Below are 72,089 nucleotides of genomic sequence, written 5' to 3'. Positions count from 1 at the left end.
TTGTTAAATTCTGCTACTATTATTGTATTCCTGGTAATTATTTCTTTAGGTTTGTTATTAACTGTTTTAGGTATTTGGGTGCTCCCATCTTGGGTACATAAATACTTACAATTGTTATATTTTCTTGTTGGATTTTCCCCTTAATGATTATATAGTGTCCCTCTTTGTCTCTCGTTACAGTCTGTTTTTAAAGTATTTCGACCAATCCAAGTATTGCCACCCTGGCCTTCTTTTCATACCCATTTGCATGATAAATGTTTCTTCAGCCCCTCACTTTCAACCTGAGTGTGTCTTTAGATGTGAAATGAGTCCCCTGTAGGCAGCATATGTGTCAGTCTTGTTTTCTATACATTCTATCACCCTATGTCTTTTGATTAGAGGAGTTAGTCCACTTTCATTCAAAGTAATTATTGATAGATATGTTTTTATTGTCATCTTGTTACTTGTTTTATGGTTGTTTTCTCACAGTTAGTTGACTTTCTTTAGTAATATACCTGGAATCATTTCTCTTGATTTTTTTGTGTATCTGCTACTGGTTTTTGATTTGTGGTTACTGTTTGGTTTGTGTGGAACATCTTCTTATAGCAGTCTATATTAAGTTGATGGTCACTTACGTTTGAATCCATTCTTTACTCCTTTCCTCATGCTGTTTTAGGAATATGGTGTCATATTTTACATCCTTTCATTTTGTGAGTGCCCTGACAGCTTCAGTCCAACTACCAGGTCACTAAAGAGCTAGGAAATGAAAAGGTGTGTCATTTGTTGGCCATTTTCTTCTCAATACAATGCCTTGCTTACCTTATAGACAGCTTATTAGAAAGAGAAATACCTTCACATTTTTTTTTATTTCTGTCTTTAGAAAGAATAATAAATTATGCTTTTATTTAACTTCTAAAATGTTCATGACTAATCGGCATACTTTTCAATCTGTAATACTTTTTAGGTCATTAGTGAAAACTTATATAAACAAAGTATAAAAAGAAATGAGGTTTAAATAGACCTCATATTTAGAATACTAAAGATAGATCATCCACCTTTTCTTTTCCTTTAGTGTAAGCAGCACCCAAGTGAGGTATGAGAGGGGGGTACAAGGTATAGATGGAAAGAGCCTCCCAGGTCATTCTGATAACCCTCCCAGCTATGGATCTGTGTGCAGGAAGGAAGTCACAGCACTTAGGGAGAATCCTGCTGGACTGTTTACTAACTCTAACATTACCTGGAGTAAATTTCCGCTTATCCTCAGCATTGTGTGATAAACAATTTCTCTCCTAGTGTTATTTTTACGGTTAAATAAGAGAATAGCCATAAAGACCATTAATGCTGTTTACATATAAACTGGTTTGAAAGCTCATATGGAGGTCAGTGTAACAAGTTACCATCAAGATCATTAAAAATAATAATCAGCAATTAAATTCAATACTTAAAAATAACAAACGAAAAACACCTACTGTGTGTTTAGAATTTATACCCACATGTTGACTACTTAATTTCCATTACGTTAAACTTTCTTCTTATCCTCTTTGCTTATTTTCCTCAAACTTCTAGGAAAGTTGTTTACTTATAGTCACTACCCATTGGTGGGCAATGAAATAAATGTAGTGGGTTCTAACTAGTATTTTTAAATGAAATAAATACAACAGGCCAGATGTGAAACAGTCAAAACACATCACATGATTTCTTAGCAAGAACTGTATACATTCCAATAAATGGGTCATGACAGGGGCACCTGGGTGGCTCAGTGGATTAAAGCCTCTGCCTTCACCTCAGATCCTGATCCCACGGTCCTGGGATCGAGCCCCATTTCAGGCTTTCTGCTTGGTGGGGAGCCTTCTTCCTCCTTCTCTCTCCCTGCCTGCCTCTCTGCCTACCTGTGATCTCTAGCTGTCAAATAAATAAATAAAATCTAAAAAAAAAAATGGGTCATGACATAAAATGTATTTCTTACTGTGTATTTTTTTAAAGCGTGTAAAATACTACTCTAGCACAAGCCCAAACGAAATTTGGTACATTTCCTACTATCAAACAGATCTCACTTTATTTCATCACTTCTCTAATTAAGAATAAAATAGAAAATGTTTTAGCCATCTATCAAGCCAAGTTTTTTGTTAGTAACTTTTATATCATTAAATATTGTTTAGAATGATTCTTACATAGCTGGCATCTCAAGTAAAGCAAGCGTACATGATGTAGAACAAGAAGTTGCCTGCAGTTCACCCCAAGTGACTTCTGCTGAGAGGAAGGTCAGTGGTGTTACACACTCAGCCCCGTAGTACAGGAGCAGAAGGTGAATCCCTTTAGATTTATGCTCCTCAAAGGAGGGACTTGTCTCACTGACATGGCTTTAGAACATCTATATTCCATCAAGGACAGAATATAGCACAAGAGGAGAGAAAACAACTTGCCACAAAGACCAGGGCACAGAGACTCTATGCATGGCAAAGTGAGTCCTGAGGCAATAAAGCCTTCCTGGTTGTGCCTTCCCATCTGCGACAGGGCACCAACCTGGGGGCCACACTTTGGGCTAGCGGAGAAACACTGCTCCGAAAGACATGTAAGTAGAGACAGATCACAGAAGTATCATATGATCTTTCTAGATCACTTACATTATTGTCCAGTCATCCACAGTTCTCATTCCAGAGTTTCATCATGGAATCAAAAAATGCCATTTTTGTAACAAGGATTCAAAAAAATGCCATTTTTGTAACAAATCCCTCTACATGGGAAATGGCTCATCCTGCACTGATTCAATCAAAATTCTGACACCCAATATGGACTGAGGGAGATTAGCAGCCTCCTTTCAAATCCTGCCTCAATGAGCCTAACGTCTGCATGGCTGTGCTACCCACTGAGCACACATATAAAGGTGCCACCCGACAAGAAGGCTTTCTGGTTCATCACTGCACCACGGGATGCCATGAAGGCAGTCATAGGCTGTGACAAATTTAATACCCTATTACTTGCGTTTTCTGTACTAGGATTTCATTTGGTGACATCACTGGATAAAACAGAACTTAAAATTTGTGTGACATTTTTGCAGGTGTTGCTTTTCACCAAAAATGTTATTTTACATAGTTTAGCCACAGTGCAGTGCTTTAGGTCTAGAACTAAACCTCGGGAAATCTAATGAGGTTGAAAAGAAAAGTGAAAGTTAACGGCCACGGCTTTAACAAAGGCTCGTCTTCCCTCAGGCTGTAAAGAGTCAGTAACTGAGTTCAGTAACTGAAAATTAAATTAGAGGAAAATGCCACCTCTGCAGCTACTGCTACCTTTAGCATTAACGGTAATATAGAACGGGGTGGGGGAGGGGGTTCTGCTGAATAGAGCCATCAGGAAACTTTCAGTGCCTGGAAATGGTATGGAAATCTGCTCTTACACCGTGTTACAGGATTCCATTGGGTTGTATTTTGCTGTCTATCTTCCTTTTCCCTCATACCCATATTCTTGTGTTTCCTCTTCTCTTCCTTCCGTCATTTTTTTCTGTTATTCAGTCTTCATGTCCACTTTCCCCTCTCCCCTACCACCTCATTTCTCTTCTCAACAATTTGGTCGTTTTTCCTACCCCCCCCCCCCATATTTATATCTATACAAGAATAATTTAACCAATGTCAAGGTTCTTGTGATTTTCCCTGTTCAGAATCTGGGAGAAAACAGCTCAAGACTCTTCAGTGCTGGGAAAGCATAAGGCTTTTGATTTTATCTGGTAATATCAAATGAACAGGAACCACATTCTGGGGATGGTATTATCAGGTTAAGTGATAAGGGTGAGCAGGAAGAACTCATGGGCAGTGGCCCATATTTTTTAAAAAGGCAGGGGCAGGGGCAAAGACAGGAAAACAAATTAGACCTTATCAGGATCCTTCCCATTCTCCGAATAAGAATCTCTAAAAAACAATCAAGCAAGGTTGTCAATTTGGCCAAAAATCCTCGATGCTTTAGTATAATAAGGTAGTACTTCCGCTCCTTTACTTCTAAGCAAATTACTAAAAAACCTAACTATATTATACAGCAATAAAAAAATAAAGGCTATTTTATCATAATTTGATTATGCTACAAAGCACTGTGCATAGCAATTCGTGGATCTAATTTTAGTTGTAATAATCTCTTGCCCTGTTATGTAAATGGGAAAAGACTTTCTACAGGCTTCAGATAGAGATAAGCTTCGGATCGAAAGCATGCAAAAGCCATGGTTCAATTACTCTAAAGTGATCTGCATCATATGTTACAGTACATCTCTCCGCCTTTGCACAAAAGCTAGTATCTGCTGCAAATTAACCATCTTTTTCTAAATGCCTACAGATGCCCTCTGAGTTTACGGATTCAAATTAAACCCAAGTCCCACAACTATAAAATAACGGGTGCTTTAAAATTTTCTCAAAATATTTTCTCTTTTCATAACTTTCCTCCAGTTCTTGCCCTTACTTTTCAAGAAAAGACATGTTCAACTGACGGCAAGTACACATGAGCTCTCACTTCTAGTTCTGCGGGCCCCACCATTCTGCAAAAGGACAAACGACCAGAACTGTTCCATTCCACCGATGTCTCTGAAGGCCACAGAGATTCAAGCTCCGGCCCCTGAGCGGAACTAATTCTGATCCAACTTTGCACCTCAGAATGCAAGCATCTTGAGAGAATAGAACACTGCACCCATCCTTATCTGCTAGGGTTCCTCACTGGCTCTTTGAAATGCAATTTATAATAATCCAAATTTATCTATCCTCAAGAGGGGCAGGGCCTGGGGGACAGTTGGAACCATGCACTGGAACTACATCAGGCTTCCCCCTTCACTGGTCCTTTTCTTTCATCTCCTTATGGTGTAGCTTTATTGATCCTTACTGCAGACATGTTTGCGCACTATGGAAGACATGGTGTGGACCATAATCAACCCTTCTCCCATGGCAAAGCCATGGGAAGGCATGCATGGTAATGCAGGCATAAGATATCCTGGGGGAGGACTCTCTTGGTCCTGCTTGAGTCAGATGCTCTTTTCGCATGGGCATGCCCCCAACCATGATGGGGACAACTGTTTTGCAACTAGTTGTCCTCACTAAGATTAATCCAAGTGGAATTACAACATTCTCTTCCACTGTTTCTTCACTCTCCTATGTTGTAAGGAGTATACAGGTCAAGGATGGGACTATTTGGGGAATTTGTTTACAATGCAATCACAAAATAAATTCCTTAACTAGACCCTTGGGTATGTCCTGATAGTTCATGGTTACTAGTGGAAGAAACTTTTGATACTATGGGTTCCCAGGATCCTGACTAAAATGAAGTTTGATTTATTGTCCATTATACCTCTAGTACTAAGGGTCATTCTCACAAATTATAGCTTCAAGCCTTCACCAAATAGCTCCCAGACCTGTACCTTAGGAGACAACAAAGCCTTCATCGGTACCTCCACGTCGAGTCAATACTCTTGCCAGTCCCACCATTACGTTGCTTCTACTTTCCGTAAGGAGTTCTTGTTTTGTCCACAGAGCGAAACCTCTGCCACGCAGCCCTGTTGTAATATCCTGGGTCTCTAATCTGTTGCTCCAATTTTATGCTTAGTTCTCTCTGCTTCAATCCTGGCACCTATGAAGCTAGTACATAGGTAAGTCCCTCACACTAGGCTTTCCAAGGGTCATCAACAACCTCTGAGTGCCAGTAGCTATGACTGAGTGTCCACTACTTATGGCTGGATCTCCAGGAAGAAGCCTTCATTCCATCACCCTAAATCGCTTCTCTTTGCCACCAGAAGTCATAAAACAGGCCTTGTCCTCTCCCTCTCTCAACACCCTATTCTAGTCGCCTGCTGACACACAAATTTCTTGCCTATTTGTGGGTCAGCCTAATGTTGACTGCCCAGCTTTTCCAAATGCCTCTGAATAACTACTGCCAGAACTTCTCTTGTGAGCTTACCTTAAGGATGTGTGAGGTTCTCAGTCCTATGCCTTACCAGGCAGGTCCATTTTATCACTGATCAAATCGTTGTGGTTGGTAATTATGAACCTGTGATTTTTTTCATGGAGATACAAAGTCATGCAAAAGCCAAAGCATATCAAGAATAAATTTCACAAATCATAATGTTTCTCTGTTGACAAAATAATTCAACACAGAACTCATGAAAGCCTCATGAAGCAATTAGTGGTGTTGATTAGAATAAGATTTAGAGTTACTATAGAAAGGGACTTCTTTCACCTTCCTTCTTTCCTTCCTGTCTTTTCTTTTCCTTCCTTTTTTCTTTCTTTCTCATTCTGAAACATACGGTTTTGAGCCAAGAATTATGCTAACGATAGGGGACGAAGATAAATTTATATATCTATAATACACATGGAATGTATGTATCTATAATATACTGGCCCTTTGAGTTTTTACATCATAGATATTGAGACAAGTGAAAAACAAATAATTACAGCTTCTGAGAGTCTACAGAAATTAAAGTGCTTGGGGGTGCCTCGGTGGCTCGGTGGATTAAGCCTGTGCCTTCGGCTCAGGTCATGATCTCAGGGTTCTGGGATCAAGCCCCACATCAAGCCCCACATCGAGCCCTGCATCAGGCTCTCTGCTAGGCAGGGAGCCTGATCCCACCCCCCCACCCCCCGCCTGCTGCTCTGTCTACTTGTGATCTCTCTCTCTCTCTCTGTCAAATAAATAAATAAAATATTTTTTAAAAAAGAAATTAAAGTGCTTGATTTTGACTAGAAAGGTTAGGGAAGACATTTTAAGAAACTGACTTGAGTTGACTTTTTGAAGAATGATTAGGATGAATTCAGCAGACAGCTAAGGTACGAAAAGGGCTTTCTTTTGGAATAAATGGCAGAGACACAAGGTAAATGGGGCACATTTAAGGAACTGCAGAGAGCTCCATTTTGCTGGCACCTAGAATTGGTCCAGGAGCAGATGTAAAGTAATGAGTCTGAAAAAGTAGAAAGCTCTACACTCATAAGGTCTTTGAAAGTCATGCTACGAAGTCAAGACTTTATCCTGCACCAGATGAGGAGTTACTGGTAGATTTTAATCAGTGGAGTGACAAGAATTTGTCTTGTGCTGAAGGGGAGGTCATATAGAAGAGAGGAAGGGGAACAGTTACAAAATCTCTAGAAAAGTTCAAAGTTCTGAAAACCTAAAATAAGGAGGTTGTAAAATAAACAGAAAGGCAAGTAGAACGGACATGAAGATCTTCAAGGATGAAGGCTCTGTCATTTCTATAAAGGTGGGACAATTCAGAAGTCATTTTAGTCCCCAAGATTCTTATGGCTGAGGCTCTAGTGCCTGCCTTACCTTTACCCTCTACCAAACCCACTTCCTTCCCCTTCCTTCCAGATGTTGATTTGAAGCAGAATCTGCATCCCAGAAACTAACCTGTAGCACAGAATGAGTCAAGGGGGAGGTAGAAACAACTAAACTTAGAGGCCAATTAGATGTGGGGTTGAAGGAAATGAGAGAATCTCAGAGAACTCCAAGAATTCAAGTTGGTGCTGGGTAGAATATGGTAAAGCCAACTCACATGGATTACATCAAAAGATAATAAGACTTTAGGTTCTTCACAAAGATCATATCGACATTTTTGTAAAGTTTATTCATTATACATTTGACTAGCAGAGGACGGGTGAGAATGAGGCTGAAGAGAAAAACTTTAGGGCCACAAAACACAAGCAATAGCCAGAAGAACAGATGAGTTTGAGAATAATACGTACAATAAGTTAAGAAAATGGAGGGAAACAGATTTATAAACAGGTCTGAATTCTTCAGTCATTCCAGCTGCAGCTCAATCTCCAAGTAACTATAATGATGGTTGTTCACTTTTTCTTGATGATATTCTTATTTGATGTGACCATCCTTATTGGAATATAAAGTTATTAAAGGAAGGGACTGATTTTATTTTTATTTTTAACCCAAAATACCTTAAATGAAATAGCGTCTATTACTGAATGGATATGGTACAAATATTAAAATGGAGTATCACCTAACTGAAAGTTGGAGCCTTCAATGCCCTCTGGGCTGAAGATGGTCGCTTTGAAGACTTCCAGGCCTGTGTGATACCCATTTCACTGCTCAATCTGTTTTAGCATTTCTTATATCAAAATATCAGGTAATGGTAGAATTTTGTGCCAAATTTCTGCTTAATGTCCAGTGACTGCCTTTATTTTATTCTGGCTCTTTAGAAAGTCTTCTTTTCATTTTGTGTGTATCTTCCATTTCAAAGTCATCAGCATACAGCAGTCCCAAATGACTCTCTCAACAACTTTCAAGGATTCTCACAGCCAGAAGAACCTCTCAGAGGATCAGAAGCACAGCTAATACCAGCTTACAGATTCCTTATTACATCCTTACACATGAATAAAACAAGCTAGACCTATTATACAGCTGTTTTCTCTCCATTAGTGACTGGGAACTGATCTAAAAAAAATCATGTAAACCCAACACTCTACCTTACCTTCTCTTGGCAGCTAAATTAGTCAAGTTACAGCAACTATACCATTCTCTTGCCCAAGACACCCTCACAATTCTAGGACTACATAGTGGGCAAAATTAGAATGTAGTCAATCCACAGTATCCCTGACAAGTACCGGGCAAGAGCAATTCAAAGTATAGACTAGTTGTTTCAGTCAGGAGATTAACTGGCTTATCTCAACCCCAAGGGCAACCTTTGGCTCACATCCAGGAAGTCAGCAGTTTTCAGGTTAGCCCTAGTCTGATCAAGCCATCAGCTGCTTGCCTAATCCCAGAATCATAGAATCATAGACCCAGACTTTTTCCACACAATTTAGGGTCTGAGCTGGCTATTTCTTTAAGGTTTAGCATGCCATCTTTTGAATTTTTTTCCCCCAACTAAATACTATCTGGAAATTTCATTAAAATGGTGTGTTCTTTGGTAACACTACAGCAATTCTTTACCTAGAAAGGAAACTATACAAATGAATTAATGCTAAAATGTCATAATTAATATAAATATCAATAATATTAATACTAGTGTGCTATTAATTTTATCTTAATAATAATTAATATAAATAATAACATATTATAATTTATATATAATATCTTCTGGATATGACTTTAGGAGCACTGCTTACAAAGTTTAACTGACTGTACAGATGCCTGGGTGGCTCAGTCGGTTAAGCCTCTGCCTTTCGCTCAGGTCATGAGCCCAGGGTCCTGGGATCAAGCCCCGCACTGGGCTCTCTGCTTGGCAGGGAGCCTGCTTCCCCCTCTCTCTTTCTGCCTGCCTCTCTGCCTACTTGTGGTCTCTGTCTGTCAAATAAATAAATAAAATCTTTTTTAAAAAAAGAGTTTACTTAAATTATTTTGTTTAACTGATAAATATTAGTTTGTTAATACTACCTTGGTGACAGTAATTATTTATATCCCTACTTTAGAGGGAGAAAAAAGAATTTAGAACTTAGAAAGCCTAGATAACTTGCCCAAAGTCACAAAGTAGCAAATGTGAAATTGTACCTCAAGTTTGCCTAGCTCCAGAATACAGGCTCTTAACCATGGTATTTAATATTGCTAATATCCAATATTGCTAAATTTAAAAATTTGTAAAATTATATACAATGCTTCTTTTTTAAAACAGAATGAAACCTATAAAACATTCATCAAATTGTAATGCTACTTTATGGGACTTTTATTGAGACTAGCTAAGGGTCTTTATGGACTCAAAAACTGAAAACTAACCACAGCAATTAGTTGTTCAGAATAAAAGCCAGGCTTGAAAGTCCTCCTTTGCATTGAATTTCAAATGTTCCACTTTGAATGAAACAGATGTTGAACTTTAGATTAGTTCAATCTGCATTAGGTTTATCCTGTGCACACAGTAAGATAGTACTAACATGGGCACTTGCGCTACTTTCTCTTTAGGGACACCTTTCCCCAGACCAGCTTCATCTGCAATTTAAAAGAGGTCTTTTCAAAGAAACAGAGGATTTTACTTAAAAGCACAAGAATTAGTCTAGTGGGTCTGAACTATGGTCCATCCAATATTCTGTCTCTTCTAGGAGCATACAGGGGAATGTCATGTGATAGTGGTCTTCTATCATGTGAAACTCAAAAGGTTAGGGATACACCCGGAGACTTCTTGATATTTTTCTGACATGTGTGAATTCAGATTAACCTTTCTGGAAGCCTGTATTTTAGGTTTTCATGATATAAAATTTCTATGTAACCACTACCTTTTGAGTAAACTAACATAGGAAACATCTTTGATTTGTGGATCGCAGATTCTCTCACATGAGTTCAGTTGACTCCTGTTCTCCCTTTAAGGCTAGTCAAACCTATCCCAGTCTATCATAGATTCAGTTGTTTACTGAACTATTCTCTATTAAAAGGGAAGTTAGCAAGTGTTAGGTGTTAAAGACAGATGAACACCAAACTGAGAGGCATAATCAGAAGGACAGAGTAGAAACTTAAAAAGGATTAGCTCTGGAAGTCAGCAGTTATTGGAAGTATTTTATGTAGTGTGCAGTGCCTCTCCAAATGACTGAGCATAGTGTGGAGAAGTACATCAACAGGCTGGTGTGCTCCTAAGTTCCCAAAGAAATCTATCAAATTGTCCAAGTATATTAAATCATCCATGCTAATTGAAAAATACAATTCACAATTCTGTTTGTTCTCTGAGCATAAAACAGAGACATTCATATACAGGTAGAAAATGGGAACATATCACTATGCCCCAAAACTTAGGCACCTTCTCAAAATAATCAGGAAAGAAGGTGTACAGCTGTTACCTTTATCAGACTTAAACCTATCTGGTTCCAGCTTTAAGAGTTTCCACCTATTCTCACCTATTTCTCTGGATTCAGTGTACAGTCTATATTTACTTTATATCCTTTATGACTGCGTGAGCTTCAGCCATATAACCCCTTAGCCTTTGCCTCTCTAGTCTATAAAAAACACTGTTTTAGTCTCTCCTCATTTTTTTAAAAGATTTTATTTATTTATTTGACAGACAAAGATCACAAGTAGGCAGAGAGGCAGGCAGAGAGAGAGGAAGGGAAGCGGCTCCCTGCCTAGCAGAGAGCCTGATGCCGGGCTTGATCCCAGGACCGTGGGACCATGACCTGAGCTGAAGGCAGAGGCTTAAACCACTGAGCCACCCAGGCATCCGCATTTCTTTGTTCTTTCCATTACAATCTGAATTGGAAATTTGGATCATTTAAAAATTTTCATGTTGAATAAATTTTCTTAGTAGGTTCTAACCAGTGTTGGGAATATGAGGAAGTCCAGGGGGAACTGAGTTCCTTCCCTCAACCTACAAATCAATACACTATTGCATTGGTTCTGCCCAAACAATCCAAGTCTAAATTCTTTAGGCTTCCCTCCAGAAATTTCTGTTTTTAGGCCTTGTCTCACCTCTATGCTAACCCTCTGGGGCTTGAGACAAATACCAAAAGCATTTCTGTAGACAATAACATTTCCAACACTGCATGATGATACTGAGGTGGAGCCTGTGAATTTTCACTTGTCCAGGCACACAGCTCTAGGGGTCATTTTTAGATGGATATCATAACACTTGAATAATCCCAGGCTATTCTCCAGATTGCAGCAGCATCTTCCTATCTAATCTACACATCTTATCTGCACTCCCCTTCTACAAACCTCTCAAATACTCCATTAATATTTAATTATTTTAAAGATACATTCACTTTTTTGCCAGCCCACTTGTATATATAACCTACTATAAGATTTACATATATAATAGTATTTCAATGTGTTCAATTATTTGTGATATAATCTGTTGTATTTTGTTCATATTAACCTTTTTATTGTTAACATTGTGATGTGGCAGAGACTGGTTGACTGTTCCTTAAACACACCTCACCTTTTTTGGGCATGGACTTTTTGGACTCCATTCCTGATCTTGCCTTGCATTTAGATGCATCCTTGTTGATGGAGTTCTAGCTGGTGAAATGTGTTTGGTGGATTGCCCTTCCAGATAAGGCCCACGGTAATCTTTCAAGTACCTTCTTCCATGTTTTTTTCGCTATGCTGCGTTTATATAAATAAACAAGACATCCTCAAAAGTCATATCTTGAGAATGGAGGAGACCAAGAGATGAAAGGTGTCTGGATCCCTGAGTAACCTACCCTATCAAGAGGAAAACCTATTTTTAACTTACATGAGTAAGAAATAAATGTCTACATAGTGTATGAACCATCGTATATTTAGACTACATTACATATTTTATATGAATTTTAGATTGAGTGTCTTTTGGCATGATTAAACAAAGTTTTGTTCAGTTTCTGAGTAAATATTTAATAAAAATAAGTGTTATGATAAATAGTATAATTAATATTTATTTATTAGTATTTATTCATTGGCAATGACCGACCAGTGATTGCTCTAGGCACTTCACATACCCTAGCATGTTTAATTCCCTTGCTACCCTTTCAATTAGACACAACCAGTGTGCTCTCCAGGATGAGCAAACCAATGACCAAAAGAATTGTTACCCAAAGTTACCAAAGTGGCGAGCTGAGATCGCTACCTCTTTGTCTAGCTTCTAACCTATATTCTCCCCCACTACACCATGATCTTTTTCCCCAAGTTTTTTTTTTTCCTTCTTCACTTAAGGTCCCAAATTATGCCATGTCCTTAAAATGAAAAGATGCCATAAAGTATTTCTTGAGTCATGAGCAAGGAGAAGGAGGAGGAGAAGAAAGTAGAAAAGGGGGAAGAGGAGGAAGGGGAAATATACTTTTACATCTGTGCTTGCTTTTCCACTGGTCAGGACAACAATTTGCGGAAAACTACACTAACCAATTCCATGATGGAGTCCTCAGAATTAGTAATTAAAATGAGTCTATCATAAACGTTATTGACAATCCAAAAAGTACATAACATTATCCTAGAAAAGAATAAAAGATGGGTTAGAGCACTGATTATTCACTACAACTACCATGATTTTGCTAAAAATAAATAAAAAATAATTACTAAGGTAACACTTGCAGTTGTGTGACATATCTGAAGCATTACAAAACCTCTTCTGGTCTCCACAAAGATTCTCTTGAGTTTCTCTTTTTTTTTTTTTTTTAAGATTTTATTTATTTATTTGACAGAGAGAGAGAGATCACAAGTAGGCAGAGAGGCAGGCAGAGAGAGAGAGGAGGAAGCAGGCTCCCTGTTGAACAGAGAACCCGATGTGGGGGCTCAATCCCAGGACCCTGGGATCATGACCTGAGCTGAAGGCAGAGGCTTTAACCCACTGAGCCACCCAGGCACCCCTTGAGTTTCTCTTTAAAGGATGTAACACATTTCTGCTGGATAGCAAAAATCAGTTTGAAGTATGATTTTTAACTTTTGTTACAGCTTTGGTGCAATGAATAGTCAAAACAATTATTTTTAGTGATCTGGAATAATCATTTTATATTCAATATTACTCCCAACTCCTTTTTTTAAAGGATTAGTTTTCAAAGAACATCCTCCCTTAACTACTTGGTTTTTTTTTTTTTTTCTCTTCAATTATCACTAAGAATAGAAATAATCATAGCAGAAACAGTCTAAATTTTCTACTGCACAACTGTAAGCCGAGTTGACTTCTCTTGCACAAGTAACATTTTGTTTTGGGCATCTAAAATCTTGCAACTTTTATCCTGAAAAGTTCCATGAAAATGAAAAATCTTAATCAGTAGTAGCAAGTAGGGGGTTGAAAGAGTTCTGAAATATAAGTACAAAGATGTTTGGCCATTCCAGACCACCTTGCAGGTAACACGTGGGACTGCAGTATTTCTTGGCCAGAGGTCATCTATTTTTTAGAATGCCATTCCCTACTTTGTAAGAAACTGATAAATCTTGAGGGTGTCCTATTAAAGTGTAAAGAGGATAGAGTCAATCTTTTTGGTATTTCTTTTATAAACTATATAACGGTTTAAAAAGTAATCCTACACCTATAATTGAGTATTCTTTAGAAAATGAAAAACCCCCTCTCACTTATACATTTAATCCTCCCTCAATACATAAACAAATCTGCAGTTTTCCTAGCTAACTGATTGAAGGTGGTTGTGCAAAATAACAGTATTCATGCCCAATTAAGATAGTTCCATACTCTCTCAGAAAACTGAAGTATCTCACCAAAATTACTGGGCATGAAAAATTTTACAAATTTTATTGGTGGGTATTAAGGTGAGCTAGGCAACATCATCAATATACATGAAATTCTTTCTAGATGTTTGCATCTCTTACTCATCTTTCAGTGTTGCAACTGTATCTCTGACTCCTTCTCTGTGGGTGTGTGACACAAAAGCTTGTCTAAATTTAATCAGATGGCAAGGTTACTTGTCTGGGGAGCACCCCTAATACAAAAAATAATAACCTAAGGACAGAAAAATCTACATTCCAGACTATAGTGTTGTGGTTTGTCTCTACAACATTGATTCCTTACATTCTTATTGGAATATTTTCCCCTCTTCTCCTCTGGTTCCATGTGGCCTAGGAGTTTTGCCACTCCGATTCTGTGACTAGGGCCCATAGCCCAGGTGCAGCCAAGGATTTCCCTACCCAAGAGGCACCTGGGTGGCATAGCTGGTTAAGTGTCCAGATCTTGGTTTTAGCTCAGGCCATAATCTCAGGGGGGTAAGATGGAACCCTAGGTCAGGCTGTGGGCTCAGCACAGAATCTGCTCCAGATCTTCTCCTTCTCCCTCTTCTCCACTGTCCCTCTCCCCACGTGTGCTCTATCCCCCCCTCAACTAAATAAACTTTAAAAATCTTTAAAAAAAAATTTCCCTAACTACAATGTTGATTCAGTAATAGACATCAGAATTAAGCCAAAGGCTAAGAGTCTGAAAGGAAATAGGGTACACACCACCCATGAATACAGCTAAGAGAGAATAAAACCTAAGGAAAGAGAAATAGGATCTTAATGAGATCTTTTTGATCCTCATATCCAGTTATATCTGCAGCCACAGAATAATTCTGGAATTCTGTATCATGTGACTCAGGCTCAAGGCAGGTTTTCCATCCCATCACATGCTACCTAAATGATCTTAACTAATTCCTTTCTATAGCCTTTATTTCCTTAATGTTTTTAAGCAAAAGCACAGGAAAAATTTAAATGGCCTCCCTCTATCGAATGCAAATTATCAGAACAACAACAATACTAAATCTACTAGGTTTTCCATACCTGAAATGATTTCTGTCAATCCTTCAGGCTAGCAATTGCGTGGTTAGTGGCTTCCCATAGGTTAAAGGCCCTTTCCACCAGATCATGCTGGGTAGGGGACAGGCAGAACATTCTCAAGACATCACTCATTCAAGCTGGCAATTAATATGGTTTAAAATGTGGTGTTACTGATCCCACATGTGCTGAAAATGTTAGCACTTCCACCTTCAAACTACTACTCTTAACTTGGTAATGAGATACTAAAACAAACAAAAAAAAGAAATGCAACAAAAATGTGACATAAACACAAGAGATAACCACTCAGCTTATGTACAAGATGTAGTCAAATTCCATGTGATATACTATTTGTAGAAAAAATTTTGAAAGTATGTCATTTTTTTCAAATTCTTGATTAAAAGTTATTTTCCTCTTTGAAAATGAAAATTGGTTTTATGTTCTTCTACTTGTCAAAGCCATTTAAGTAGATCAGGTTAGAGGTCCTAATTACAAGTTGTTGGCAGCCTGTGTTTATTCTGAGATACAGTCTGACAGGTTATACTGTTTGTTTGTTTGTTTTAATTTAAAGATAATTTACTACCCATAAAAGGTAAAAGATTAATGGTCCTAGAAATTGAAATCAGTTCCCTACTCACCAAGTAGAGAGTGTCTAAGGAAGTCTAGGTTTCTATACCAATTTGTGTCACAGGTGAAAATGTATTTTATATCCACAATAATTCAATCCTTGAGCTTTTCTCTTGAGATTGCCCACAAGGGTGCTAATTGCATTGGCGACTTTTGTTACACACATTAACAATTACTCTTAGTTCTCAACATCACTTTGTATAATATGACAGCTGGCAGACAGCAATGACTTTTTATCAATATTGCTGATGCTACCATTTTTAAACCAGAATACTCTATAATCCATTGCCAACTCTACAACCACCATTTCTTCTATCAACACAAAACTATAATTGTTTTACATTTACCTCTAAAGAATTTCGTCTATGTATGGATTGATGCCTTCAATTAAATCTTCCAGTATAAAGATACTTATGTAGACACTGTTGGGCAATTTAGAAAAGTCTTCAAATTGCATTAGTATCGTTATTACAAATAGACTTTAGTTAGCCAAAAGATTTTAGTGGTTTTACATGTATAACCTTATAAGTAACCATTATTGTGAAGTAATAAATGTTTAAACTGAAAAAACAAAATTATAAAAAATAAGAAGGCAGACATCTCAATAAGAAAAAAATGTGCAAAGAACATGAACAGGTAATTCCCCAAAAAAGACATACAAAGGTTCAGTTAGCATATGAACAAGTAGTTGAAGTCATTAGTAATAAATTAAATATTTTCATATCTAGTATTAGTAAAACAACAGTGACAAATCATTTTTTCATCCCATCAGATTACCAAAGGCTGAAAAGAGCAATGATACCTAACACTAACACTAATATAGTGCAGGTAAAAATGTAAAATGTCAAAATAATTCTGTAGGAGAATTTAACAGTATTTATAAAATTACTTTTTTAAAAGGATTTTTCATTTTTAGAAATTTATCCAAAGAAAACAATTAAAAATGGTGCAAAAATATTTGGACAAAAATGTTCATGACTACTTTAAAGAGCCCTTATGCCATAAAGGAAACTGCCACAACACACAAACGTTTTATCACATTTGTATCTTCAGTGCCAAATGCAGTGTCTGGCATACCAAGGGGATTCAATATTTGTTTAATTAATTTAACTCAAGATTTACATTGTGAAAAAATTTTACGCCATCTAAATATCCAGCATTAAGGCATTGGGAAAAGAAATTATGATATGGTCTTACAATTAAATATTATGCATCTTTACAAAATAATGTTAGTCAATATTTATTGACATGGAATGACAATTATAAATTATCAGTTTACAAAATAATATGGTTTAATTTTATAAAAATAAATTTTAGGGGCACCTGGGTGGCTCAGTGGATTAAGCCTCTGCTTTTGGTTCAGGTCATGATCCCAGGGTCCTGGGATGGAGCTCTCTGCTCATCAGGGAGTCTGCTTCCCCACCCCTCCCCCTCCATCCCCACCCCCGCCTGCCTCTCTGCCTACTTGTGATCTCTGTCAAATAAATAAATAAAATCTTTAAAAAAAATAAAAAATAAATTTTAAAATATTTCCAGAACATATTCTACACTGTAATGTTTAGAGTGATATGCATGAATTATGAGATTCACCTTTTTAAATTAATTCATCTGCATTTTCAAAGCTTTCTACAAAGACTATGTATTATAATCCTAGAGGAAGCTACGTGAATTTTTATAAATCATAAAGTAAGGGAAGTTTTTTCTTAAGAATAACAAAAGTAAAAATCTTAAAGAAAAAGATTGAAATTATATAAAAATTAAAAATTTTCTGTTTTATATTAAACTATTACTTTAGTTTTAAGACTATGTGGGAAAGGAAAAGTCTTTTGAAAATATGTCAACTATATAGGGACACTTGGGTGGGGCAGTCAGGTAAGCCTCTGACTCTTGGTTTCAGCTAAGGTCACAGTCGCAGGGCCCTGGTTTCAGGGTTGTGAGATCGAGCCCTGGACTGGGCTCCTTGCTCAGTATGGAGTCTGCTTAAGACTCTCCTTCTTCTTACCCCCCTGCCAACCCCTACACACTCTCTTTTTCTCTCTAAAATAAATGAATTTTAAAAAATTTTAAATAAAAAATAAAAATATGTCAACCATATTTCAATAAAAAGTATAAAAAATGGAGGGACAGTCTCTTTTTTTTTAAATTTATTATTATTATTTTTAAAGATTTTATTTATTTATTTGAGAGACGGAGATCACAAGCAGGCAGAGAGGCAGGCCGAGAGAGAGGAGGAAGCAGGCTCCCCGCCAAGCAGAGAGTTGGATGCAGGGCTCGATCCCAGGACCCTGGGATCATGACTGGAGCCGAAGGCAAAGGCTTTAACCCACTGAGCCACCCAGGCACCCCCCAGTCTCTGTTTTTTAGAGATATACTTTGAAATATTTGCAGATTAAATGATACAATGTAGGGATGTTCTTCAACATAATCAGGAGCTGGGAAGAGGCAAAATAGAGGAAGTGAGTGTAGGGAAGTTAAACAAGATTAGGCACGGGTTGATTAACTGCCTATGAATATAGCTAAAAGAGGACAAAAGCCAAGAAAAGAGAAATACGATCTTAGTGAGATCTTTCTGACCTTTATATCCAGTTGTACCTGCTGGGTACCCAGTTGAGTTGGGTGATGCACACATGAATGTAAATAAATATGTTATCTCTCGTTTTTTGTATATGAGTTAAAGTTTAGTCACATGGAAATTTTAAAACAATGAACAAAAGTTACAGAGAAACCACGAACTGTGGAAAATATTTACAAAATGAATATCAAGAAAGTAAACACATTCTAAGTATATAATGAACTTATAGATAGATCCAAAATATTAAATTGGCAAGCATAGGAACTTAATTAACCAAAGGAAAAGAAGAAATGACAATGACCAGTAAGCATATGAAAATAATTACATGCTTAAATAATATTAGATGTATCTAACCGTCAAAAAGAAATTTTATTTAAAATAGGATAAAATTTCTCAACTAATAATACTGTTTTAAAATGACAAAAATCTATTTCTGACTTGAATAAAGTGGCAATTTGAAATATCGTTGATGAGCATGTAAGTTGTCACAAAGTTTCTGGTAATACTTATTTAAAATCTTAACATTTACTTACCTTTAGCCCAGCAATTTTACTTCTAGGAACATAAACTAAGAAAAAAAAAATCACAGATGTGCACAAAAATTTATCCAGAGAAATACATCAAAGTGATATTTATAATAACAAAAAGGATATAAATAACCGAATATATAAGAATAGGGGCATTAACTCACTATGGTGGACTTATCAACAGAATTTTCTTTATCCTTTCCTTCATATATTTATTCATTTCTTTTCAAAAATATTTAACCAAGTGTCAGGCAGGCACTAGGAGTACAATAATGAATAAAGATACATTTCATGCTTCACATGATAGAAAAAAGCTGGGGGTGGGGAGTTGTGGCCACTTTGGGTGGTAATCAAGGAAGCCTCACTCAGGAGGAGATGAAAAAGGGGAGACATGAAGAATAAGAAGAAATCAACCATGCAATGACTCAAGGAAAGATGATTCTGATAATTAAAATAATTCCATATTTAAAACATTGGAAATGTTCATGTTAAATTAATGGGGAATAAGCAAGTATCAAAATTATATGTAATATAGTAATAATATCTATAAATATGTACATCACATATATGATCGGAAGGTTAGATACCAAAACTTTAATGGCTATTTTGGAGTGGAAAAAACTTGAGTGATTTTATTTACAAATTTTCTGTAATAAGAAAACATTTTCTACAATATGTATTGCTTTATAATGAGGACACAATAACTAAAAAAGAGTAATAAGAATCTTTGCATTTATAAAGTTATGGTTTTAAACACAGGTACTCCACAGTTGAAGGTGTGTTAAGTATTGAAGCCAAGGACATGTGTGACTCACCTTTCCTTAAATATTGAATATACTAGAATATTTGGAGAAACAATACAGTGATTCAGATAACTATGTAAATTTATAGGGCGCTCACACTAAGATAAACAGACACATTATTTGTGTGATATCTACCGGAATATTGAGACCCATTCACTGAGCACGCACTATGCCAAGGCATTTTGCTAAGTAGTAGACATCAACAGAAAATACAACACAAGGCTTCTAGGTTCATAAAATTTATATTCCAACATTTATCATCAAAGGATGATCTATTTATTATATTTTAAGTCAATTTTATTAATATTCATTCAATAAATATCTACAGAGTGTCTACCATGTCAGACAATGCGCTAGGTAATGCGGATATAGTAGTGAACAAATACTCCATATTTACTAAAAGTTAGACAAGTTCCAAATAAGGGAAAAAATAACCTAAACATAATTAATGGAACTACTCTCTGTCTGAACTTCAAAACTTAAACTGTTCATAATATGTAATGTTATGCAATATATAAGAAAGTGATCTCCATATTTCTTTATATCTATTAAGCCTCAGCTAAATATAAGTGAAAATATTTTCCATCTTACTGATTTCTAAAATAATAATATGGACCAGTATAGGATAAGAGGATAGTAATACTCTTTTTCACAAAAAAGACACTGGAAAAACATTCAAATTGAAATGTTAAAAGAAAACAAAACAAAACTGCTGCATGTTTTCCTTATTGTGATTCCCAGGGTAAGCCTCATTCTCCTGAGAGCTGCCACAGAATACAACTAATAAAGCTAAGTGACTTGCAGAATGTTGAAAATGCTAGATGGTGATTGACTGGAGAAACCATGATGTATAATTTATCCAAGTGGCAAGCAGCTTGAGCAAGCTCTAATGTAATTTTGGGCTTAATTATTTGGAAAAAAAGGTAAATGGTACATGAATGAAACCCATAAACGATACAAACCTGGGAGTTATAAATGCCAATGAGAAGAGGAAATAGTGCAGAGGTGTGGGGAAGTAGCACGTATCAGGAGGCAATAGCCCAGAGAAGCTCCACGTGGAAATAGGCAAGAGATATGGAAGACTAATGCTGTATACTAGGCCTGTCACCTGGAAAACTATTTGCAAAGGTTTGCAAATCACATACTCACTCTTGTACATATGTTACCTCACTGTTTATACTTTCAGGGTAAAGGTTTGTTATCTTCTGATATGGTTCCTGTTTAGAGTGTAGAGATGAATGGATTTTCATAGTCCAACAGATATATTTATTGAAGTAGGACCCTGAAACAAATAAATGTGTACTCAAAAGGGGATTGGCAAGCAATACAAGGGAATCACTGTATTTTACATTTTAAACATGCAAATATGGTGATTATGACATATGCTTATCTCTGATCATGGTTCAAACCTGTTTCTAAAATTCTGCACATCATATTTTAAAGAAGTTTTAAACAAAATGAAATATTAAAAATGGACTAGCACCTAGTTACAATGAATGTTATTCCATATCCTTCAACTCTTAGCTTCAGTATTTAACACTTATTCTTCTATCTTCACATCTAACTACCTGGTACATTTCCTGGTATTACAACCTCCCAAGACAGGCCTTTGGGGTCTTGAGGATCAAACTTCTCTTTCATTTGTATAATCCTTCCCATACAGAAGCTTCAGGCTTGCCTCATCATGCTTCTGGAACTAATAGTGGTGAGAACTCCCACTACCTCATTGGCCATTATTTCCCTCTTCCCTCTCTTGGAGAAGTCAGGAAGTCACATTTTTGTCCCACAGAGAGAGAGTGTGTGTGTGTGTGTGTGTGTGTGTACACACATATACATATATGCGCACATATCTGTGATAAATACTTTCTTGATACTGATTACCTGCTTCTCTTCCTTCCCAGGAGCTCTTTCTTACCATCTCTCATTTGGCATTGGCCTCTCCTACAAATAGTTCATCACCTTTCCAAACCAGATCCAACTCTGAGAAACCTACTGAAATTGATTTGTATCCAAAGACTTGGAGGTTTAAGCAGGATTGTGCTGATAAATTTTTAACAGTCTGTTCTGGGATTAGGCAGGCAGGGTAGAGGGAGGCCTGACATGTAGCTTTTGCCACTTCTATAGTACAAGTACTTCCACTCTGGCTGGAGTTGGAAAGAGGTGATAACACTTGGCCCATGCAAGTCACAACAGGTAGGCTCCAGCACAACACTAAACCACTCGGCTTACTAGACTCAAACCAAAGATATTTCCACTATATAATTCCACTATATAGATTTTGAATGCAAAAACATTGGAAATTGTTCTCTAGATCTAACACAATTAGCTACTTATCAAATCTATCACCTCTCAACATGATTCCATTACACAGCAACCCCTGTTTATCCATTAGCTGTGTTACAATTGTCCCATTGCTAAGATTATTTCAAATTAAAGCAGACAAAGTGTTTGAAAAATATACATTCAGGTTTAACCCTGAGTTGAAGGAAGTAAATAAATTGTGGGAGGGAAATGGCTTGACTAGCAAATAACGGCTCTCAGGTTATATTTCCTCATGCTTAATATCAATGGATTAATCATGCACAATAAATTTTTCTTTGAGACAAAATGAAGTAACTCAAAAAAAAATCATTCAAATGTTGATTTTCATAACTTAACGTTTATAGCTCAAATTCTTCCTCTTCCATGAAGACATTCTACCACATCCTACCACGAAAAGGTTTTATTTCACCACCCAGGTGATATATGCTTGGCGGTCATGGCAAGCTAGATATCTTTTGTATTCTCATCAAAATCCAACACGCAGTAGTTTGTTGACTGATTAATTGATGTTAGCTAAATATGAGTGGTGTTGACTGAAACCAATGGTTCTCCTAATTCGTAGATAAGGTTTCTCTATTTTTTCTAAACCAAAAGTAGGACATACATGATAACAAATAATTCTATGTGCAAATTTTTCTTTAAATGGAAAGTTGTAAAAATGAACGAAACACAAAACACATTTAGTCATCTGTTAACACAAAACAGTCTTTCCTGAAAAGAAAATGGAAATTATACTGTTAACATGGAAAATATAGAATAGGTAGCATTCTAGTCATTTATTGCTGGGTAACAAATCATCCCAAAATGTAATGTTGTAAAGCGACAACACTCCTGGGGGTCCTGGCTGGCTCAGTTGGAAGAGCATGTGACTCTTGATCTTAGGGTCATGAGTTCAAGCCCCATGTTGGGCTCAGAGCTTACTTAAAAACAACAAGAAAAAGTAACAATACTCCTTTATTATGTTTCAGCATTCGGCTGGATAGTTCTAGTTTGGGATCTCTCAGCACATGATGGCCACAGCTCAGATAGCTTGACAGAGGGATGCTGCCTGAGGAGCTCTTTATCTGTTTCTAGTCTCAGGTCCTTCCTCTCCGTGTGGTCTCACCAGGAGGTCTCTCCAGCAGAGCGGAATCAGGGTAGCCTTATTTCCCACATGATGGCTCAGTAAATACCTTAGGTTGAGCACCCTAAAATAAAGGGAGAAGCTGCATGGCCTTTCCTTACCTAATTTTAGAGAACTCACAACTTCAAGTCCACCATATTTACTTAGTTAAGGTAGTCTCAAAGGGGGAGTGGAATAGACTCTCCCTCTATTGTTATGCTTTTATTTTAATATGAAGAATGACTGACATGCAATAAACTGAAGTGAATTTTTGTTTTGACAAATGCATAAACCCATAAAATAATTACCACCACCAATGTAATGAACTTATCCATCACTACTACAAGATTTCTCATATCACTTAGCAATCCCCCCCCCCCCATCTCTTCCCCTCCAGTCCCAGGCATCTACTAGTAATCTGCTTTCTGTCAGTGTTGATTAGTTTGCATTTTCTGAATTTTATATACATTGAACCCTACAAGATGTGCTCTTTGTCTGGCTTATTTTCCTCAGCAAAATCACCTTGAGATTCATTCACGTTGTTACACATATCAATAGTTCACAACAATGTTGTGCATAACAATAGTTATTCCCTTGTATGAATATTCCAGAATTCATTTATCCATTCAGATGTTATAGATGTTTGGGGTGTTTCCAATCTGGGGTTTAACAAACAAAGCTGTTATGAACATGTGTATATAGGTTTTGATGTACATTTTCATTACTCTGGGATAAATGCCCAGGTGTATAATAGCTGGATCCTATGATAAGTTTAGCTTTTTTAAAACTGCCACTGGGGGCGCCTGGGTGGCTCAGTGGGTTAAAGCCTCTGCCTTCGGGCTCAGGTCATAATCCCAGGGTCCTGGGATGGAGCCCCACATCGGGCTCTCTGCGTAGCGGGGAGCCTGCTTATCCCCCTCTCTCTCTGCCTGCCTCTCTGCCTGCTCATGATCTCTGTCTGTTAAATAAATAAATAAAAATCTTTAAAAAACATAATAAAAGAAAATTTTAAAAATAAAAAATAAATAAAAACTGCCACTGTACTATTTTACATTCTCACTAGCGGTGTAAGTATGATCTAGATTCTCTGTATCCTTGCCAGCATTTGATGCTATTACTATTTTCTTAATTTTAGGCATTCTGATAGATGTGCTCATTGTGGTTTTAATTTGCCTTTCCCTTAATGATGTTAACATCTTTTCATGTGCCTGTTGCCATCTCTGGATCTTCTTCATGGAATGTCTATTTATATCTTCTGCACATTTTCTAATAGAATTTTTAGCATCTATCAGTCAGTTTCCAGGTTTAAATTATCTTTAAAATAATATAAAATAAAATCTTCATGAAATAGCGATTTCCAGTACTTTTCATTTCCATGTGGTCTTTCTTTCTTTCTTCCTTAAGTAATTTCTTTATCATATCTTGTAGTGTGGGTCTGTGAGTCATTTTGTGTCTCTGAAAAACTTTATCTTTTAAAGTTATTTTTGTTGGGTATAGAATTTTAGGTTGACAGACCTTCCCTCCTTCTTTCCTTCCCGTTTTTTTTTTTTTTTTGTCTTTCAAACTTAAAAGATGTTGCTTCGCTGTTTTCTTTCATGCATTGCTTCCAAAGAGAAAAGTATTAGCATCCTCACCTTCTTTCCTCTATGTAAAATACCTTTTTTTTCCTCTGCCTGTTTTAAGAATTTTTTTCTTACCACTGGTTTTGAGCAATTTGTTTATGATATGTGTGGTGAGTCACATGCCCATCTCTAATCCAAATCCTGGCAAAGGAGAACAGAATTATGATGAAAAATTTAGAACAACTATGACTTATCTCATGGGGATATGCTCACCCTCTCTGAGCCTTTTTTTTCCATGATAATGGGAAAAGAAGCCAGTTTTATTAACAAATAAAAGAAGGAAAGAGAAATTTGGAAAAGCAGAGTAGAGACTGAAAATCTTGATTATATCAAAGAACAAGACAGAAATCAATTAAGAGATCTTATATGTCTTGGGTGCATGGGTGGTATAGTAGGTTAAGCATCTGAATCTTGGTTTGGTTCAGATCATAATCTCAGGGTCGCAGGATTGAGCCCCATGTTGGGCTCCACACTCAGTGCTGAGTCAGCTTGGGTTTCTCTCTCTCTTTCCCTCTGTCCCCTGTGTGCATGCACATTCTCTCTCTCTCAAATGAATAAATAAATCTTTAAAAAAGAGAGAGAGAGAACTTGTATTTCTAAATGTACATACCAGGTAATAAGAAATAATCATCCCGGGATAGGGAAGGAAAAACTGAAACAAGATGGGATCAGGAGGGAGACAAACCATAAGGGACTCTTAATCTTACAAAACAAACTGAGGGTTGCTGGGGGGAGGAGGGTAGGGAGAGAGAGGGTGTTGGGTTATGGTCATTTGGGGAGGGTATGTGATACGGTGAGTGCTGTGAAGTGTGTAAGCCTGACAATTAACAACCCTGTACCCCTGGGCAAATAACATATTATATGTTAATAAAAATATTTTTAAAAAAAAAAGAAAGAAAGAATCACCCTGGATATGATGTATTTGTTTAGCTGGCTTGGGATTGGAGTCAAGATAGTGTATGTACATAAAGTAAATATTTTAGGCATCCAAGAAGAATCAGGCCTGGGTAGGAAAAAAGTTGGCTCTGTCTGTGTAAAGACAACAGGCCTCAGTTTACATATTTTGTATAAAGAGATTTTTCTACTCTAAGAAAAGTGCTATATGACCTTCTAAAACAAGGAGAGCAAAGCAAGAGGCAGCATTATAATCTCAAATCAAAGTTCTAAAGAGGCACCCTGACCTTTAGTTCCTCAAATGGTACCAGTACACAAGATGAGGAGAGTATGTCCTTCTGTGTGTCCCTAGCAATTTATCAACCTCAGGGATGAAGAAGGAACTTATCTGAGAGTCCTACAGGCAATTGCATTTATAAATTTTGTCTTAGCCAGCAAAACACAAAGTCCTTTATGAATGTGAGAATTTCATAGCCAGATTGAATACCATAATCTAAACAAAACTGATGCTTCTTATCAAAGTCTTAATTATACTTTCTCAGAATGGTAAAATTATAAGAAAATGAAGACATAAGAGTACATCACAAAACATCATTCATGTACTCCATTCACTCCATTTCTGAAAGAATTATCTAAAAGGGGAGAAAAACACACTTAAAAGACTGGATAGGGCAAAATCTAGCCAAGGATGATGGTTTTACAGAAGGACTGTGCTTCTGTGAAAACAAAAAAGAAACAAAAAAACTTAAAAGACATAATTCTTATGTGCATATCCTTCTGGTATTTGACTATGGGCTGTGGTTTGATGGAACATGAGAAATTTCAGGTTCTTACTAAAATTATTCCGAAACCAGCATATCAGGAGTCCATTTATTTCACATACTTTCAGAAATAAACAACACATACGAATGTCCTCAGTGACCCAGTCAGGAGGGATTTCTCTATCCATAGATGATATTACATGTCCCTCTGTTAACTCTGAAATCCAAATGCAAAATCCAGCCTTTAGGAAGATTACCATATGGATTTGTAACACCCTCGGAGACACTGGTTCTACAACCAAAAGACTAGAAGACACTTTCCTGTATGAGATTTTGGATGAAAAATACAGTATAGATATACAATGTCACTTTCACATGTTACTTTTCTTATGAGAAGACATAGCACTAGAGTGAGAATGATGAACAGAATACCTCCTATCAATTTGACATATTCTTCATTTAACCATTTGAAGACACCAAAGCAAGAGAAAGGTCATTATCAAAAACATGGCATAGTATTTTTATCTGACCAGTGAACTGTGTTGCTCTGGTTCACACTGAGAACCGTGACCCAGCTAAAGGAGAGTGTCACACTTAAAATCTGGTTTGCAATGTGTCTTTCATTTCAGCAAATGACCTCCTTTCTGCTACATATCAAAGAAGCTGTATAGGGTTAGCTGACCTCTTAAAAGTGGGCGAGACAAAAGTCAGAGCTGCTACATCGGCAGCAGGGTTTTCAAGTGAGATTCTTTCCCCTAAACTGCAATAGGGTAAATCAATCCACGGCACCTAGGTAAGAGACCAGCTTTTTGCTGGACAGTTTTAACAGCCAAAAGGTATGGGTTTTGCAAACTGCCTGAATCAAATTGAGAGTAAAGGAGAGTACAGCTAATAGTTACATGAGAACAAGAGACATAGATGAGGTGTGCCCTGAGCAACAGGGGCATATGGTCACCCTACTCCCCTTCATCAAGATGAGGGCAGAATTATAGGAAATGTAAGCAAATTTACAAAACGTAACTACTAACATTCTGCCTTGGTGGTCATTATACTGGCATAGACACAAAACTGAGTTTACATGTAGAAATTCCCACCCAAGACAGCACTGGCTGATGTCATTTTTGTCATTATCACAGGAGGTAGAAAGTGTAGATGGGAGAGAGCAAGTCTACAAGTAGAACAGCAACTTCTGTAAATAATTATAACGTGAGATTACTATGGGGTAAAATGATATCTAAGGACAGAGCAGGTTTGGAGGCTTTCATTTGCTGCCTTCCACTTTGGTTACTTGTTCATTTTTTAACGACTCCCAACACAGAGGGGGAAGAAACAGTCTGTCCAGAGCAAGGGATTCTGCCCTTGTTCCAACTGTGAGTCTCTCGTGGGAATGAGAGCTCCTGAAACTCCCCTAACCAAACAGGGCATCCTTAGGGGGCTCCCACCAGAGTTATTTCAGTGAGCTCCTACTTTTTTATAACCAACACCATTTCCAAGGAAGAAGAAATCCAGGAGTTAATTCTTGTCTTAAACCCTTTAAATGTACAACACAAATGAAGACTAACTGAGAAACGCATTTAGCAAATATTTGGGGAAGAAAAAACACATCGTTTTTTATTGTTGTTATTGTTGTTGTTGAAATGTTTCCCACTACGCGCCCCCTCAAAAAAAGAGGGGTGCGGGTGTGGAAGCAGAACAGAGGAAAGGAGAAAAGTGGCTTCAGCTCAGTGAAACACTAAAAAATGCACATGAATCAATTATGAAAAAGAGAAGGTCCCTTTGAATGAGGAAAAGCTGATTGGAATTAAGATAGGCTTTGTTCCTATCTGCAAGGTACAAGGAGGGGACTTTTCAGCGGAACAGAAAAGGGGGATTTGGGACTGTTTGGCTGCTTAATGCCATAGTGCTTCAGAGTCCATGTGAAAATTTGCTGCTGGCTATTAATCATCATTGTGCCCCTGCAAAGAAGCTGTTACAATGATGACTATATGTCATTATATTCCCACTGTAAGTAACGAATCAGAGAGCTGGGAAAGTTGGATAAGAGCGGCTGGCAAACTTTTAAGCGGTCGAATCTATTTAAATAAATTTACATCACATTTGCTACTTTCTCTGGTATGGGAATCATACTTTAAAATGAAACAATATGCTGTGTTCATGGGGCCTGGTCTTTTATTCCCCTGTCTCTGAGCCTACTTTCCAGGTCAGCCTTTGCCAGCGCTGACAGCACGCTTTTCTCATAGCCTCTCCTTCTCATAGCCTTTGGTTGCTTTCAAGTTCAATTTAGCACAATAAAGTTGTTATGCATGACAGTTTGGAGAGCAGAATAGGTGGTGTCTGAGCCCGCTGTGTCGCTACAAAGTGGGTCCATTCTCTGTGGGCCGGCTCAGTTACTGGAGCCTTACTGGTGGGATACAGCCATGGACTTCCAGACGTTCCCATCCTGACGAAAACAATTAGCTTCAAACTGCACGAAGCCATGGGGTCAGCCTGTCTTTGACTGAGACTGCGCCATTTAATATGCTGCAGTGGATTTCAAATTTATGTTGATTTATCCTGTTGTGCTCCCCTTTTATGTGCTTTATTTACAGATGTGTAAAGAACAGGGAAAGTTGGAGTCCCACATGCTTCCAGAGTTTTATTAGAAATCGAAACCATTGTTTTATGTTTATTTTATAAAGAAATAGAGTTGAAACATGTCAGGCTTAATTCCATTAGGCTGAACTGCCCAGAACAGAGCCCTGGGGTTTGGGAGACAGGATCTGAAAGGAAGTGTCTCCTTGGCTAAGCATCATCAACAAGCCAAACAACAAACAACCCTAAAACGCCACCATTGTCAGGATAGCTTTCTATTGTGGGAGATTACCCCTCCAAAATCCCTCTCTGACCTAAAAGTGACAGATCTTTCAATGGAAGCAAAAGGTACTTTTTCAACCATCACAGGCCACCATGTGTATTTGTGTATGTACATATGGATGTATCAGATCAATTAGTGTTTAGTATTCATTGACAATCCACCCAAGTGCTTACTGTCCTTAGAAATATGATGCAACGTTCTGCTGTCAGAAAACAAATATTATTTGATTCTGACACTGCAGAATTGTCCTCATGCAGAGAACATCACCTCTCCTCCTATCCCTCTGAAGAGAATCATGTAACAAAGCAGACTTAGGTGTATTTTGAATTTTATCAGCAGACGGATCTAGGCCAGATGTCTTCAGTCTCTGAGCTCTCCTAGTAAAATAAATCACAGTTGTCTTGATTACTGATCTCACTAATTACAGGGTACAACCACCAAATAAGCCTCCTTCGAGATTAGAAATTAACTGAAAGCATATCTTAAAAGCATATTTCACTTTCTTAAAGGAGTTTATTATTTTTCTTTAAGCTATTAGTGAGACTTAAATTTTTTCTCACCAAAAAGGGCAGAAATACTGATAGTAACCATGCTACATAATATTTTTCCTAACTGTGTGTGTATTAGCAGAGGAGAGTAAAAATTAAAATTACACATGGAGAGGTTCCCCAAAATAATTCTGTGTTTTAATATACAATTTAATATAATTTCAAAATGTTCTTGACCAAAGGACAACATTAAAAGTAAAAATATATATGTGGTTTTAGCAAAGTTTGAAAATAAGAGTCAAGCATCCTGGACATCGCCCTCCTTCCACCATAATTTGAATATTATTTGGTGTCATTTTGGTAATAAGGTCCCATTTCGGATAGTTTGTGGAAATAGACCTGAACAAACAACAAGAACAACAACAAAAACGCATTATGAGAGAAAGTTAATGTGTCTATGAGAAAAACACTATATCCTGTATAATTTTCAAATGAAGTAACTTCTTTGCCATTTGAATGAGTGAATACTCAAACAAATGACCAAGATATTTTAGTAAGAGCTTTGCATTTAAGCAGTCGTATTTTTCTTGAAGAAATATGTTGTAAGCATATTAAAAATTCTTTCATACAAGAGTAGTGAAAATAGAGGATGGTTAGATATTAGACTGGTAAGATACACCTGGAAGTTTACACACACACACACACACACACACACAGGAACAAAATATGCAGTAGTGTACTGTGGTACAGGTTATAACACTTAACCTACATGTCTTCATCTGGATTTTGTAACTTACTACAAAAGTTTGTCTCCTCATCTCAGAAGAAATTTCCTAGAAAAAAACTTGTTAAATTAATAAAAATCAATGACAGATAGTTCTAGAGGAAAGCTTGAATGGTTATAACATATCATAATGATTTTATATAATATTTACAGAGACCCAGAATTTTGGACTGACACATTTCTATTGATATATTTTACTTGAGGAAAAAGATCCAGTAGAAAAAGTTGTGAATAGGCTGACCATCATCACTTGTTAGTGAAGTTGCTTCTATTAAACTGATATGGAAGGTGTCTGATAAGGAAGATGATCAATCTTCAGTGTTCACTAGAGCAAAGGAAAGACAGGATGAAAGGCAAAATGAAGAGCTGATTATAGGGAGTGGATCTGGGAGGGGAAAAAAAAAAAAAAAAAAAAACAACACTGAGGCAGAAAGAGAGAAGACAGTTTTCACCCTAACTGGCATCAGCAAATCAGCCAGATTTTACCAAAGTGCTTTGGCTGAAGTAAGTACTCATGCAGTTTAAGCTTCAGGAGAATGTGACCTTGAGTTTATTTATTTGCTTTGTAGCCTCAGCTAAGTTTTAAAAGATTTTTTAAAAATCTTCTTCATGCTCATAAAATAAAATAAAATAAATCATCATCATTATCATCATCATCATCCCCAAACACACAGGTTGTGGTGAAGACTACACAACATAGGTTAAGTGCCCAACACAACACCTGTTGTGTAGTAGATATACTTTAAGTATTGCTTCCCTTTATCTTTTCAATTTTTTGACATAACTCTTGTAATTCTCATCCTTAAATTCCTCTACTGATCAATAGTAAGTCAAAATTCCTGACCTAAAATCTTACAGAAAAGGAGATCATCTTTGTAACAAAGAATTACATAATGGATTCCTGATGGTTTGGATTTGAGAAAAGCTGCGCCTACATATCACTTATTTTTACTTGGTTGTATTTAGACTTTGCTCACCCTAGTTTGATCACTGAATAATTAACAAAGACCCAAAGAAAGGTTGCTCAATATTATGGCATCTTCCCTTATATGGACATGGGTTTAAAGAGACGACTTTCTGATAACTACAAGATAATCTCTGGATAGTCTCCCAGGGGCTTAAATAGAAATCTGAGGTGCCCAAAGTAAAAAAGACACATGGTATTTTGAGAAAGAATTCTGCTTAGTGGTTACTCCTGTTGCCCAAAAATAGTATGCTTCGGAAGAATAATGCTTTAGTGTTCATAGTAAAAATGAGTGAATTCATTGACCTAACATTCATTTATTTATAAAACAAATTCTCAGAGACAGAGAATCATGCTTCCCAAGTAACAAACTTCATTCTTGTTAAAAAAGTCATGGAACCAGGATAAGGGTGATGGTGAGGGGTGGGACGTGAGGAGAATAAGGACATTTTCTCATTCATTGTTTGAACTTTGTTTCACCAACACAACACTTTTAATACGAGCCTTATTTGAGACACTACAATGTATTCTGTAGCATTAAATAGGCATATGTAATTTCACATTATATTGAATTGTAGAAATGGACTCAATTCTATGTTAGAGATACCATGTATGGTGGACGCATGATAAATATTTTTTATTAAATGCAGTATATGGACATAGTGATCCTTTTTTCCAAAGTCTATTATTTTTAATGTCAGTTGATCACACTCCTCAATGAGTGTAATCCTTTGCATATTTAAAATATGCAAAACATGAAATAGCATTCTAACTTGACTTCTAAGCCCATCTTTCTTTACAAATATTAGTAGAAAACCAAGAAGAGATTAACTACATTATATTTCTGCCTATTTCTTTGTCTTTTAACTATTAAATAGTATCTATTTTCTCGCATCTCCTCATCATTGAGGTGATTTTTTTTAAGACCTGCAAATATTGAATTAAACATATATGTGTTAAATAGGCTGTTTGTGCATCATACAACCTTTAAACAATTTTTTTTGTTTTTATGGGCAAGCTGTTAATAAAGAGACATATGTGCTGTTTTATATATCCACATGCTTTACTACCATTTTTTAGATAAGCACCATAACTTAAGTTGTCTTCCGCACAAAGTTCTGGCAAGCTTCAATAGATTCATTAGTGGGTTTTTCTTTACAACCAACGAAGCTCAAAGAGCTCCTAACAATGGAGCTAATCACTGCCTCTTCCCTGACCCAAGCTTAGGTTTTCCCTCCTTTCATTCCAGACTCTTATTTCATTTCTGAGCAATTGGATTTCCGTGGCACTCCCAGAACAAATAAATATCTCCCTTTCCCCCTGCTTACATCTTTTGTGTATATTTTTTCTATACGACTGCCCGTATTTAAACTAGTGTGGTAATGGCAGGGTTGTTCAGGTAATCTTTCATTGGACATAAATGGTGTAGCATTAAAATGCAGATAATGTTACCTCAATTAGAGAATGCTGTGCAAAACTTGAAAAAGACGTAGCTAAATGTTTGGACTAAACAAGTAAGTCTATGTTGTTAGGAGTGGGGCTGGGCAAGTTGCATTTTCAATAGATCCCTTAATGAATAAATGTTAGACTGTATCAACAGTCCTGAACAGGCTTGTGGTTTGTGTGTGCATGAAGTGTAATGGTATCAATTGACTGGCTCTTTGTGGTTGCTATAAAGTACTCTTGAATGTGTCAATGGAGAGAAGGCCTGCAGACAATGAAGCCATGACAGCTGAATGTCAGCAGCGACCTTGAACCTAAACTGGTTTCACCATTCCAGTGACTCTAGCTACAGTGAAGACATGCACTGGAGCCGGACCTTCGGCATTGCCTGTCATTTTCTGTGTTCAAATTCCAAGCACTTAAGTGACAATTTCACCACATTGCTAGACCTTGCTAATATGCATCAGTGAACGTTCACTTATTAGTGATGGGGCTAACGATATGTTCAGCATTTTAATCAGACCTGCATTGGCATTTAAAAAATACAAAAAACAAAACAAAACCCAACAACAACAAAGCAAAACAAAGCAGCATTCTAGACAAAATGTTTCATATAAGCAAACTCATCCAGAGAAGATACTCAAAACATGTCTTTTCTGCGGCAATGGATTCTTTGATATCGATCTTGCATTACACAGCATTACTGCACATACATTACCACACTCTTTATTGCTGCAAATAGCACATGATTAGTTAATTAAAATATGGCATCAAGGAATAATTAATATTTGTAATGCAGTGTTTCTTTAATGAAAAACAAGAGAATTCTTCTAAAGGTCACATTTACAGATTAAATGTGTCTTTAACATAAATGGAATGTTATTAAGCTAGGCTCAATATTCAGGAGAGAACTACAAAGCCTTTTGTGGCAAAACACTATTAATGAATTCAAGAAACTGAATCCCTTTGCTAATGCTGGAGTTGAGCAAGGTTAGAAGCCCAACCACAACTGAATGTTCTTAATATGTTCACTGTACTCTGCAGTAAAGAACTGAGGGCAGGGAAGGAAGGGAACTGGGTTGGGAGAGGGAAAGACTGGAGGAAATAGAGGAAGAAAAGCAAGAGAGATAAGGGCAGAGAAAGAGAGAGGTAGAAAAGAGAGGAGATTTTGATTGGTGAGAAACATGTAACCATGTGTATGCAGCAGAGAACAGTAATATCAGAAACTGGCATGCACGTGCTGTAGGAAGGACAGCTAACATATTTTTTGGTGTTATTAATATTATACCACTATAAGTTCATTGCAATTCATTCTACAGAAAACGTAGCATTTGCAAAAAACAATGTAAAGAAAAATATTAACTACAAAATTATGAACATAAATAAGTACAAATTTGTTATTAGACACATGTACTTCATTTTACTAGCTCATCTGTGAAGCCTAATCATCAGTAAATCATGTGATATACTACTTTTCAAAGTAAATGAAAGTGAGACACAACTATCCTCTTGTTTCTCTGTGGTTATGTAAGTGCTTATACGCTATAAATACTGAATTGCCTGATTAAATTTGTCCTTATGAGTCCTTTACAATGTACAGAGAAGGGAAAAAGTCCCTATAAAATATATCTGTCTTTCACTTGAAAAAGCTGAATGTTAGCAAAGACTTTTCAGGAAGTCCCTAACAGGAGAAGGTCACATATGTTTTAAAATATAATAAGAAAATATCTTTAAAATGAACATGTTACTATGAGAAGATGCTTATTATCCAAAAAACACTGTGCATAAAGTTTATTTATTTATTTATTTACTTAGTAGGATAATTATTTCATGTCTATTTTATCAGGTCATACAATACTATAGAAACAAAAGTAAATACATCATCTTGATTTCATATTTCAGTTAAAATATTTAACTGAAAACCATATTATAAAGGTTATTAAGCTACCACAAAATAACCAATAAACACTTTTAAAACAGAAATTCAAATAACAATCTAAAATCATCAACTGTCCCTAGATAAAAATGTGCAAAATTTAGCATATAGATAGGTTCTTTTTGGCCTTAAAATCAAAGTGCAATGAGGAAAATAAATAATGAAATAAAAATATTTTCTTGCATTAACTTTTATGTATGCATGTCCTGGAAAGAAAGATAATTCCCTTTCTAATGTTTATAGATGTGTTTGCAAAGTTGAACATTCAATTTACACTTTCTTACATTAGTATTACCACTTGTAAGTGAGCTGATACTACTGGTTGGCAGCTATAAAAAATTATCTGCGTCATATATTTATTTTTGGTTTAATGTGCCTCTGTATTTTTATAATTTTCCCAAATATACGTTTTATACCAGAAAAAAGATATTGGCATCGCCCAGTTTTATTTTGAATCGTTGAGATTTCTATGAATTATACTCACTAGGAAAATAGCGTTTAGAAAGTTTTTGTATTTATAATGTCACTCCAATGTATATAGATGTGGTATAATTTTTATGAATGCCAGAGAATAAAGGAACTCCACAGACGCTGCCATTCATTATGAAGCGGCACCTCTGCAGACTCCTCTGGTTGGTCTCAGACTCGAAGGGGCCTCTTTCCTCTGCTCTACAGAAGAGCTCTCAAGAAGCCAAGCTCCAAAGCTTGAAAAAGTTAATGGTTGGAATGAACCCCTATTTTTGCTGTTTCAGTTATTTTAAAGTAGGATGATAATTCTCAAATGAGATTTAATCCCCCATGCATATATAGGTTATGGAATTTAAGTTTAAATACAAAAGTAGTCAGAAATGAAATTCAGGTTAACAGGTCAACACAATGCCTACAGCTGAGACGCTCATTTTTGTTGGCCTACATACATAGCAATCTTGACGAAACCCAAATGTATATGATGATGTCTGAAAATATATCCTTCATGAGATGGTTAAAGAATATATTTAGCAAACATCTAACTATGTTATTTAAGAAAACATTCAAAGTAAGTGCTCATACGATGAAGACATGATGGACTATTCCATGAATACATAGGTGACTATGGCTAGAATCTGTGATGAAGAAAGTTGTATAAGAAATTTGCATTAATATGGATTTATTTTTATGCTTTAAGGTACACTCAATAAAGGTATATATGCCAAGTAGGTTTTCCTTCAACATATGTAAACATAAAGAAAGATCATTTTAAAGTGTCCTTCACTCTCTTAAAGACCCTTGAACCTTTTATTCTCAAAAGAAATAAAAAAGGATGATGATAGGGTTGAACTTGGAATTATTTATTCTCAAGTTTTATGGTTTGCATATTTAAAATTCACCTTTATTTGTGTAATTATTTGGCAAATGTTTCTTGAGACTATTATATGTTAGATTCCATGTTAAAAAGAAAAACACAACAGCAACACTGGATTCCTATGCCAACTTTCATTCTTTTTGTTTTTAGGCCCTCGGTTTTTCAACCTTTGCAAGCTAGGAAGAAAGATACAGAAGTTTCACACTGTTTGGTTCAATGTGGAACTCTGATCTGAGAACTAAGCAGCAATCCCACACTGGGCCTGGCCTCTCTTCCCCCACAACTATAAAGGGGCTCTGCGGCTCCGCCCTGCCCCTCTCAGGATGAAGAAACCATTCTTAAAGGACTACTCAGCTCTGAATTCTGGACTCTACACATTCAGATTTCAATGCAACCACTACTCTGGGGTACCTCTTATGTTTCAGATACAGTGCTAATTACTTTGTCAGATGATATTTTATGGATATTTATGTAATCTTGAGAGTCACTGTGTAAGGAAGGAATTTCTGAGGTTCAGTAAGACAATGTAACTGGGTCCAAACGAAGACAAGCAGCAATCTGAACCCAGATCTACTCACTCCAACACCAGTGCTCTTATAGATTTCTATATGCCAAAATAACCATTTGATTCACACAAAGACAAGCAGCATCTATAATTGAGTGGAAATATCAGTCGAACTAGATTTTGGATAAATAGACTTTTTTAAGTCCCTAGATACAGATGCCTATAGACCAAAAAAGTGAGTGAAGATACACTTATCTAGTATATACAAGCATGAACTCCAGTTAAGCCAACTGATTACATACCCATCCATCCCTTCTGTCAGTTACTCCTTGGAAAAAACCATACTCTTCCCCTTTGCAACAGGGGTGGAAACCAGAAGGGATTCCTAGTGGGATAGTGACTCTAATTTTAGCAAGCTAGAGGCTGGGATGCTACAGCAGAAATTGGGTTGCTGCTAGGGCCAGTTATGATTCCATTCCAATGCACACCCCCTTTCCCTCTAGATAGTCGCAGACTGCTAGAGGTCAAAGAATGAGTGAGTGAGTGGGAGCAATGGAGCAAGTTCATTCTTGTTAGAGCTCTGAACCAGGATGACATCTTTCAAAAAAGAGAACTCGGGAGAAGTTTATCCAGCACCCAAATATTCAATATTCCTATACATTTAATTTCTTTAGTTGCATTTCTATTCTTACCAAACAAAAGTTCTCAAGGAGAAAGAGAAAAGCTGACTCTTTATTATATAGCTTATGTTTCACATAAAATCAACTCATTGTAAAGCAAAGTTTAATTAAATGCATGGTGGATACTTCCTGATCTAAATGTTTTATAATCCAAAATGGAGCCAGACCACTGTCAATTAAATGTATGTAATAGTAATACCCATACCCCATTTAGTCTCACCTAAACAGTAAGAGTTGTACTATCTACAACTTCAGTTCAGCTTCAGACCTTTTCAAACAGAAAACTAACTTGCATTCATTTTTGTCAGTAAATATTTACATACATGTAATATTTACATGTGATGATTATAGCATAATAAACAAGTATTTTTGTCATATTTTGCTTTTTGGGAACATGAAGTGTTTTACTCTTTTTAAATCATGCTATTATCTTAAAATAATCCAAATAAACACATATGTGTTTTATAATGTCATACTGAACAAGATACAATTTCCAGAGGTAAAGGTTCTTTTGTACATACTCTAGTTGCATGTCCTGTTGATACATAATTGATTGCATCATCTAAAATTGGCTGGACAGTTTCAGAAATGAATGTAATAGTGTAGTCACATTAATGTTGAAGTAATTATTAATAAAATCCTAAAAAGGAATGCTATTGATCAGAAAGAAAAATGTAGTCTCATTTTACGTGTTATCACAAAAAGTTATATTAATACTATTGTGTAACTAAACACATTTGGAGACATCACGCAAATCTACCTGTCATGTTTAATTATAAGATACCTAGGAAACTGCTAATAACATTAACAAATAAAAATAGCATTATTCAGTGTTTAACTGCTCTTTGTCTGAATCACCACTTGCAAGTACCAAGTGCCATTTAAATGATTAATCAATGAATTCGTGGTAACAAATTCTCTGAGAAGTTTTTGTGATAAGGTCAGCTCCTTACAACATGACCTCACATTTTAAGATGCAGGCACCTTAAAATGGTGACATCCATGAGTTCGAGTACTGAGAAGTGTATGTGCAGTAGGAATTATGAGATACTTCTGAGCATCTCAAGACCCATGGTTGTTTGGATGCTTTATATTCCATAAACAACATCATGTCATACAAATATAATAACAATAAACAGGAAGAATTCAGGGAACTCAGCACATAACACTAATTTGGTGGTATTTCCAGACACTAAGAATAAAGGGGCTCCATTCCCAACATGCTACACACATGGGTTTTCTTTAGGACATAGAAAGGAAAAAAAGAAGGAACTATTTATATTAGGCCAATGTAAATTCAAGTAACATTTCTCAAAAATTAAGGGATAGTTTGGCAGTAGTATCTGAGAGGCAGAGTCTTGCTTTATATCAAATGGCAAACTGTATTCATAGAATACAAAATCTAATTTATAACATCTTTTTCTGTCATCATTATATGACTATAGGTATAAATTTACATTAGGCTAATTCAATTTATACAAAATGAATCAGATTTTAAAGTATATTTTATTTTATTTATTGTTATTTTAAAGATTTTATTAATTTATTTGAGAGAGGGAAAAAGAACACAAGTGGTGGTGGGGAGGAGAGGGAGGGCTGAGGGAGAAGGAGAAGCAGGAGCCCGCCGAGCAGGGAGCCCGACGCGGGGCTTGATCCCAGGACCCTGGGATCATGACCTGAGCTGAAGACAGACGTTTAACCTGACTCACCCAGGCACCCCAGTATACTTTACTTTAAATAGTATATAGTATACTTTATTTTAAATGCCTTTCTCATAAAAAATAAGTTACTCAATAATTAGGCTGCTTTGTTTGGGTATTGTCTTTTCACATGCCTACAGAAGGTTACCTTCTGAAAGAATACTTAGTTGTCCATATTTCTGTTTTTCATCTCCTCACTGAGTTTGCATGTATATATTTGAGAATTTATAAAAATCAACTATTTCAGTTCCAATACAGATATTGAACACTCCTCTCTTCAGAGTCTACAACAAATTGCCTATCTACTTTCAACATGTATCCAAAGTTTCAGAGCCACATTATGAACCTTTCTTGTGTAGGCCCTATATATAAGGTATAGACTAGAAAGCACATTATCTCATGAAAGTGTTCTTGTTTCCTTTAGAATAATATCATTTAGAATGCACCTTAGCCATATTAAGTGTTTGACAGATAGCATAAACAAAAATAGGTTTTACATTGCAGCTGTACACAATACACCTTTGTACAGCTGACTGACTGCTTACAACAATAAAAAATAATTGTGGCATTCTGCTGTCAAACTTTCTGACTAGTTTATAGTGAACTTCAAAAATATGGTTCCTTTTTCTCAAATGCAATTAATTTGAGAATAAAAGTAAAGCGGTGCCATGAAACATAAATGTTGCACCCCAAAGAGGAGATTGTTTGTTATCCGATAACAATAGATAAAGTTCCACATCCCCATTTTTCAAAAGAAGGCAATGGTACCACTTAAGTATGCAAAGAAATGCTTCATGTGGCAAGAAGTACAATATGATTAATGTAAAAAAATGAAAAGTATTTATTTACCAATTTTGACAGTTGTCACGGACATCACTGTTTCAAGTGGCATTTTTGACAAAACAATTTGCTGGCTGATAGTTACAGGGGAACTGAAAGATTTCTTTTTTCCCTGTGTATTTACAATATTAAAAAGAAAATGCATCCTCAATGTAACTTTTCTGCTTAGGAGAAAAAAAGAATGAGTTCTATAAAACAACCCATCCAGCGCAGTTTCTACAAGAACAAATGAATGCAAGTGTTAACAAGGCCTAATCTTCCCTTTTGTATTTGTTTCTTCATTAAGCTCTAACTATGCTCTAGCTCTTGTACCCTGAAGATTTGATGTGAAGATGGTATGACAGGCTTGGCTTCTGCCGATGCAGCTGGCACTCCTGATGCCAAAAGCCAGAGCCTGTGGTAGTGGGATCAGGAGAGAGTCGTTCGAGCACAGTTTGCCTGTCAGTTTCCCATCCGCCTAGCAGTGCAGCCCTCCCTTCCCGAGTCCCCTTAATGAGAAGTGGAGGACAATACCAGTATTGTTGTTTCTACTCGCAATCTTGTGGAAAGAACAATCGCTGTTTACCCAAGCATTTGTATTACCCAAACTCTGTCGATAATTACTTCTAGAGTCCCTGATTAACTCTGCTCTCTGCCTCAGCACAAAAAAGCTATTGAGATAGACACCAGACAACTTTTCTCTTGGAGCCTTTTAACAGTTTACTGAATATGATTCAGTCTTCATATTTATCAGAATCGTGCCTACAGGATTTGCACTCAGCTCATCAAGAGCTTTCGAATCATGTAAGAAATCCATGTACTTCGGAAGGCTTGAAAATTCTCCATCGCCCCACCTTCTCGCTCCTACCTCAAGAGAAGTTAAAAAGCACCCTCCCTCTCCTTCCAGTTGACGTACTCTTGTACCTTGGAATCTATACTGAATATAAGGACATTTCAAATAACAATGCTAATTCTAGTCAGCTTATCGTTGTTAACTTTTTATGATGAAATATGTAGGAGAAAATTTCTAGTTATTTAATTACTGGCAATTTTATGATATGCTTTTGTTTTCTAAGACCTAACAAAATGAAACTGTTGCTATGTCTATTTCCATGATACTAGTAATAATTTTAATCTGTCACATCACTCCTACCCCCCTTCGTGTCCCACCCCACATGCAGTCTGCTGTTAGCACTATGCAAAACAGCATCATGAATATGCGTAATTATGGAGATTCATGGTAATTTTTCAGGGTTATCCGATGTGACGTTTATAGGACAGCAGCATACATCAATTTAAACGAGAGTGACAAATATCTTATCCTTTATATTTCTATAGTATTTTTAATATTTTCTTGGCCCCTCTCTAGGGAGTAGTGTGAGATGGTAAGAACTTGAATAATAAAAATGTTAAACAATCAAATGCTTTACTAGAATGGTTTTTAAAGGCAAGTTTAAAAATGATTCTTTACCTGTTGAAGTTTAAAAAGTATAATACAGTGAATTTTCTCTCATGCGATACTTTTTATCAAGCATCTTACACATTTCCAAACCAACAAAACATGGACATTTGCATGTACTATTTAAAGATGAGGCTGAATTGCTTAATTACTTTTAAACTATGACTGCTTGCCTGACAGAATTATTTGCCAAATAATGGCCCACCAACTTTATTAAGCATAGGCATTTGAAACAATAATCTAATTGTGGCATATTTAAATTTTATTCTAAGTCTGTTGCACCTCTTAGAGACTTGCATATTATCTTTATCTCAGTGACTAATTAGGACTAGCTTGACAATTTCATATTTACAGTGATTACCAAGTAGGAATCCTTTTCCTTGTTCTTTATGTTTGTCATGAATACTGTATAATACTAATTACATTGAAGATATAAAGAGCCCCACAATTTGATTGAGAGACATCTTGAGTTTAAAGTGAGCAAGTGTGAATTGTATCAAGAATTTTAAATGGTGGGGCAATTAATATCTATTTCTTATGCAGTCACTAAAAAAGACGAAATAACTGTGTGAGCTCAAGTCATTATATCAGCCCAATTTTTAAGTGTATTAACAATAAAGTCATTAAAAATTGGCTTGATTGAAAATGACCCTCCCCATTCCAACCAACTGAATTCAGAATTCCTTTTTCTCAAGCATATACTTTCAGGTTGAGGGTCAAACTTTCACAATTAAATGTTCCTCAGTACTTTACTGTAACACACCATCGTGAATACTCTCCATACAATTAGCAGGGCCTACTGTGGAAGTAGACTGCTAATAGAAATAATAATGAAGGATACTGAGGCATTAGTATGCCAGATAAGGTTGATGAAACCTAGTTTGCATGATGCATATATAATTGTATGTTACATCTAAATATCACTGTATGTTGCTTTTAGAAATAATTACTTAGGAAAATATGTTTAACCCCTCCCCTTTTTTAAGATTCCAATCCGATTAACAAATAAGTTCAGTGGTGTATTAAGCTATGAGATAGCAGGGCTGTACATGAATGTGTTCTCTATTTGCATGTTTTTTAAAGTGGCACTTTCTGAAGACACACAATTGCTATGTCTATATACACATCTAAAGCAAAGTGAAGAATTGATGCAATCATCCAGATAATTCAAGAGAAAACCACTTTTGCCTCAATTATCTATTGCAAGCAAAAGTGAGGGGGTTAGCCTGAATTGTTCAAGTAAGTGCCTGGAATCTCTTCACTTTGCACATGTAGACACATTTTACAATATTTATGTTACCATTTGTAATTTACATAAACATAAAAGAGAAATATTGCTACATGAAAGATGACCAAAATCTTTTCACAGCAATAATTTCTACTTTTTGGTTTTACCTAATTTTTGGTAAAGAGTCTGCTTATTGAGCATGTTATGTATGGTAATTGATTTAAGACAAAACTGGATGGATTCATTTGTTCATTTATTAAATGTCTGGTTAATAATCTGATTTATATACATGATACTGATATCCACTACAAAAATTTCACTGAAAAAGTCTAAAACTTGAATAATACATACTTCTTTTGAGTATAATCATAAACTGATTTGAAGATGTAAATGTGATTCAGATGCACATTTATTTACAATAAAATGCAACATTAAAACAAACAAAAATTTTCCACGAATACATCCTATATTGTTCATGTTTAAGATTTCTTATGAATAAATTAAAATCCATAAAGAAATCAAATGCCAGAACATGTTTTCAAAAGTTCCACTGACACATTAAAAATTCAAATATGTAGCAGATTTTACAGTGTTTTCTCCATATGCACTGACAGATACAATAATATATATAATTGCTGACATTTGTATGATTTTACCTTACACTTATTAAGTATATAAAGTATTCTTTCAATGCATTTGAAAAATATGTTATGTTTATTAATACATGAGGAATCCTAAATTTCTTCTGGGCCTGTTTAGTCCCTACACATAGTCTTTACTCTGGCCCACATACAAAATGCCTTCCAGAAAATGTAAGGCAACCCTACCATGCTTCTTCGTGTTGGTACTGTGTCAAAATATGTTTTATTTGAATACTAGAAATTAAAGCTTTAGTTAAAATATTGCCAAAGTATTGGATTTTAAGTGTTTGTCTGGACACACAATTAATACTTAAATGTTAAAAGATACTGGAATATTTTATGGATCTATTAGGCAATGAAAATGAATTATGTTATAAATTTGGTAGATAGGGTTCATGTGTAGCAGTCATTTATAATTTTCATGTTTTATATAAAAGTATGTAATTGATGCTTACAGTATAACCAAAATCTTCTCTGTCCTTATAAAAACACATGGAGCAGATGTAAAATTAAGCATTTCATAGTATTTTACTACTCCAATCTTGTTTTAATTTGTTCTAAAAACCAAGTATCTATCTCTAAATTTTATTTATGAAAAATCAACTTCCAGAATTAAATAGATACGTTTTATAAATACTCAGTTGGGCCCTGATAGATATTTTTCTTTAGAATTGCTAAAGAGGGAAATATAATAATTTGGTGGCAAACATCTGTCTGGTAATCATATATGATAAATTCATAAGAAATACAGGAAAGATATTTATTTACTGTTACTTCTAAGCCAGTCTTTATTTATCTTAGAAGATTTTTCATCTATGAGTGGAAAACAAACTTTCCTTCAAGAGGTCTGTGAACCGAATAATAAATGTCAGGTCTAAATCCTGTATGAAAATCAGTCCGATTTAATCCTGGATATTCTTCAGCATGCAAATGAAGACTAGAGGTTTCCCTGGGCCCGCTGTCATACAGGCAGCCAATTTACAGACCCTGGCACAGTGTATGTGTTATGGGCTCGCCGGCTGCCCCTCCCCCCTAGCCTAAGACTTGGTCTCAGCTGCCTGCCTTTCACAGAAAACCACAAACCAAGGAAACATATCAGTAATAGCGCCCTGTAAATTAACTTGACATTTGATGCAGAAAAAACCCTAAAAGCTTACAAAAGACATTGAAAACAAAAGCCACTCAGGACCCACACTACATATATTGTGGATTTAAGAGATCTGGAAGGTGGTTATTCTATTGTAACCAACACATACAGCCTTCATCTTCTTTGTTAAGACAATTCAGTCATTCTTTGTTACAGGCATAGTATCCATCAAACAAGAAAACAATATTTTCCACCAGGAAAAAAAAAACCCTAAAACTCCAACTGATATTATAATAATAATTCAATCAATGAGTCTCTTTTACATTAAAAAATAAAGCTATACATTCCTAATGTGAAAAAAAAAAGATGCTAAAAATCTGCCTTTATGTTTCCTTGGTAAATAAGACATGTTGACACTGCTAAGATGTAAATAATGTAAGACACGTTGGAAAATGGTGTGAATCTTGCTGAACATGAAGTATTCACAAATATGTTGTGTCTTAAAATTTTGCCATTCAAGAGATTTAATTTTTGGGGGGGGATGCTTGGAAACCCTGGAATCCTTTTTATAGGAAAAAAATTGGGGGGTTCAAAGAAGGACTATTGATAAAATATTAAATGATTCTTTGACATCAGCTGCTGTGTGGAGCTAGAGTGAGGCACACAGCATATTTAAGCCATTAGACATGCAGGAATGTTAACATTATTATGCGTTATTGTGTCTGGCTATGTGCACCCCCCCACACTCTCTTCTTCTCAATCTCTCTCTCTCTCTCTGCTTCTCACTCACTTTCCCTCCCTTCTTCCCTCCTCCCCACCTTTCTCAGTGTCTCTCCTTCTACTCCCTCCCTCTGCAGGACCTGCTACACTGCATCTTACAAATGTCTAGCCTTATAGTTTACAAGCACAGAACTGTACTGGTAAAAATGCATAATCTTAGCATCTGTGCTTCTTGATATTCATGGATTTATTTACAAGTCCCTGTGTTCTACTTTTTTTTTTGCCTGTTTCTATGGTTTATATTACTGTCATGCCTATATTCTTGTGGGAATTTCAAATAAGAATCAAGATATAACTGGCAAATACTCTGTAATGCAGTCTGCATTTCCATAATTTAGCTGTTTTTTAAAAGAGACAATTTAAAGAGGTTTATGGACTTAAGGATATATGAAGAGTATTCTGATTGGCTTTTTTTAGTACTTCAACTGCTTAAGGTTCAGTTTGTGTAAAATGGATGTAATAAAATAAATTTATGTACATATATGTGCTTGTGTATATGTAAATGCATTTAGAATGAAAAAGTTCATAAATCTCAGTCAGATTTACTGATTAAGTTCACTATATTCACATTTGGCAACATTAAGATATTTCACAAAAGGGTTCAAAGGTAAAAGGCTAGCATTTTATTTCTTCTTTAGATTCTTCTTTAACCTGCAAAAAGGCTTAAATATTTACAAAGCAAGTATTTGGGTTCCTGTGTTTCCTCAACCCTCAACACACATCTCCCATTCGTGGAGCTGATTTAACAGAAGCCTTTTAGTACACATCACCAGTGCCAAAGAAATGTGGTGTGGTTTTTTTTTTTTTTCTCCCTTTTTTAAGCTGTAAAGACACAAATTCTTTGGAATAATTTAATTAGCACTAAAACCACAAATTTAACTTACTTTACAATAATGTTCAATTCTTTTCTCACCTATCTCCACCCCAAAATACAATTCCACCTTCAGATTATCAATGTGTTTATTTAGGGATTAATATTCTAGAGACTATTTAATGCAGTATTGAAATTTGAGAAGTCCATCTATATGCTTTGCTGTTTATAGCTCTAGTTTAATTACTGTATGTTAAACTGCCTAGACAGCGAAATGAATTCATGAATATCTTCAAGACAGCCATAGTTTGGAACTGCACACGAGAGAAAACGGGATGGTGGGGGACACGGCATTAAATGATCTTTATGTCAGTATTCTTGAAAATTCACACTCCATGTAGGAAAATGTTAAATGTGAGAACATTATGATAAAGGCTTGTTATAGTCCTAAAGTATGAGATATGTAAAATAAAAAGATTTTCACACGTACAGTTATAACACATGCTAAGCAGCACAGATTATTAAGCAAGATTCATTCCTTTATTGGAGAGGGAGGGGAGTAATTTACAGACAAGAGCTAAGCAATTCTGTTTAACACAACTCTGTCTAGTTGATTGTAAGGCATGTGTAGTATTTTTCCAAAGCCCGTCATCAGTAGTAAAGCAATTTACAGTTCAGGATATTTTTTAGAAGATACTCATTTTATTAAGAGTCAATAAGATAGGTTGTGCAGAAAGATATACATGTATTTGCAATTCATATTGTTGCTGTGTTCCTATTGTGTTCTGAGCTTCCATCATGGCTGGGAGATGGGAAGCTGGCATGTGAGTGTAGGAGGGTAAGAGAGAAAGCCCCAAATAAACACTTAGAGCATTTTCAAATTATCTCTAATTATAACCACGTTTCTTTTTTTTTTTTTTTTCCTGAGGTGGGTGGGGAAAGTGGTAGAAAGAAGATGATTATGAGTGCAGATCATATCTGTGCTATTAAATAATATTAATAATTCTTTTGGTCTAGGGGATGATGTTTTCATTCTGGACTTTCAAGCACCTCAGTCTACCCATTCAAAGCGATGACAGAAAAATGAATCTGAATGTGTAGGCATTAAACATTTAAATTCTCTACTCCCTGGTCATTATACTGACTGTCATATTTTATACCTTCCCCTCCCCCACTATGCTTTTGCTGATTTGACTTCATTTACATTGGCTCATTATGCATCTGGTCTTTGTTCTACTGAACGGAATACAGTACAGTGACAAAGCAAAACTTACACGTCGGCCGAAATATTTTTGATTTAAAAATTAGGTTTCACTACTTAAATTTACATTTAACTTCCCAACATTGTTTAAATTGGAAGCAAGTCTTTTCTTATACAATAACTATAATCTATGTGCAATTATTTTAAAAGTGGTTAAAATTACCTCAAAATGTCATTAGGAAATGACATTTAAGACCTTTTATAACAAATATTCTACTGCTACCTAGGCAATATTATCCTATTAGAAGAATTAAGTTGTTATTTCCAAGCCTCTGTCTGAATTTCTATATGGGCCCAAGGAGCAAGCTTTTATCTATTTTACATGAAGTTCATTGTTTAGAGCTGTCCCTTATGGGTCTTATTTTAATGTATCAAACAACAAAGGTAATGTCAATCCTTTAAAAAAAAAAAAAAGATTCCTGCTTTGCATTTCTTGCAATTAAAAGGTTTTCTGATTTACAAACCAAATTTTCATCAAATTAAAAGGAAGTCCTAGCTGACCGATCAACATGGAAAAATATGAAAGTTACACTGAACTTTAAATGTCTATCCCCATGACAGTGTATACTGTCTTTTCATTTGTTAGAACCAATGGAGACATGGGATTAATCTAATACAGCCTAATTAAACACCCATTCACACATGAGGGTCTTTAATGGTACTAGACGCACAAATGCTACTTTGTATGACAGTTATATTTGCATTTTTTTAAGTTAGACAACAGACATTTTTGAATACAAAGAAAATAGGAAAAAATAAAATATGGGAGAGCATGTTTTTGAAATGGAAGCAATTTTGTGTTTTCTGCAAAGGTAATTGCTATATGCACAATTTAGGTTTCATTCCAGATACTGGGACCAAGGGGCTTTTCTAATTTTAGTTATTTATCAAAATGTATAATCATGGTTACAGTGGCTACATGTCTGGAGCACCATCTTGGAAGAAAAAAAAATCATCATGTTTTCCTGGCTCTGTTAATAACTGTGTGACCTCTGGCTTCCCGCTTTATCTGTTCGTGCCTTGACTTTTTTCATCTATAAAAAGGGAATATTTGTCCCTTACCTACCCCTAATGGGCTACTGCCAAGTTTAACTAGAATAATATATTCTTCTTGGGAAGAAAGTATGTTATGAATATAAGCCTTTAGTTTTCTCACTGATTAATTTTTACCATACTATTAGGAAAGACAGTATAGTATATAAGTTTATATTCAGCTGAACTCTTACTTAAGTTTGGCACTTTGGTTCTAGAGTTAATGAAAATAAAATATAAATGATTGGACTTCTTAAAACTTAGAATAATCACCCATATCTTGGTGATTTTTATATATAACCTTGTTATCATCTACAAGATATTTTTATAAGCATAACTGGTATTAGAAAATGGATTTTACATGGAAGTAGTCAACACAGTAGCATGCAGAATGAGTGTAAGCCTGTAAAAAAAAATCTAGAAATTTGGTGAAAAATTCTTAATCTAGTGGCACCTCAAGAGAAAGTAAACTATTTAATCTATAGTGTTTTGAAAATACCTTAATTTTTCTGTTGAGTCTTAAAATATTAGGTATTAGACAATATGAAACCCTGATGCAGAAATTTGTAAGACTTTATCATTTCGGTATTTATTAGTACCATCTAGAAGTACTCCCAAACTCAACCATTTCCAAAATATACACTGGATACAATTAACTCTATTTCCATTTCTAGGATTGAAATGATGTCATTTAACTTCTTCACATTTCAACTGAACCACCTATTAAGTGATGAGATTGAGCTAGATTACCAATAAGACCATTTTCAGATCCAAAATTAACATAGCCAGTATTTGGATATACCATTCTTAGAATTTTAGGCACATAAATATCATACCCAAATCTAAATGGTATTTTGTCAGGTATATGTCCATTTATTCGATGTATGTTTACTAAATACTAAACACTTGCCAGGAATTTGTTAAATTCTTGAAACATAGAAAAGGAACAAATTTGGAGGCAAGAAAAGATTACCTTACTAAAGTCCAACTAAGGTCAAAGTCTATGAGCATCTAATGCCTCGGCACAACAGAGTTAGATGTGCTTTAAAAATATTAGTGGGTATGGTAAACAGTATAAGTGTTCACTAATATCCTCTGTCTGTCCCTGTAGGAGGATTATACTTCCCTGCCTTCATGAAGTCAGGCTAGGTATGGGAATTGCTTTAGCTAATGACATATGACCAGAAATAAGAGGTATCATCTGCAGGGGAAGATTTAGGAATCAGTCCATATTTTGCTGTGCTTTCTTCTCCCTTTGTCGTGGTTACCATCAATCTTCTGAAGAGTTTCTATCCTACTAAAATGGGTACCAGAGTGTAGGCTACGAAGACAAAGAGCAAAATGTCCAACTGATCCAGAAAGGATATTACAATGAAAAAGAAGAAAAAAATTTTCCTGTTAAGATACTAGGATTTGAGGGCCCGTGGGTAGCTCATACGTTAAGCGTGTGCCTTCAGCTCAGGTCATGATCCCTGAGTCCCAGCATCAAGCCCTGCATTGGACTCGCTGCTCAGAGGGGAGTCTGCTTCTCCCTCTGTCCCTCACCCCACTGATGCTCTCTCTCTCAAATAAATTAATATATATATATATTTTTAAAAAGATACTAGAATTTGAGGATTGTATATTACTGTAGTATAACTTAGCCCAGTGGTTTTCAGATAATGATTTGGGGTTTCCTAAGAAACCTGAAGCTGCTTCAGGGGATCCACAAGGAAAAGATTATTTTCATAATAACATGAAGATGTTATTTCCCCTTTTGCTCTCATTTCCTCACAAATGCAAAGCAGAGTTTTCCAAGGTTCTACATGGTGTGTGATGTTGCAACACACCTGCTGCAGAAATTGTTGTAAGAATCCAGTGCATAGAGATTTGAAAAAAATGTATAATGATGGTACTGTCCTTGCTAAATTTTTTTTGTTCTTGGAAATCTAGTAATTTTACATAAAAATTTACTATTTATATTAACATGCTATATATTTATTATTGTTATTTTAAAATTTTACCTTTTTTAAGTTTTCTTAATTTAATTTCTAATATGAAATAAAAAGATCAGTGGATATAATCTACTTCAACAAATGCTCTTTTGAAGTCCTCAGTAATTTTTAAAATAAAGAGACCAGAGACCAAAAGTTGGGACCTCTCCCATGTTATCTTGATTGATGCAGTAGGTTCTACCAGAAATAGTTTATTAGAACTAATTAAGTCCTAGCATTTGTGGAGTTCTGTGGTAAACAAACTGTAACTTTAAAAGTATGGGTAGACAGGGGCGCCTGGGTGGCTCAGTGGGTTAAGCCTCTGCCTTTGGCTCAGGTCGTGATCCCAGGGTCCTGGTATCAAGTCCCGCATCGGGCTCTCTGCTCAGCAGGAAGCCTGCTTCTCCCTCTCTCTCTCTGCCTACTTGTGATCTCTGTCAAATAAATAAATAAAATCTTTAAAAAAAAAAAAGTATTGTTAGACATAACAACTCTGAAAGAGACAGTGATTTCTCTGACATCAGCAGTAGCAACACCTTTCTAGATATGTCTCCTGAGATAAGAGAAACAAAGGCAAAAATAAACTATTGGGACCTCATCAAAGTGACAAGCTTCTGCACAGCAAAGGAAACAACCAGTAAAACTAAAAGACAACCTACTGAATGGGAGAAGATATTTGCAAACAATATTATCCGAAATATATAAAGAACTTATACAACATATACAATAAAGGGTTATTATCCAAAATATATAAAGAAGTTATATAACTTAACACCAAAAAGCCCCCACAAATAATCCAATTAAAAAATAGGCAGAGGACATGAAGAGACATTTTTCCAAAGAAGACACAGAGATGGCCAACAGACACATGAAAAGATGCTCAACTTCACTTATTATCAGGGAAATGCAAATCAAAACTACAATGAGAGATCATCTCACACCTGTCAAAATAGCTAAAATCAACAAAATCAACGATGGCTAAAATAAAAAAGTAACAACTGTTAGGATGTAGAGAAAATGGAACCCTCACGCACTCCTCATAGGAATGCAAACTGGTGCAGCCACTGCAGGAAACAGAATGGAGTTCCTCAAAAAGTTAAAAATAGATCTACCCTATGACCTGGTAGTTGCACTACTGGGAATTCACCCCAAAAATACAAAAACACAAATTCAAAGAGATACATGCACCCTGATGGTTATTATATCATATTATATCATTCCTTATATCAATAGACAAATTATGGAAGCAGCCCAAATATCCACTGACAGATGAAGAGATAAAGAAAATGTGGTACATGCGTGCACGCACGCGTGCGCACACACAAACACACAGGAATATTATGCAGCCACAAAAAAGAATGAAATCTTGCCATCTGCAACAACATGGGTGGAGCTAGAGAGCATAATGCTAAGTAAAATAAATCAAAGAAAGACAAATGCTATATGATTTCACTGTTATGTAGAGTTTAAGAGACAAAACAAATAAATAAAAGAGAAAAAACAGAGGGAAACCAAGAAACGGACTCTTAACTATGGAGAACTAATGGTTAACAGAGGGGAGATGAGCGGGGGAATGAGTGAAATAGTTGGAAAGGGATTAAAGAGTACACCTATTGTGATGAGCACTGAGCAATATACAGAATTACTGTACTGTACACCTGAAACTAATATGACCCTGAAAGTTAACTATACTGGGATTAAAATTTAAAACTTAATAAAATAAATGAATAAAAGTATGGTCAGAGTCAATCACATTATTTAGTTATTTAACAGAATAAAACAGAACTTTTTCATGATGTGTAACAAAAGAAGAGGCACTACCTAATGCAATAAACTATCCTTTGGTAGGATTTGACAGAGTAGATTTCCTTCTTTATTTTGTAGAAAGAGTAAGTGTAATTTCTTGCAATAAATATGAAAATAAACAAGCTACATTAGAAATCACCCTACAAATGTATAATTTGTCCCATTCATAGGGCAAGGGTAATAGGAAAGGGAACAGAAGCAAGATAAGTTGTGAGATATGAAATTCTGAAATCATGCTTTAGACAACCATTCAGACACATTGTAACTGACCGCTACAGACCATACCCAAGCAGAAACAATCGGACTTAAAAATATTTGGGCCTGTCATATAGGCCTGCAGTTTCTTTTTTTTTAAAGATTTTATTTTATTTATTTGACAGAGAGAGATCACAAGTAGGCAGAGAAACAGAGAGAGAGAGGAGGAAGCAGGCTCCCTGCTGAGCATAGAGCCCGATGCGGGACTCGATCCCAGGACCCTGAGATCATGACCTGAGCTGAAGGCAGCAGCTTAACCCACTGAGCCACCCAGGCACCCCAGGCCCGCAGTTTCTATATCAACTTGTTATCCCTGGGATGTTCATCCATAAATATGTTTTCTTCTTTTTCAAGTGGTGAAGTGCATTCCTTCAAGCCCCTAAAGAGTAATGATGATATTGTCTATGGATTTCCCTCCATTCCCACCCAATGATCCTTCCTGGTACTCCATGTGAGGTTGGGATTCCAAGTAAAACAAAATTGGGGCACCTGGGTGGCTCAGTCAGTTAAATATTCTTTAAAAAAATAAACACATTTTAAAATAAATAAATAAATAATTTTAATAATCTCTAACTCTAAACACTGTCCAACAACTAAATAAGTAAGTAGCCTCATAGGGGAGAAGTTTGACAATTGCTTTCTATCAGTTTACCCAAACATGTTATTATGAAGTCAGTAGTGTATGAAATATCGAAGGGTTATTCAAGATTAAACAGATCAAATCTAGCACCCATGTCCCACTGAAGAAACATTTCTGCTGTCTAGCATAATTCCTCGATGGGCTATGCTCTGTTCTGACTATAGTAGAGAGGCATTTTCATTTAAATATATTCCCCCTCCTTACATCAGAGAGTTGTAGAAACTTCTCAAGGAGTTTATTATCTTAAAACATAAAATATTTCTTCTATAGTTATCATTAGCCAATCTTTAAAAAAGTGTTATGAGTGTGTCTGTGTATATCATATGTGCAGAATTTCTTAGTTTATATACATTGTCTACACTGCATGCATTCTGTCTCCTCGACAAGTTTGTGAGATAATTATGCTTACCCTCATTTTAATAAAACAAAACAAAACAAACAAACACCTCTACTAGAGTAAGAGATTTCTCCAGGAATAGATATCTAGTAAGTACTGGAAAGAGAATTAAAACCCAGAATCAATTCCAGAATTACATTGCTTTTTAACCAAGATATGAACATAACACTGAAGTTTATTTTTAACCTACTAGTAAAAAAGAAACTACTGTTTCCTTCAAATGATTTCTAAATTGTATTACAAAAACCTAATTGTTTATCCACAGCTTTAGTGTAAATATAAATGAGAATTTTTATATACACTAAGAAAAATCACTTCTTCTGAAGTTCAAAATATTTTTTATTTTTTTCCTTATCATGTCCTCAATTAAATTTCTTCTTTTAAAAAATAATTCTATTTATAAATTTGAACAAAGTTAATTGAAATAGACTTGTTTTGAAAATAACTTAGAGATAATTATGTTCTAAATTTTTAAAAAAGAAATGTTATGGTAACAATTATTTTAAGATTTCTAGTAGGTTGGCTGATGGTGATTGTTAACACAATAGTTAATCCACTAATATTTTTAGTAGGTATTATCATAAAAATAATTATAAGGTCTTACATTCAGATTTTCTGAGAATTATCAAAAATAGTTTTGTGTGTCATAATAATTCTCTAAAAAGTCAGCTAAAACCCGTACCCAAATCTAAAACATGGAGTAATTTAAATTTAGATCCATCAATAAGCTCCATACCATGATTAATAAAAGCAATGGAATAACAAGTCACTTTTGAATTTCTTTTTATTGTTTTTTACAAAGACTTGTGTTTTTATTTTTACTCTTCAAGCTTTTTTTTAAGGGAATTTTATCCTTTTAAAATTTTATTTTACTTTTTAATCAGAGCAAGAGTGTGAGCACAAGCAGGGGGAGGGCAGGCAGAGGGAGAAGCAGACTCCCCGCTGAGCAAGGAGACTGGATGCAGGACTCCACTTCAGTATCTTAGGATCCTGACCTGAGCCAAAGGCAGCCGGTTAACCTCCTGAGCCACCTAGGCATTCCTCGAGTGTTTATTTAAATTCCAGTAAGTTGGGGTGCCTGGGTGGCTCAGTGGGTTATGCCTCTGCCTTCCACTCAGGTCATGATCCCAGAGTCCTGGGATTGAGCCCCACATGGGTTCTCTGCTCAGGGGGGAGCCTGCTTCCCCCTCTCCCTCTGTCTGTTTCTCTGTCTACTTGTGATCTCTATCTCTCCCTGTCAAATAAATAAATAAAATCTTTAAAAAAATTATTTAAATAAATAAATAAATTCCAGTTAGTTAACATACAGAACAAATACTAGTTTCAGGTGCAGAATTTAGTGATTCATCATTTACATACAAAACTTGGTGCTTATCATCAGAACAAGCACCCTCCTTAATGCCCATCACTCATTTAACCCACCCTTCTACCCACTTTTTACTTTTTTCTAATGGCAGTAATCCTGAAAGTATAAGTTTTCATCCTTCTTTATCTTCAGAGTTTGATATAAACAACTGTGAACATCCAAACTCTCCCGAAGAATGACAGGCCATTTTACATGAATGATACTGGAAAACAAGCACAGGCAGGACAGAGGGAAGCCAGCTTTAAAATGGACTGCTATTACTGTCCCTTTCTCTCTGGAAGTTTGAAATTCTACCTCAGGTTACTAGAGAAATATCTAGTGATTGTTGGGGTATTCTAATTCATATCTGACAGGAATGTGCAAACCAAAGAAACTTAGTGGTCTAGATGTTATTTTCTTAATAACTCAAAATTCATTACATAACACCTCCTTAACATGATTTCTTTCTTTCCTTCCAAAGAGCAACATCTTCTCTTGGCACTTCCCTCTGATTAGGATGGTTCCTCTCAGCCCTTTCCAAATAAAATTCACTTAGTCTCTAGCAACCCCTTAAACTCACCTCATCTCTCACCCTAAAAGATGCCTCTTTCTTTGAATGGACACTACAACCTCAACAACATGCATATGTGTATGAAAATCACAAAGTAACAGAGTAGATTCTTGATATTTATAGATTTATCATTCCTGGCCTCCCCTCACCATTAGATACAGACTCCATAAAGATAAGGACCTTGTTATAGTCATCAGATGCTCAAGAACTACCAAATAAATAAATAAATAAATGAGAGCCAGTAACTCAATGGTCTACAATGTGTAATCGACAATGATGTTAGGTATGGTGGATATAGTGGGTGATGAGGCTAGTCCACAGAGGGCCAGCAAGCTCTTAAGTGAGTTCCAGAAGCACCTGGTGTTTTTACGGTAAATGGTTTCCTTTGGTGGCACTGTCAATCTCAGAATTCTCGAAAGCCCCTTCTATAGTTTTAGTGAAATTCAAGGGTCTAATACATAGTGCTTCTGTATGCAGGCAACAACAGTGCAGAAGTATAAAAAGGATTTTGCAGCCAGAATCAAGTCTCAGTTTTGACACTAACTAGCTATATGATCTTGGGAACAGAAGTATTTATATTTCCAAAACTGCAAGGCCGAAAGGATACACAAAGAACACAACACAATGCCAAACATAGTAGGTGCTTAATAATAATTTTTACTATCATAAAATTTCTAAGTGATCTCCAAAGCTGAGAATTTGGGCCTCTAACTTAAGATAAATACATTAGTATGAATGAAAGAATGACTAAAGAGGAATTAATTGGACTTAGATTCAGTTTAGAAGAAATGTTTAGTGTTACTAGAAAGAAATTGGAGCTGTTGGAAGTTGCAGTATAGACATCTATAAATAAAAGTTTTTTTTTTTTTTTGGGGCGCCTGGGTGGCTCAGTGGGTTAAGCCGCTGCCTTCAGCTCAGGTCATGATCTCGGGGTCCTGGGATCGAGTCCCGCGTCGGGCTCTCTGCTCTGCAGGGAGCCTGCTTCCTCCTCTCTCTCTGTCTGCCTCTCTGCCTACTTGTGATCTCTCTCTGTCAAATAAATAAATAAAATCTTAAAAAAAAAAAAAAAAAAAGTTTTTTTTTTTTTAAAGATTTTATTTATTTACTTGACAGAGAGAGATCACAAGTAGGCAGAGAGGCAGGCAGAGAGAGAGGAGGAAGCAGGCTCCCCGCTGAGCAGAGAGCCCGATGCGGGACTCGATTCCAGGACCCCGAGATCATGACCTGAGCCAAGGGCAGTGGCTTAACCCACTGAGCCACCCAGGCGCCCCTATAAATAAGAGTAAGTTAAGTGTAGATTTTAACACTATTATTAGACCACTCTGTGCTGAGACTCAATCCCAGTAAAAACCAGCAGGAGTCAGGCACATACATCTTAGCCCATTGCCAAGAAATCACTTAGCTGTAGTGCCTGAATAACCAGTATAACCTCAAAGCAAAGTCGGCTTATTTTTGTTTTGAAAACACTAAATATTCCAAAACAAAGAATTATCCACCTCCAGCTTACACTCCAATTGTGAGAATTTTGTTTGCCTACATATAAAAACAAACAGAGTTTTTCTTAAGCCATACTTCAATTCTTCTCTTCAGGTTCAATTATCATAGGTGGTAGAATCTTCAATGTAAAGAGACTGCTGCTTGAGCAGCACTTTATTGAAACAAATAATCTTTCCATATTTAAAGGGTCAAATCCTAGAGCATATCTGCAAATCTGTAAGAAATTTAAGTGAGTCTGCCACTCATAGGTATGCTGTGGTTGAAAATCAATGCCTATGAAGATAAGCTATAAAAAAATGACCTTCCCAAAGTCTGTTAACTGCTCCTATGAGAAACAGAAAGTTATGAGAAAATGGAACTACCTCTAGGCTTAGTTTCATGCAGCGTGGATAACCAGAAGCAGAAGCTCTTCTGACGTAAGTATTAATAGTTTCGGAGGGAAAAGTCTCAGCCTTATCAGTGAACGATGACCGTGTCCAAAGGGGACTGTTTAGCCCTTACCTAGCTTGTCTTCCGTCTTGCATGTAATGCTGTCGACCTCCTCAAATTCTTTCCTATTCCGTAACAATACTCTTAATTCTACCTCCTATTTCTCCAGACATTTCTTTTCAGTCACTTTAACGGATTCTTCTGTCCTAAGGGGTCAACCTCAGACCTCTTCTCTATTCTCAAATTATTTCAAGCAGGGTCAGGGAATCATCTGCCACAAAACATCTTTTAGCCTTGTTAAAATTCAGATTCCTAGGCCTGCTTCCATACTCCTGAATTACATGCTCTGGATATGGGAGGAAATAAATGGTTTCCTATAGTAGCAGTGTAAATCTCAGAATTCTAAAGAATTCAAAGGCCTCATTGTAAGTCCTCTGTGAAATTCACAGGTCTTTTTTTTTTTTTTTTTTTTTAAGATTTTATTTACTTATTTGACAGAGAGAGATCACAAGTAGGCAGAGAGGCAGGCAAGCAGGCTCCCTGCTGAGCAGAGAGCCCAGTGCAGGGCTCCAATCCCGGGACCCTGGAATCATGACCTGAGCCAAAGGCAGAGGCTTAACCCTCTGAGCCACCCAGGCGCCCCTCACAGGACTGTTTTATATAAAATGCTTCTATCCCGAGGCAACACAGTGTAGGAATAAGGGGAGGAGACTTAGCAGCCAGGATGCTTGGGTTCAAGCCTCAGTTTTGGCACTTATTACCAATGTGAACTTGGAAATAAAAATTCCACTCACTTCCAAGACTGTGAGGTTCAAGAAATAATATATGTAAAGAAGCTATGTATATAAAGGGCTTGATGCAAACCTACACATACTAAGTGCATTTTTGACAAGTTACCTGGTTGATTCTGATGCAGACCAAAGCTAGAGAACCATTGGGTGACATGACTCATTTCCAAGGTGCCAGATCCACTTATAGGATGATTACTTAAAACTCTTCAGTGTGGGGTGGCGGGGTGGCTCAGTGGGTTAAAGCCTCTGCCTTCCGCTCAGGTCATGATCCCAGAGTCCTGGGATTGAGCCCTTCATCGGGCTCTCTGCTCAACAGGGAGCCTGCTTCCCCCCTCTCTCTCTGCCTGCCTCTCTGCCTACTTGTGATCTCTGTCTGCCAAACAAATAAATAATAAAATCTTAAAAAAAAAAAATTAAACTCTTCAGTGACTTCCCATTGTACCCATTTTATACAATCCTGCATCATCTCACTGTTCTTTGCCTTTCCAGCTTCTTCTCTTGTTCTCCCTTCTGCTAAGAACTAGTCATACAGAAATTCCTACTGGTGTTCTTTTTTGACTCTCAGCTTTCCTACTGGCTCTTCACTGTTTCTAAAATAATTTATCTGCCCAGGCAATTTTGCCAGACTCACAATTTGTCCCTTCTCAGCCTGGATTGGATGTCAGTTCCTTCTTGATCACCCAGGTCTGAGTTTAGTACTTCTATGGCATATCATGCACTTTAAATTATTTGTTTCTATTCCCTAGAAGATATTTCCACTTCCATATCCTGGCATATATTAAGAAAGTGTATCAATGCAAGGTGCATTATTAATGCAAGGTGCGTATTAATAGGCTGCATCAATGCAAACTGATGGATGAATCAATCACTCACAGATTATGCTTCCAGATCAGATCTCTTCCCTAGGCCTTCATATTACATGGATGTGTAAAAAACTAAATTCATTATCTTCCTTAGCAAAATATTTCCTCCCTCCCACCTAATTCTTCTTTTCAGTGAAACACATAAAAATTTGCCCAACTACTAAAACTAGCCGGTTGAGGATTATCCAAGACTGCTCTATCTCCCTTATCCCCATATCCAATCTGTCATACTGCACATTAGCAATAGCTGGCTCAGAGATTTTTCCAAAGTATGGTTATTGAGGTTTGATTTAAGAGGGTATTTTGAGTTCACATGTTTACCTTCCCTCTTTATTAAAAACCCATTGAGGACAGAGTAAAGAAGTACAAAAAAGAATAAATTGATAATAGGCCTAAGAACAGGAAGACCAGAGAGTTCGATGACTTGCTGTAAGACAGGAAGCACGTGGAAGCTATCAAAATAGACAGATCGACTCCAAGGGAGCAGATACAAAGAATGGAAGTGGAGATGAGATTGATGGGGAGATGGGGAGCTGATGGCTTGAAGGCTACAGGTGCTGTTACCAACCTGGGCTGATCATAAAATTACATGGAGTTCTTATAAACTTAGAGAACCTCAAGACTACTCTCTGGGGACTCTGGTTCAGTGAGTCTAGCAATACAACTCAGAATTCTGGCTTTTTGATAAGGGTCTCTGGTGATTCTTGTGAAAAACAAATTTAGGCAATACTGGAATACAGACACCTCTTTGTTCAGAAACCCCACTCCAACTGCCCCACCCCAGATATACAGAGCATATGGGATTAGCATTTATCCACCAAGCTTAAAATCAGATAAATTTTTAAAAGATTTTATGTATTTATTTGACAGAGAGAGCGAGCACAAGCAGGAGGATCAGCAGGCAAAGAGAGAGGGAGAAGCAGGCTCCCCACTGAGCAAGAAGCCAGATGCCAGGCTTGATCCCAGGACCCTGGGATCATGACCTGAGCTGAAGGCAGAGGCTTACTTGACTAAGCCACTCAGGCACCCCCAAATCAGAAAATTTCTAAAGAAATTTTATAATTATCTGGGACATATAGCAGAGATAGCACCCCAAAATAAGGCTGCCCTCATTCTGGCATTTAGAATTGCCAAATAATGCCCTGCCTGAGCATCTTTAAAGTGAGTCCTGCCAGTCTACATGCGCTAAACACAGAGAGCTCTGTAGTCCTCTCATTCAAGGAAAAGCCTTACTGTAGACCCAGATATAGTTAGCCATGTTAACAGCCTAGACTTTCATTCACACACATGAATAAAAACCTAAGCTCACCAAACATTTGAGGGAAAAAACAACAGCATGGAAGAGAAAGATAAAAGTTGAGCAAGAAGAGCCTAAAAACCTAGCCTTCAAAACAATGTGGTAGATGCTGAGATGAACCAGACTCCCCTTCAGTTAGTTGCTGGCAGAGTTGTCAACAGAAAGCTCGAAGGTAACTGCATTGGCTGAGGACAGCCCCCCAACCCACAATCATAGTCTGAATACCATGACTTATCAACATGGAGACATAAAGTCCGGCCTCCCTCATCCCAACTTGGGGAAATTCTGTAGGGTTATCCCAGATTCAAAACTCCCTGAAACTCGGGGGCTCCTGGGTGGCTCAGTCAGCTAAGCATTCGACTCTTTTGATTTTGGCTCAGGTCACAATCCCAGGATTGTGAGATCAAGACCTGCGCTGGGCTCTGAGCTCCGTGCTTAGCTGGGAGTATGCTGGAGATTCTCTCCCTCTCCCTCTGCCCGCACCTCATTCACGTTCTCTCCCTCTCCCTCTAAAATAAATAAATAAATCTTTAAAAAAGAAAAAAAACTCCCTGAAATTCAGCTAAGAGATCCACAGAGATTGCATTGCAGCTCAATTTCTCACACTGCCCAATCCTGTATCTTTCTCATTCTTCCCCCAGATGCTGATCCTAAGGATATGCCCTAATGAACCTTTTGCATACTGATCTGAAACAAGAGATGATTTAGTAAAGGGAATTTTTTTTATTTAGAAATAGGGGTTACTATCCTCAGGGAGATTTGAGATAATAATGCATGCATAAAACAAAAATATGCAGCTAGGAAAAGATGAGAAGGAAAATGAATAATTATTGGAAATTTAAAATATGGCATTTGAAATAAAGAACTTAATAGAAAATTAAAGGTTGAAAATGCAACCCAATTTTATAGATAACAGATTTTAGAGATTTTCTAGAAAAGCTATTATCTTAGGAGGTTTAATATCAATATAACCAAATTTTAAAATGACTTTTTTTAAAAGAAAAGGGGAAACAAGAAGTAGAATATAATGTCAAGAGTTAGAGAAGGGTAGTCTTCAAACCGAAAGAACCACATCATGAGAGGCATAATTTTTTTTTAAAGATTTTATTTATTTATTTGGCAGACAGAGATCAGAATTAGGCAGAGAGGCAGGCAGAGAGAGAGGAGGAAGCAGGCTCCCTGCTGAGCAGAGAGCCCGATGCAGGGCTCGATCCCAGGACCCTGGAATCATGACCTGAGCTGAAGGCAGAGGCTTTAACCCACTGAGCCACCCAGGTACCCCAGAGAAGCATAATTTTTTTAAAAGGCTTTCAACTAGACATACTTCATAAAATTTCTGTCACCTAGATTTTAAGATAATTTCTTGAAAACCTCCAGTGTGAAAGAACAGGAGTTTAAAAGGAGTATAAAGGAAAGTGGAATCTCATTACTGATGCTAGAAGAAAATGACACAGTATCTTTAAAGTTTTGGAGTTAAATGATGTTGAATCTGTAATTTTATACCCAGCTGAATTATGGAGAGAGGGAGGGAGGAAAAAAAAATGCTTTCCTGCATACAAGTACCCAGAAAAGTTTTCTGATACCTTTGTAAGGAAAAATACTTAAAGAAGTATTCCAACAACATTAAGAAAGAATGGAAAATGGGGAGGACATATTGTCCAAGAAATTGAGACTGTAAAACCAAGTGCAATGAAAAGAAATGTAGGGTGACATTCATGTAGCAGTTGCAAGAAGGCATGAAGATTACAGGACTATTTGGATTCAGTGATCAGTGGTTGTTGGATAAGTTGAACAGAACGACAGTAGTAAGCCAAAGGTTTCAGTTCCTATATAACACCATCGTTCTTAGTGCACAACTAAGTGGTCAGTTAGCCACTCCCTGTCTACAATGGCTAGGTAACACTGAAACCTAGGTAGTTTTCATCTTTCCTTGCCAAGAATCAGGTGTGAACTCTCCGTTCCTCCTAACTGCAGGATATCTTTTTCTAAGCTCTACAAATAATGCCTATGAAGCATTCTTCAATAGGTTGTGATGAGAAAGTATCCCCTCCCAAAGGCAACTTTTCCAATTCTCAATATATGTGAGAGGATGGGAGTCTGTCACACTCACTTTGGTATCCTGGTATCTATTCAGTTTGGCTCTCCACTGACACTGCGGCAGGAAAAGTCCCTGTATTAGTAACAAATTACCACAAACTTAGAGATTTAAAAAATGTATTCTCTTGCAGTTGTGGATGTCAGAAGTCTAAAATCAAGGTGTTGGCAGGAATGTTTTCCTTCTGGTGGCTTTAGAGAATTGATCTTATCTTTTACAGCTTCTCCAGGTGACCCAGATTTCTTAACTCATGCTCCTTTCCCTGCAATACCCCAACTTCTTGCTTCCACTGTCACGTCTCCTACCACTAATTCTGATCCTTCTGCTGCTCTCTCAAAAGACGCCTGTAATGGCACCAGGCAGATCTAGGTAATTTCAAAATCATTAAATCATATCTGCAAAGTCCTTTTTACAACACAGAGTAACATTCACAGGTTGGATCACAGGGATTTGAAACACGAACATCTTTGGGGGGCCACTATTGGGACTACTACAATCCCATTTGAATATCCTAGCATTCATGAGTTGGTGTCGTTTTAAAAATGTTTAATGTGTTATTATTAATCTGTAACTGAATTTTACTGATTCTACTCCATTAAATGGCTCGATCTACTAAATTATTCCTTCTTACTACTATTGCCTCAAGTTCAGTCTCAAATCATTTTTCTTGCCTGGACTACATTAATGATGAACTCTTTTGTTCTCCCTCCCTTTCCCATGGTTACTGGAGTTTACCAGAAAACAATCTAATCTATATTCCCTGATGTAAAATAAAATGTATCCCCATGGCCTTCAGAATAAATACTAAACCCGTACATTCCCCAGATACATTCTTACATGCTGTTACATAAACTTCACATCCTTCCCTGAATGGGCCACATTCCATCAGTTCTCCTCCTGCACTCTTCCCTCAGCTTGAAGGACCTATGTCCTTCCTTTACCTAACTTACTTCTGTGTGTCCCTCAAGACTCAATTCACCCTTCTTAACTTCTCATATGCCTTACCTGACCACATTCCTATGCCCTTTACTTCTCTTCACAGACTCTTCAGGATGCTGAAAAATCTTCAATTGCAGCATTCATGACTCTGTATTATAAGTGTTGGTTTACTTGTCTGTCATTGTCAATTGCTTGTGAATTCCTTGAGGGCGTTGACAATGTCATCTATTCTATGTCTTGGCAGAGGTACTGGCACATATTTATCCCTCAAAAGAGTATTTTTTGGATGAATGAATAAACTATGACATGCTTTGGCCAATTGCCTTTTTATATGTTTATCACTATCCACTCTTTTTATCGAGTGTTTCCCAGATACTATGCAGACAAACGTGTGCGCATGCACGCACATATGTACACACAAATAAGCACTTCTCACTATCTGTTCTTAACACTGACTTGACAGAAATCAATTAGCAAACTAATGTTTAATGCTGAATAAACAAGTACACAGTATATACTTAAGCAAAAATAGACTGAAGTCTTATCAAGGAGTCAGTGCACAAAATCAAAGAAACGAGATGGGAGGAAAAAGTTTTCCCAAGGTTTCTTCAAATTGACTTCTTTAAATCACAAGAAAGCTAACCTGATCATCATCATGTCTCACGTTTGTACAGCATGTCCTAGTTTTCCTAAGTTTTAAAATCATCTCTTCATTTGATCTTCATGACTGTGTGAGACAAATAGGCTTGGTAGGTGTTGCTTCAATTTTAGAAATGTGAAAATAAACGTTTAAGGGGGGTTGAGTTCTTGAAAGGAATTCGCAAAAGTTAAATGCTATAGAATGAAAAGTAGAAGAGCGAACTGACAGAGGAGTTTGTAACAATATTGATGACCAATCCTCACCCCAAACCCACTAACTGAATTCAACTCTCAGGAAGAGGAAGGGATGTCCTAGCATCTGTAGGTACTAACATCTTACCGGATGTTCCTAATGAGCAGCCAGAGTTGAAAAAGCACTAAATTAGAACTCAGGTGTTCTGACTTTAGTTCAATGGATTTTAAACTACATAATGCCAATTCAAAACAGGTGGTCTATGTTATATCGCCCTACTGGTATTAGGTGATTTTTGTTTTATTATCTTGGGAAGGGGCGGTGGGAATGAAGGTTTGTATTAGGTTTCACTGATCTAATTAATATTTTGATTTTTTTTTCCCTCGATGGTTTTTTTAAAAAGGGTAGGATTGCCTACATTTAAATAGCATTCAAAACTAAGGTTCTAAATATGTATTATCCTGGCACCTTTAGAATTAATAATAAGGCTTACTATGGACAAGACAAGAAGTGGAAGGATAGGGAAGCAGGCATGCTACATGGCAACAAATGTGTTCCAGGTCTCTTCTATAACATAACTGCATGATTCCTTATGAAATCCAATCCAAATGCTGTCACTCAATCATCTAAGGAAAGTTCTAAACTCCCATTTATTCTCTATTTTTTCATTTGCACAGGTACATACTGACAGTAGCTTAGTTGATCACTTAAAATATTTGATCCTAGAAACTGAATGATAAATGTATCTCATGTCACTGTCACAGAAGGCTGATTGGTAGGAAATGCACAACTCAAAAGGACATTCTGAGGGATAAACAACTGTTACACAGCTCTTGGAAATACAAATAGCTCTCATAAAAAATGTTACCATGCACACGCTTTCTGCCAAGGTAAATTGTAATTTACACTTTTACCGTAGGCATAATTGTTAGTTTATCTTTTTTGCTGTTCACACCCATCTATTCCTCCCTTGGGCCTCAAAGCCACAAGAATTTTCACAAAAATAATCTTTAAAACATATATTTACCCTCTTACTGACCCCTTAAACTAGCTCTTTATTACTCCAGGGCATTTTAAATTGTTCTAAATTTGTTTTGGAGGCTCTGGGTGTATTCTCTTCTCTGTAGGTATTCATAACCCCCATTAACTTTTGTGTGAATTGGATACACACATGTCAAAATAAAACCAGGCCCTCATATGTTTAAATCATGACTAAAATCTATTTATAATAAAATAAAAACTAAGAACTAAAATAAGGAGGAAAACGTATGAAAAAAATGAGACCATGTTGTGCTTAATTAAAGAAGTTTACATTTATGGATAACTAAAATAGCATAGCACCCCCTGGCACTATTTCCAATATGTCCTTGATCTCTGGTTATTTACTGTAAAGTATCCACATTATAAAATGAAATGTGTGTGAGTAACTGTCTCACAAACTATGCTTGGCCCCATGTGTCTTGGCTGTGTTGTAAACACAGAAGAGAAAAGTCAACGTTTTGGTCAATATTAAGTAACCTGTGAGTAGAATTTGATCTTACTTATTTATTGTCAGATTTTTAAATTATGTCATAAACACTCGCCAAATTTGCATATATACATGTATGCCCATGAAAATTGGGTAATGGAGTTCCAAACAGTCCAATTTTTCCTTATAAACCCAGATCTATATAGTGCATACCCTCTCTATGAACATTACTAGGAGGCAAATACAAATTTTACATACATATTTTGGTGCTCCTTTGAAATGTTTGCTTTGAAATACAGATATATCATACATGCAAATAAATACGCTAATTCATCCATGCATTTAATGATATGAAGTCAACTCTAAACCCCACAGCAGTAAGAAGTGAAATATTAAAATTCATTCCCATTTTACAAATAAACATCGTGCATTTCTCAGATAAAATGTGAGAAAATATGAACCTAGGTGAGTTTCAAACATAGTTTAAAATAAATGGATCTTTACTGAAACATACGGTCATTCTCAGGAGATGTGGTAACACATCTCTTCAACTGCACTAAGGTAGTATCTAGTCATTTGCTAAGTAATACTTTATTAAGTAAAACCCTTATGAAAGGAAAGCATCAAATGCAGCTTTCGGAAGCATCCAAGGAGCATCTAGGAAGTCAATACATTGGGTATTTCTTTTCTTTATACACAAAATTACAATGAAACTAGATTTGAAATAAGATTATAAAATTAACAGATTATGTATGATGACATACAGATGCTTCCAAAATATGTGATTTTTTTTTTTTAAGATTTTATTTATTTATTTGACAGAGATCACAAGTAGGCAGAGTCAGGCAGAGAGAGAGGAGGAAGCAGGCTCCCCGCTGAGCCGAGAGCCCGATGTGGGACTCGATCCAAGGATCCCGGGATCATGACCTGAGCCGAAGGCAGAGGCTTTAACCCACTGAGCCACCCAGGCGCCCCCAAAATATGTGATTTTAAACAGTATTTTTTTTTCTTTACTCATAAGCCTATATGAATGGTACAGAAATAGGCTATTCAAAAATCCTAAAAATCTTCACCTTTTCTTCATTCTTTTGGATTTCTCTGTTGCGAAAACTGAACATCTACATGCATAATAATAAAATTAGGCTCTTTCCTTGTACTAGTTACAAAAAGCAACTCAAAATGAATTAAAAACTTAAGTGTAAGACCTAAGACTAAAAATCCTAAAAGAAAACACAGGGGAAAGCTTCAGGATATTGATCATGGCAGTGATTTCATGGCTATAATGCCAAAAGCACAAGTGACAAAAGCAAAAACAGACAGGTAGGCCTACAAGAAGCATAATATTTTTTAATAATTTTTTTCAAGCATAATATTTTTAAAATATTTATTTATTGGGGCACCTAGGTTGCTCAGTCAGTAAAGTGGCTGCCTTCAGCTTCAGTCATGGTCTCAGGGTCCTGGGACTGAGCCCCATGTCACTGGCGGGGGGGCGGGGCTTCAGCAGGGAGTCTGCTTCTCCCTCCCTCTGCCCTTCCTCCCCACTTGCCCACTTGAGCACTCTCTCACTATCTCTCTCTCTCAAATAAATAAATAAAAATCTTTTTTAAAAGACTGATTTATGGAGCACCTGGGTGGCTCAGTGGGTTAAAGCCTCTGCCTTCGGCTAAGGTCATGATCCCAGGGTCCTGGGATCGAGCCCAGCACCAGGCAGGGAGCCTGCTTCTCCCTTTCCCGCCTCACCCTACTTGTGCGCTCTCTCTCTCTGTTAAATAAATAGATAAAATCTTTTTTAAAAAAGTTTGTTCCCAGCTTATTGTAGGCAACAACAAGCTGAAGTTCAAACCTGAGCTTCCTAACTCAAAAATTCTTTCTACTTCCACTCCTCAGTATAAATTACTCTTCTTCCATATATGAGATGCTATATAAATATGACAAAAGATTAAGTGAGGTTATGAGCCTGCTTCTATATGTAAGAAAATGTTCTCAGGAGTAGTCATTAAAAATAACAACTGAAGAAAATACACACCTGAGAGATGAAAATCTTAAAATCATTAATCAACTAAGTTATTAGCTCCTACTATAGGCCTGGCAGTGCGTTAGATACTGGAAATATGAAAGTGGAAATATTAAAGCAAGACAAAACGGAGTTGGCTCACAGATGTTGAAGAAGACAGGCAATTTCAATTAGGACAAGTGCTGCAAAGGAAGACATGGTGCCATGAGTCCTCATGGGGGATTTGTTGCAGCCATGAAAAGATGGAGTGCTTCCTGAGGAGGTGAAATTAGAGCTGAGATGGAAAGGAAAAGAAGAAGTTAAGGAGACACAGAGGGGAAGGAGGAGCATTCCAGGCTGAGGGGATTGCAAATGCAAAGGCCCTGTGGTAGGAAGGAGCATGACATGTGTGAGGAACAGACAAATGGCATTATTATTTGTGTGTGTGATACTGTGTTACAGAGACTTGAAGATAACTTAAAAGTCCATCATATTGACACTAAATTGAAGTAAATTGAGAAAATAATTTTGTGTTTGGCATGATGGTACTTATCCAGTGGTAAATAATGGTTGTTTTTTTTTATTATCTTTAGGAGGGTAAGTTTTGGCTCTGTATCTAAAACGAACTCAGCTTGCATTCATAGCTAAGGTAATATAACATGTTATATAGAATATCATAAACTTAAATGGAAGTGGAAGAATGACTTTCAGGACCAAGGAAATATTCCCCGATTTGTAAGACATCACGTAGTTGAGTAACAGTAGGAATAATAATATCTTTTGAAGTTCAAAATACCTCTTAAGCAAAAAAAAAAAAAAAAAAAAGTAAAAGTTCTACTTGTTCTTTCAACCAAAATATAATTACATCTATGACAAAGTAAGAATCACCACCCCCATATTTATTTCCTAGGGCTGCCATAAACAATTACCATAATCTGATAGCTTCAACAACAGAAATATTTATTTTCTCACAATTCTGGAGGCAGAGTCTGAAATCAAGATGTCCATAAGGCTATGCTTCCTCTATAGGCCCCAGGAGGGAATCTGTTCCTTGTCCTTTCCTTCTGATGACTGTCAGCATTTCTTGGTTTGTAGTTTCTCACTCCAATCGCTGGCTTCATCTTCTTGTGGCCCTCTCCTTTGGGGTTTTTCTCTTTTGTTTCTTTCGAGGACAGGTCATTGGATTTAGAGCCCTCTGGAATAATCTCAACATGACCTCATCTCAAGATCCTTTATTACATTTACAAGGCCCTTTTTTCCAAATAAGGTTACATTCACATGTTCCAAGGGTTATGTCTTAGACATATCTTTTTTTTTTCTTAAGATTTTATTTATTTATTTGACAGAGAGATCACAAGTAGGCAGAGAGGCAGGCAGAGAGAGAGGAGGAAGCAGGCTCCCCGCCAAGCAGAGAGCCCCCATGTGGGGCTCGATCGCAGGACCCTGGGATCATAACCTGAGCTGAAGGCAGAGGCTTTAACCCACTGAGCCACCCAGACACCCCTCAGACATATCTTTATGAGATCTAGAGTTAGCCTCATTGCACTCTCTTTCTCAAAACATTTCCATGATTTCCATTTGCTTTTAGGATTAAGATAAAGTTTATAAATGGCCTAAAAATTCCTGAGTGGTTTGGCCCATTACTCATCTTGTGCTTCTCTCTCCTTTACTATCTGAATACCTGCAATGCTGGCCTTCTTTCAGTTTCTCCAGCTCCTCTCATCTGGGATCACTGTAAATGTTTTTATCTTCTCTCAATAGAAAGCTCCCTCATACTCCACCCTACACAAACCAGCAGAGCCATTTTTTCACCCATACCTCACCCACAGACAAATTGTTTTATTATACTGAGTATCGGGTTATTTTCCATAAAAGAATATACTTTGTAATTATACTTTCATTAGTATGCCCAGGTGATTAATGCCTATCTCCTCCTCTTGTCTGAAACTTCATAAAAGCACAGATCATACCTACTTATTTAATTTGTATTTTTTTTCCACTTGCTGATGTGTTTTGGGGATGGACCTAACACACACTAGGAAGACAACAAGTTTGTTTAATGAATTAAAGAGAGAACAGATTAGTGGCTCAATGAATATGTTTAGATATAATCCTCCTCTGACCCTTTGGGGTCATTCTAATAAAATGGATTAATTAGCACTGATACAATATTGCTCTAAGTTTCTATAAAGAAATAGTAAGATTACAATACACTGGACTGATACAGTAACTAACATTAAGTGGAGAATCGAGTCTTCAACACGAGGGGAGAAAAGAAACCACACTCGTATCGATCAAATTTTTTTTTAAGATTTTATTTATTTATCTGACAGAGAGAGATCACAAGTAGGCAGAGAGGCAGGCAGAGAGGGAGATAGAGGGAAGCAGGCTCCCTGCTGAGCAGAGAGCCTGATGCGGGACTCGATCCCAGGACCCTGAGATCATGACCCGAGCCGAAGGCAGCGGCTTAATCCATTGAGCCATCCAGGAGCCCCCATATTGATCAAATTTACAAATAACTGTCCTAACTTCGTTTCTTAGTGTAGGCACAGGCCCCTAGGCAAGTCTGTCACTAATCTATCTCTACGAGGTCCCACTCTCTTGTAATCCACTATGAGAGAGCAAGCCGCTTCCTCCACTGTAGAAATAGTAACAGACTTCATACAAAATACAGTTCTCAGCTTTTGTATTTCTGTGGGAACTCCATTCTAACAATGGTGTTAGCTGAGAGAAGACAGGCTCACGTTAAATCCAAAGGCATGCCATATCCATGCTATAGCAGGGGCACCTTTTATTTTATGACTTAAATAAAAACATTTCTAAAATCACATATTCTATGATAACAAGATTCAAAAAGAGCCTAGGGTTATTGGAACACAGGAAATTCAAGCTTGAAAAGAATTTAGTTGGTTTAAAATTATTTGAAGATCATATGAAAGTAAGGAATTTCCTTTCAGCTTCAGTTTAATACCTACTATCACTATGGGGATACACATAGCTAACAAAAAATCTTTCTACTACATGATTCATATTCCTACATAGAAAGTTGCCTAAACTCTATGTTCACTGAATGAAAGACTATGACTAAAGGATATTTAGTTATTCACTAGTTCATATGTAACAAAAATCCGACAGAATTTTCAAAGTTACAATAAACTAAAGCTGCATGTATTATAGCCCCTCTTAAAATGAGGAAATAAATCTACCAGTATAATATATATAATTACTTTTGCATCCTGAAAATTATTAGAATGATTTATATAGTCACTATGTGTACGCTACCAGTTATCTGATATATTTAATTCCAAATATTCTTAAAATGAAAGTCCTTTAAAATGCTAAAATCAAAGAAGTAATCAGTGAAAGTTATTTTCACATTAAAAATACACTGGAAGTTGAAATTTATTTAAAATTTAAAATATTAATATTTCCTTGCTAAAAATTCTATTTGTCAATGGAGCCCATGAGAGAAATCAGGAATTTATATCTTACTTCTGACCCCATTGATTAAAATGCCCTTTAAAATGTTGGTGTTTACTTCCTGACACTGCCTCAGGGAATTTCTGAACTCAGTTCCTCAATCAACAATTCTCACTTATATGTGCAACAGGCTCTTAGAAAACTATTAACTGCCTCTGAATATTGACTTTACTTTGTCAGTGGATACCAAGAAACTATTTCTGCACCAAACTTTTAATCTGCACTTGCATTAATCTAGTCTTAATATCAAGTCCATTTCATAAGAAGGAAATTAACTCATCATTGAAACCAAGCCTTTACATAATTTTGTTACTTTCTAAAAGCAGGACAGTGTAAAGATTAATAAAGCTTAATTAATAAAACTAATTAATAAAGTAAAATTAATTAATAAAAGCTTAATTCTGTCAAGCTGTATCGTTAACTTAGTTTTCATACAATGATTCCACCGACTTGAAAACCATGAGGAAGTCTCCAAGATATTAGCCATTATTAATAGATACATATTTTCAGGGCACCTGGGTAGCTCAGTGGGTTAAAGCTTTTGCTTTCAGCTCAGGTCATGATCCCAGGGTCCTGGGATGGAGCCCCACATACGGCTCTCTGCTCAGCAGGGAGCCTGCTTCCCCCTCTCTCTCTACCTGCCTCTCTGCCTACTTGTGATCTCTGTCAAATAAATAAATAAAATCTTTAAAATAAATAAATAAATAAATAAATAGATGTTTTCGAGTCAGTAACTTAAAGCACTAGAGTTACTCCACATCAAAACATGCTAAATGGCAAGATTTCATTTCTTTTGATGGCTGCATAGTATTCCATTGTGTATGTTCCTGGGGGGAGGGGGTTTGGGAGAAGGGGGTGGGATTATGGACATTGGGGAGGGTATGTGCTTTGGTGAGTGTTGTGAAGTGTGTAAACCTGGTGATTCACAGACCTGTACCCCTGGGGATAAAAAATATATGTTTATAAAAAATAAAAAATTAATAAAAGAAAGTGAAACATCAAAAAAAAAGAAAAGAAAAAAAACATGCTAAAATAAAGCCAAATGATTTCTCAATTAAATTATATTCCCAGATGTGTATAAATGAGAGTCAAATTAAGCTAGAAATACAAAAATGCTAACAGTGACACAAACTATGAAAGGAATATTCAGTATCTTTGTCTCCTAATCTGGATCTTTTCCTCCCAGCTTCTAACCACAAGCATAGTTCAAATTTCATTGATCTATCTTTTCCAGAACTTACCAGTCACAAAGCTTTAACTAACTCTTTTCTGCATATG

This window comes from Mustela nivalis (genome assembly GCF_964662115.1).
Source record: "Mustela nivalis genome assembly, chromosome: 3".
NCBI classification, from domain to species: Eukaryota; Metazoa; Chordata; class Mammalia; order Carnivora; family Mustelidae; genus Mustela; species Mustela nivalis.
This window is presented reverse-complemented; position numbering follows the sequence as displayed.